This window comes from Hordeum vulgare, chromosome 7H, assembly GCF_904849725.1.
Source record: "Hordeum vulgare subsp. vulgare chromosome 7H, MorexV3_pseudomolecules_assembly, whole genome shotgun sequence".
In the NCBI taxonomy this organism is placed as follows: Eukaryota; Viridiplantae; Streptophyta; class Magnoliopsida; order Poales; family Poaceae; genus Hordeum; species Hordeum vulgare.
Genome location: NC_058524.1, coordinates 396,565,060 through 396,637,148, shown reverse-complemented (window position 1 = coordinate 396,637,148; position 72,089 = coordinate 396,565,060).

The window sequence follows — 72,089 nt, the reverse complement described above, 5'->3', positions numbered from 1 at the left end:
ATCCCACAGTTCCTTGGCACTTGTGATGTGAATGTAAGGTCTCTGTTGCTTGTCATTCATTCCTTTTCTTATGCACATGATCGCAGTGTCATTGAGATACTTGTCATAAGTTTCTCTGGGACTAAGGCACCTTGGATCTACAGGATTGTACCCATGCTCGAGGATGTCCAACATCTCATCATTGGCGTACCTAAGATGATCCTGCATACCAACTCTCCACAAAGCAAAATCGGAATTGTCATCAAGCAAGGGAGGTTTTCCTCCAGGATTGTACTTAGGTTTCTCAATTTGAGATCTAGCATAAAGCCATGGAACACTGGTTTGGTTCCTTTCTGGAGGTTGTTGGCCAAATGAAGTACCGTGCACATGTGGCCCTGAGGCCCTCGGGGACGTGGTTGTCCTCGTGGTTAGTGATGCCAATCTCATTTGGACCATGGCCTCAAGATAAGCATCATGCTCCTCCTTCTGCTTGGCAAGGGCCCGTTCCAGGTCCTCAGAGGTGAAAGACTTGACTTCCATGGAAGTCTCGTCCCTCTGCACTGGAGCTACCGCAGCTGGAACCCCGTCCATCTCGCTCTAGGGCGGTTAAGCCACAAGAATATAGCACAAGGATCTGATACCAATTGACAAGGATCGAGATGGACCTAGAGGGGGGGAGTGAATAGGTACAATTCCAAATTTTAATAATTACTTAGCAATTTTAGGCAATAGTGCGGAATATGAGTGTAGGCCTAATAATTGCTATGACAAGGAGTAAGCTATTTAGAGTGAAGTAAGACAAGCAGTAAACAATAATCAAATACAAGTACGTAATAAGGATTAACACAAGTAGAGAGTTAGGGTTAGTAATAACCGAAACTCCAAGAGAGACAAGGATGTATCCCGATGTTCACTTCCTTGGAGGGAAGCTACGTCACCGTTAGAGGGGCGGATGTTACCACGAAGGCACACCAACGCCACGAAGGCTCACCCTATTCTCCCTTTGAGATAACTCCACGAAGGCGTTTCTCAACCACTAGTGGTAAGCCTTGAGGTGGCTTCCAAACCTTCACAAACTTTCCGTGGAAATCACAATGGTTTGATTCCTCTCCGAAGACTCCTACCGCCTAGGAGTCTCCAACCTCCAAGAGTAACAAGATCACGGGGATTGCTCAAAACTTGCTCAAATCACAAATCACTTTGGTGGGAAGGAGGAGAGGGAGACGATCTATCTTTTGATTGGAAAAACACTCAAAGGGACTCACAAATGCTCTTGGGATCTAAGATTTGGTGTAGACAAGAGTGAGTGAGAAGAAAAGTGTTCTTGGATGTATTCTAGCTGTGTTGAACACCCACTCACGAAGTGGGTGAGGGGTATATATAGTGGGGAGTGTAAAACAGCCGTTGGGGACACTTTAAGTCACACAGGGTCTGGACGTCCGGCAGTTCTCGGAAGTCCGGGCGTCCGCAAGGGGTCGGACGTCCGACAGGGGTCAATCGTCCGAGGGCTCTAGCTATGACTGGAAACACTGAGAATTTGAATAGCGACCGGACGTCCGGAGAAGGCCGGAAATCCGAGTTATTCGACTCAACTTCTTGTGGTGGGAGGTTCCGGATTTCCGAAAGAGGACGGACGTCCAACCCTCGGACGTCCGGAGGGACCCGGAAATCCGAGTTACAGAGCTCATGTTCTTCTGGTGCAGGGCTCCGGATTTCCGAAGCTGGTCGGACGTCCGGCCCTCGGATGTCCGGATGGATCCGGAATTCCGAGTTATATGACTCAAATACTTCTGGTGGAGGGCTCCGGATTTCCGAAGCCTGCCGGTCGTCCGGCCCTCGGACGTCCGGAGGGAGCCGAAAGTCCGAGGCAATAGACCTGTTTTGAGATAGGAACAGAGTAGAGAATATGTGGTATTGGGTAGGATAGTGAAGATGTGGTATGAGCAAGTTCATCGCAAAACCTGTGATCCCCTCTTAATAGTGCGGGATCCCTATACTCAATAATAGTAAACTCAAAAGGATAGTCTACGTCATCTTTTCTCAATCCCGAGCCTTCTTGAAATATAAATCCCGATCTTCTCAGACCACCTTTGGCACATAATTCTCAATCTACTAAAGTACTTGCCGTCCTGAGATACACTCAACAAATAGGATTAGTTTCCTATGTATGTGTTGTCATTAACACCAAAAGTCGATTAGGGGCATAGCATGCACTTTCACATGCTTGCCCTTGTCATCCTGCCATGCCTATCGTTCGCCATGTTTTGCGTCGCCATGAGCTTCCTAGCATGCCTAGTAATAAAGATGTAGCAGTGTATGATGCTTGTCAGTAGGGGAAGAGTCATCAACTTCGTTTTTCGAAGTCTAGTCGTGAGGTGAAACATCCTCTAGAACTTGTTTTTTCGGATGTATGGGGCCCTGCCCAAACCTCTGTGAGTGGTCATAACTATTATGTCAGTTTTGTTGATGCTTAGAGTCGCTTTACTTGGCTTTATCTTCTTAAGCGTAAATCGGATGTGTTCGATATCTTTGTTGAGTTTCAAAAACATGTTGAACGCCTTCTCAAGCATAAAATTGTTCATGTTCAGTCCGATTGGGGTGGTGAGTATCGCAACCTCAACTCCTTTTTTCAGTTGCTTGGGATCGCTCATCGTTTAGCATGTCCACACACACATCAGTAGAATGGCTCCGTAGAACGTAAGCATCGTCATATCATTGAGACTGGTCTTACTCTTTTGGCCCATGCATCGGTTCCCTTTCGGTTTTGGAGTGATGCCTTTACCACTGCATGTTTTCTTATCAACCGTACTCCCACACGTGTTCTAAACATGAAGACTCCTATTTCTTAAAAGTGTTTGGGTGTGCTTTCTAGCCGCATCTACGACCATACAACAAACGCAAGCTGGAATTTAGGTCCAAAAGTGTGTCTTTCTTGGCTATAGTTTCCTTCATAAACGTTACAAATGTCTTCATGTTCCTACTAATTGTGTCTATATATCTCGGGATGTCGTGTTTGATGAGCATGTTTTTCCCTTTCCCAAACTTCCTGTGTCCACCAATGAACTTCCCTCCATGCATTCATCCTCTCTTGCCTCTGACTAATTTGATGATGTTGCATACTCTCATGTATTATTGCCTAACCATGGTGCAGGTACTGGAAGTGGGGCTCGTTTGGAAATTTTGAAGGCACCAACACCTCCCTCGTCGATGCCATCTGCGTGCACGTCGATCGTGTCGCGCCTCTACATGGCCTTGGTCCACGTGTCCATGCATGCCCGAACGACGCGCCTGCAACGCCGTGTGTGCCGTCACCCCCCGGGCCGGCCTCGCCATGTGACCAGCCCGCCATGCCCGTCTCGCAGCCGCCTAGTGCTCGGCCTGCCACGCCCGCTTCACCGTCGTCGCCTACTATTGCCGGACTATCTCCCTCGCCGAGCAGCCCACTTCCTGCGACACCCTTGTCGGGCTCTGGATCGGCCTTACCTGATGCCTAGCACATCGCCCAGCCCCTCGCTGGTTGGGGCCTCTCCGTCATCGTCGCCCAGCCCCTCGCCGGTTGGGCCCTCTCCGTCGTTGTCGCCCAGCCCCTCGCCGGCTGCACCCCTGACCTCACCGGCTCCTGTTCTGCGTCCACATACGCGCAGTCGTAGTGGCATTTTTCGCCCCAAGGAGCGCACCGATGGCACTGTATCTTGGCATGCTGCGTGTATGACCGTTGTTGTTGCGGTTCCGTCCTCCGAGCCCCGCACGTATCAGGATGCTCTGAGCATCCCTCATTGGAGAGAGGCTATGGAGTAGGAGTATCACACTCTTCTTCGCAATGAGACGTGGACTCTTGTCCCTCCACCACCGCGAGGCAACGTTATTGATTCTAAATTGGTATTCAAAGTAAAGAAGCATTGTGATGGGTGATACGTCCATTTTGCATCATGCTTTTATGTTGTTACTTATCGCTTTTTGGGTTGTTATTTCACTTCACGGTACAATATTTATGCCTTTTCTCTCTTATTTTATAAGGTTTACATGAAGAGGGAGAATGCCGGCAGCTGGAATTCTGGTCTGAAAAAGGAGCAAGTTTGAGATACCTATTCTGTGCAACTCCAAAAGCCGTGAAAATCAACGAGGAATTATTTTGGATTTTATAAAAAATACTGGGCAGAAGAAGTACTGGAGGGGAGCCACCAGGAGGCCACAAGCCTGCCAGGCCCGACCTACACCGCTGGTCGGGCCTGGGTGGCTTGTGGGCCCCCCGTTGCCCCTCCGGCTCCCATCTTTTGCTATAAGGAGGGTTTCGTCCCAGAAAAAATAAAGAGGAAGCTTTCGGGAGGAGCCGCCGCCGCCACGAGGCGGAACTTGAGCAGAACCAATCTAGAGCTCCGACAGGGCCGTCCTGTCGGGGAAACTTCCCTCCCTGAGGGGAAATCGTCGCCATCGTCATCACCAACACTCCTCTCATCATAGGGGACTCATCACCATCAACATCTTCATCAGCACCATCTCATCTCCAAATCCTAGTTCATCACTTGTAACCAATCTCCGTCTCGCGACTCTGATTGGTACCTATAAGGTTGCTAGTAGTGTTAATTACTCTTTGTAGTTGATGCTAGTTGGACTACTTGGTGGAAGAGTTTATGTTCAGATCTTTGATGCTACTGATTACCTCTCTGATCATGAATATGATTATGCTTTGTGAGTAGTTACTTTTGTTCCTGAGGACATGGGATAATTCATGCTAATAGTAGTCATGTGAATTTGGTATTCGTTCCATACTTTGATGTGTTGTATGTTGTTTTTCCTCTAGTGGTGTTATGTGAACATCGACTACATAACACTTCACCATTATTTGGTCCTAGAGGAAGGCATTGGGAAGTAGTAAGTAGATGATGGGTTGCTAGAGTGACGGAAGATTAAACCCTAGTTTATGCGTTGCTTCGTAAGGGGCTGATTTGGATCCACTAGTTTAATGCTATGGTTAGACTTTGTCTTAATTCTTCTTTCGTAGTTGCGGATGCTTGCGAGAGGGGTTAATCATAAGTGGGATGCTTGTCCAAGTAAGAGCAGTACCGAAGCGCCGGTCCACCCACATGTCAAACTATCAAAGTAACGAACGCGAATCATATGAACATGATGAAAACTAGCATGACAGAAATTCCCGTGTGTCCTCGGGAGCGTTTTTCCTCCTATAAGACTTTGTCCAGGCTTGTCCCTTGCTACAAAAGGGATTGGGCCACTTTGCTGCACCGTTGTTACTTTTGTTACTTGCTACTTGCTACGAATCATCCCACCACACAACTACTTGTTACCGATAATTTCAGTGCTTGCAGATATTACCTTGCTGAAAACCACTTGTCAGATCCTTCTGCTCCTCGTTGGGTTCGACACTCTTACTTATTGAAAGGACTACGATAGATCCCCTATACTTGTGGGTCATCAATGGGTCTATTGTTGCCATAGGTTTCCGACAGCGCTATGGTCTTGACTATGAAGACACCTACAGTCCAGCGGTCAAGCCTACCACCATCCGGCTTCTTCTCTCTCTTGTAGTTACTCGATGTTGGTCTCTGTAATGCCCCAAGTGTGTAATTGCCATATTTGGAACCTATCTGTGTGGATCCACATTGTCATGATATGAGAGAGTCCTTTTGCATGTATGATTTCATGTGTTCCTTATTTTTTTTTCTTCCTTGAATGCATGCATACCATATTGTGACATATCATGCCATGTGTCCTTGTGTTGCATTGAGTTCTTGTGATCCCATGTGGTGCCTTGTATTGTTGTGCTTGTGAGGCATAGTTTGAGTAGGGTGATGCATGTGATAGCATATGCTAGGTTTCAAAACCATCTTCACCCCCCCTCTCTCTATTTCCCCTATGTCAAGTTTCACCTCTTCCTTCCCCTTTAAAAAAATGCCCATGTTTAGCTTGGAATTGTGGTGAATGAGATGGGTGTTTTGCTGGTTTTGATTGGGTGTTTAAAAGGTGTAAGCAATTACAAAACAGCCCCTACCATGGCTGTTTTGTAAAATAATTACTCTCCTAAATTCTTGTTCTCGTTTTTATCAAATAGGTCTTATTTTTACATGTCCAGGACAGGTGCTATTTTATTTTTAGCACTTGTAGTTTTCCCTGTGTTTTTGTTTTCTCCCTGTTATTTTCTCTGTAAATAGAAACAGTCAAGGGAGTTTTCCTTTTAAGTGGCGCCGAGCTTCTACCGTTCCCCCCGCGCACCAGCCCACTCACGCGGCCTCCTTCTCCTACCTAACGCCGTCCGCACCCCCTGCACCTTTCCGTCAGTAGCTGAGAGAGAGAGAGAGAGAGAGTTGCCGCCGTGTGCACCAACGTCGAGGGGACCCCCTATTTATCTTGGCGTCCGTGCCTCTCCTCTCTCCTAGGGTTCCCTTCTTCCTCAGCCACCGCCGCCACCTCTCCCCATCTCCATCTCTTCTTCTTCCTCCCCTGGTAAGTACTCTGTAGTTCCATCCAACAGAGAGAGGGAGAAGCCTCCGCCGTCGATCGCCGTCCTCTCGTCGCCCTCCGGTATCGCGACCATGTCCAGGGGTATGCAGGACTCCCCCGCGCTCCATTTTTCTCCTCGGTGAGGTCGAGCCTCCTCACCGACGGCAGGGACGACGCCGTTGCCGCGGACTCGAAGCCCCGCGCGTTCTGCTTCCACGAGCCTCTCAACGTCGATCTGCTTCCTCTCTGTCGCGGGTCTGCTTCCCCTTCCTCCGATCGGATCCCTCGTCTTCCTTCCCCAAGGTGAGCATCGCCCCCTTCCTTCTTCCTCCTTGGTTCGGCCTAGGTCCGCCGTATGCTTGTCGTGTTCTCTGTGATGCAGTTCGTCAGACCGTAGCAAGTGATGTGTGTGCAGTAGCAGTAGCGTGGTTCAGATGCGTGTTGTCGATGTGTGGGTAGTAGTAGAGTAGGAGCTCGTCTCCCTGGCGTGGGTGCCTCCGGTAGCAGCTGCAGCAGCAGGGCACAACGATCTCCCTGTCGCGTGTTCCTCTGTCGAGCAGAGCAACAGCTCGTGTGATGTTGTGTGTGTGGCGTAGACTCGGCAGCAGAACCATGCGGTAGCAGTGGGTCTATAGGGCCTCCTCGCAGCAGTATCATAGTGCACTGGCGTGGCGCAGCAGCAGTGGCAACAACGGCGGGGCAAGCCCGACGATCTCACTATCGCCGGCGTGCAGAGCCCAGTTGTAGGTGCTAGTGGTAGTTTCTGTATAGATCTCTCTATACTAGCAGTCACAGATTCGTAGCGCAGTGGTTGGAACCTTGGGGTTGCTCTCAGCAGGTCGTGGGTTCGATCCCAAGGAAAAACCTCCCCCTTTTTGTTGATTTCTTCGGCACAGTAGTCGCAGCAACAGGGCACCTTAACCTCATAGGTGCCCCTGTTCTGTCGAGTGCATGGGCCGTAGTAGAGTGGTTTCGTTGCAGTAGTACCAGCAACAGATCTGGGGTTCGATCCCAGACCCTGCCCCTTATTTATTTATTTTTCCAGCTGCAAGCTTTTGCTATTTATTTTTCCTGTGCTCTTGTCTTGGCAGCATCTTAGCATTTTTCCTTTTTGTGCACTATGTATGTCTTCCTGCAGACTATTAGTGTGTAGGTGATCTATGGAGCTTAGGTGTGTGTGTGTGTGTGCAGACACATGGTGATGATCACATGTGTTACTAGAAGTGTGTGTGGTGCTTCCCCTTGTAGAGAGGCATGTGTAGGTGTGCATGTTGCATTCTTGCTTGTGTAACTAGATATGTGGCAGGTTGTGTGTGATTGTGATGTGTGTGTAGGTAGTGCACACACATGTGGTACCTAGTAAGTGCATGTATGTGTTGTTTCCAAGTTTAATTGCTTAGTAGATTTTCCTTTCATGTTATACTTTGGTTCAAGTGCTTGTGGAGTGGTGTGTTGATGTATGTGGGTGGTAAACCAGCCCCAGTTGCAATTTGTGCACCTCCTCATGTTAATATGAGAGGGGGCATGATGATGTGTGTGTGTGGGTGATCTAGTGAGAGAGGTGATTGTGAAGTTGATGTGCATGACACAAACATGGGGTTCAAACCCCCATGTCACTTGTCATTGTGCACATGAGCTCAACCATGTAGTAGTTGATATAGTGAAAACTACATGAAATGATGCACTATTCACTAGGCATGATTTGGAGTAGTTTCTTCTTCCTTAATTTGTGGTCACTTGTTCCAAGTAAGTGCCCACATATTATATATGATTTTGGGGTAGAATCTCCCAAGGAATCCAGTGGTGAAGTTAGTTTTGCCATTAGGATACTTTCTGGACTTGACATATTCAGATTTGTTGCAAATTTGCTCTTTGTTTCCATGGAATAGGTTGAGCCCAAGGGCATGATCTTTTGTCTGGTAGTAGTAGGGGTTTTGCTCTACACCATAGTGGTGTTATTTCTCTCTTGGTGTTACTTGTGTGCAAGTTATGCCTAGACAAAGTGGGCATGTGGCTGAAATTCCAGATTAGTGAAAATCTGGGATTTTCACTAAGTCTGAGAATCTGTTTATATTTTCTTCTCCTGTTGATGAGGTTGTGCAGGTCAATGTGTGGTGATCTAGCCTTAGCTTTCAACTAGAAAGTTGGACCTGATATGTTTGTATAGCTCCCTGTAAAATTTAATTTCATTTGGAGCCCTGTAGGTATTGTTTTGGATGTTGTCAAAATGCTTCAGAGCATAGACAGAAAGTGAGAATCTGGAATTTTCACTAAGTCCCTGAAAACTGATGTTTTTGGGCAAGTTTGCAGCCTTGTAACTTTCTGTGATTAATTCCTTTTTGTGTGTTTCTTGCTTGTGCTTGTAGTATTCTTGGCTAGCTACAGTCACATATATTATTTGTCATAGTTGGGTGGCTGTAGGTGCTTTGCATGTAGCTCACAAAGTGTTATGATGCAGTTTATGGCAGATTGTGTAGTTTTGTCATTTTGATGTTTGTGAGTGCTTAGTTGATGTCGTGGTATTCTTATTTGCTCCACCCCATCCATGATGGTTTTTTTATGTCTTGGCAACCTGGGAATACCAGATTTGTGCCATTTGAGTGTGTGGTGATGATTTTGCTACGTAGGGCTTCATATCTTGTTTCGTTGATTCCCGCTGATCCGTAGCTCCGATTGTAATGTTCTTTATATGGTTTTGCATCGTTCTCACGAGACACATCTGATCATGTCATTCTCATGCATGTCAAAATAGGTTAGCATGCAGTTCTGTCCAGGAACTTGTTTTAACTCCTTATGCTTGTGCTAGTGATAGAAATAGTGATGTATGCTCATATTCATCTCATGCATCATGTGATTGTTGCATCTTGAGGTGCTATTGTTCATTGGATGTTATTCTTATGTTGGGTAGCACCGGGATCGGAGAGCGAATACGTGGAGTCAGGAGAGTATGTGCAGGACGATCAAGAACCATTCCAAGCTGAGGATATCACAGGCAAGATGATATGACCTTGATTCCATCTCTAGACTTGTTATGCTAGATTACGTTTCCTTTGTCATATGCTCGCTGCCTACCACTGAAATATTTGCCTCTTGATATGCCATGAACCCAAACACTGATCCCTTCCTAGCAAACTTGAATGGCCAAGTAGGCTTTGCTTAGCTCCTAATGTTAGCGTTGCTAGATGCAAGTGCTTTGACTCATGTGATAATATGAGCTTGATATCATTATCTTAAATTCTGTTATTTAATTAATGCACCTATATACTTGGTAAATAACGGAAGGCCTAGCCTTTTGCCGTGTGCTTTGTTCCGTTATTGCCGCCATAGTTATCGGCTACCGGTGTTTGATTCCATATTGACCGCTCCTAACACGTTCGGGGTTGTTATGGGGACCCCCTCGATAAATCGCGTAGTGCTAAGGCTTGTCCGGCAGGACCCAACATTGGTGTTAATTTGCTAATCACTTAATAATAATCTGCATAGGGAATGGCCTACCCGAGGAATTTAATCAACAACCCGGGCCAGTGCTCCTCATGAGTGTTGGTCCAAACTAGAGCACCGTGCGGGGCCATCCCGGGGCAACTCGGGAGATTTCTCTGGCCACTGTACGCTTCGCTTATCCGGCGTGTCCTGAGACTGAGATACGCGGCTCTTATCAGGGTCGTCGACACGTCGGGAGGTCCTGCTAGTCTTGCTTTACCTTAGCGATATATCTTGCATATAGGAATCCCGGTGAAGCTTTGGTTCTCCCCAGAGTTGAGATTTTCCTCTAAGGAATCCGACGAGATCACGAGATTCGTGATAGAGGATTACTTTGCGGCCTGTGTACGTTTGTGATGGACTAGTTGGAGCACCCCTGCAGGGTTTAATCTTTCGGAAAGCCGTGCCCGCGGTTATGTGGCAACTTGGAATATTTTGTTAACATCCGGCATTAGATAACTTAAACATAAGCTAATAAAATTGCCAACCGTGTGCGTAACCGTGACTGGCCCCTCGAAGATCTCTCTTCGATCGGGAACACGGTGGGGTGTGATTGACGTAGGTAGGTGTTCAGGATCACTTAGTGATCAAGTATTCTCGACCGCTAGTATAGTCCACCTTCATAAATGATCTACGTAAGTTAGCCACCATATCAAGCTTAGGATGCTGCAATCTTAAACACTCCACCCTATCCAACCTAATAACTTGACTAGTTCTGGCACCGAGGTCATAGATTGCTGAGTCCCCGTGGCTCACAGATTCCTTCACAACACCAACAGGTTTAGGTACCCCAGAGACAGGTAATCCCGACGGCACGCAGCTGGCGTGGCGGTACGACGAGGAGTCCGACCGCCTGTACGTGAACTATCCAGAAGATTGAGGCGTGGTCGTGATCATGGGCCAGCAGGCAGGGTAGCATAGCCTTTTCTCTATTTTGTAGTCCGTAGCGGAACTACTTTGGTTGTACGCGTGATGTACTCTGATATATTTATGAGAAGGCAATTGAACCCCTGATTGTCTATCTTTTATTATTATGTATGAGATGTGTTACCTGTTTGCGTGACGCTTAGATGCGCTCCTTTCCAATTCGGGGCCTCGACCCCCAGATCGGAAAGGACCGCATCTTGGTCGTTACAGTTTCTTCGTCAGCTTGATGTGCAGAATGCTTTCCTTCATGGTTTCCTGGAGGAGGAGGTTTATATGCGACAGTCGCCTGGTTTTTCTGATTCTGACCGTCCTGATCATATATGTCGTCTCACCAAAGCACTCTATGATCTGAAGCAAGCTCCTCGTGCCTGGCATGCCCGTCTTCCAACAGCCCTTCGTGCTCATGGTTTTGCGCTGTCCACTGCTGACTCATCATTATTTCTTCTACAGAAGCCCGAGGTCACTATGTACTTGTTGGTCTATGTGGATGATATTATTCTAGTCAGCTCCTCTCAGTCAGCTGCCGATGCTCTTGTTCGTTCTCTTGGTGCTGATTTTGTTGTTAACGACCTTGGGAAGCTTCGCTATTTTCTTGGTGTGGAGGTTGCTTCTCGTGCTGATGGACTTGTTATGGTGCATAAGAAGTATTCTTTTGATTTGTTGCAGCGGGCTAGGATGCTTAAGTGCAAGACGATGACGACCCCTATGTCTACCACTGACAAGATCAGTGCTGTTGATGGTGAGCTTCTGTCTTCTGCAGATGCAACAGAGTACAAGAGTATTGTTGGTGGTCTTCAGTATTTGACGATCACGAGACCAGATATTTCTTATGCTGTCAACAGAGTTTGTCAGTATCTACAGGTGCCTCGTGACACTAATTGGTTTGTTGTTAAGCGCATTTTGCGCTATGTACGACTCACCATGTCTCATGAGCTACATATTTGGCCGAACCCCTCTGGGATCCTCTCGGCGTATTCTGATGCGGAGTAGGCTGGCAGTCCGAATGACAGGCGATCCACGGGGAGCTATGCTGTGTTTTTTGGCTCTAACTTGATTGCCTGTAGTGCTCGAAAATAGGCTACTGTATCACGTAGTAGTACTGAAGCTGAGTATAAGGTTGTGGCTAATGCTACTACAGAGATTATCTGGGTACAGTCTTTGCTTCAAGAATTGGGTATATCCCAACCGCAGCCTCCTATCCTTTGGTGTGATAACATCGGTGCCACGTACCTTTATGCATATCCGGTATTCCATGCCCGAACGAAACACATTGAAGTTGATTATCACTTTGTACGAGAATGTGTGTCACAGAAGCAACTACAGATCAGGTTCATCTCTTCTAAAGATCAACTTGCAGACATCTTCACCAAGCCATTGCCTCTACCCCAGTTCGAGGCCTGTAGGCACAATCTTACCCTTCTAGATTCTTTAGGAAGTGGTTAAAATTGAGGGAGGGTGTTAGACTATGTCTAGCTTATGTATATGTGTACGTATACTGTATCAACTATAACATACCTATTATATATATGTGATAGGCCACCCCTAAAGGTCGAGCCGGTTCCCATCCCAAATCATTGTCTTACACGCCTGATGCTGAGCACTCTGTGAATAGTAATATCATTCTATTTTTTATCTGGTGGTGAACAGTGATGTATGGGTGAGTTGATTATGTGTCCAAGTCTGCTGTCACATTTTTTACATGTATGAACAGTGCCACATTTTTTAGACAAGAAGAAGTAGGAGACATGGTGGGTTAAACTCCCATTCGCCACTTTTTTTATTTCAGCTACTGTTTTTGTAGGTCCCATGTGTAAGAGGAGGAGAAAGAATGAACTCATCATCAACTCAAATCTTTAAAAGTAGGAAAGAAATATGCCAATGGATGCTTTCCCGGTAGGGTTAATTTCTTGTATGGTTTGTTATGATAGAAACGCCCCGTCTAAGGGCCTAGTTGGATTGACAAAAATCATCCCCAAACAAAGCAGGCCTTAATGAAAATTGTGGTCCAAGGAGAAAAATATATGATCTCTTCCCACCAGGGAGAGATGAAGCTGCTAATTAGTCAGTCCGGAGTCTTTACGGTGTATTTTTTTTTGGAAAAGGAGGTTAAAACCCTTGATGTCTGCATCAATCGAAGCATACGACCGTGTTTATTTATTATTTAACATAGTTCTAACAAGAACATACATCAAGCCATCTGAAGCCATCACTCATATCTATAAAACTTGATAACATGAAGTGGTTTTACTCCTCATATCTAAGACCTGTGTCGTCGTCGATCCATTCATATAACATATCGAAACCCATAGCCGGTCAGTACGGTATATGTCTGTCTGTTTCTTTTTCCAAGAACATGAATAGACAAAGACACCATGGTACCAACATTCAGATGATATGTCTAGTTCATGACCCAACCAGGTAAGCAGAATTTTAATACCAGGTTGACTAGAAGCACTAATCATCCAATTAAGCCCAATCATTGGATGATTAATTATTATTGAGAAATAATAATATATTAATATGAATCCAGAGCTCTGAAATAAAAAATATTTCACACCAGCCTTTATATTAAACTTAAAGCTCTTCTTCTTCTCCATGCACTTTGCTGTTTTCTGTCTGCTAGCTACCGCATGCAGTGGCTGCAGCATCCATCCGTTTTGCCGCGCAGCATGCAGACAGCACACTGCAAGAGGTGCATCAAAATGCGGTCAAATCTGCAGCTTATTTCACTTGGTCCAAGGTAAAGAAAAAGAACAGGATGAGTGCCTTGTTTTCAGTCAGCGTACGTTCACTTTGATCGAGTTCTTGGATCAGCAGTGGCCGGCCGATCTGTTGAGGTATGATTAACTTGCATTTGTTTCTGCAGCCAAGATGCATCAAGAAGAGCAGAGGACAGGTGACAGACTGTGGAGTAGTACACTTGAATGCTCCATCTGGCATCTGCGAGGTAAGATGAGTAACTTTCACTTAAACCTATGGCATGATTATTCTCAATATTTTTGGTATGTATGTAAATTATGCTGGTTGATGCTCAGGAATGGTGCTTGTTGATCAGATAGTTGTTGAAATTAGTAGTGGGCCTTAGGCCCATAAAAGAATTTCAGAAATCTCCAAGGACCCATGTAGGTGGTGGCATGACAAGGTGGTGGTGGAAAGTTTAGTCCCACCCCGCTAGTGGAGAAAAAGTTGGACCCCTTTATAAGGGTCTCTCTTCCACATGCTATTGGAGAGTGAGAAGAGAAGGTGCCCTCGCGCACTCCTCTTCCGCCGCCCGTGTGTTGTGGGCTAACGCCTACCCTAGCCGTCACAAGAAGGTGCCCTCGCGCACCTCCTCTTCTGCCGCTGCCGCCGGCGACTCCGCCTCTCCGGTTCCTGTACGGGAGAGGGGCGATTAGGTTTTTGGGGAGAAGAAGAGGGCAGAGGATGCTGCTACTGCTACGGCCAACTGGCCTATTGGAGGGTATGACTCGTTTATCGTCATGTTCTTATTTATTCTAGCAGTACTACTTGCATTCATAGATATATCAACTATATGCTTAGTATGTGCTAAGTTAGTTCAAGATCAGTATGTCATTAGTCTAGTCAATGCCATGCTAGTTATTATCTCGTGGATTAATACACTCAGAAAATTGCCTATTTACTCAACAATAGTTAGTGTGTGAAGTGATTAAGCTATTATGTGTAGTAAAGTTTACCATAATAGTCCAAGTGCACTGGTAACGAATTGGTAATTTATTTATCCTCACCTCTTGTATCATTTCATTGCCATTCTACCAAACATTTCCTTTCCCTTTTTGTTGTGTGAAAACCATTCAACTAAGTTTTGGTATATGGACCAAAAGTTAAACAGAATTCAGAGATGACAAGTGGATCACAGGTAAGTACTGATTGTTCAGTTAAGACAAAATAATCAAGCACTGGTTAATCTTTTTGAAATTCACTTTATTAATTGTTAAATAACTAGTTCAGTCCAAAAGTTGGCCCATCCAGTTTAGCATTGTGTGTCTGCTATCTGCCGCGCATACAGACATACAGACATGCAGCCATGCAGACATTGCACTGCGCAAAGATGAGGTCAAATCTGAATGTTATTTTACTTGGTTCAAGAAGACAAACGGGAGTTTGTACTAATACATTTAAGTTTCCCGGATCAGCAAGGCAGGTATAGTACTATGATGTGCCTTGATTTCTGCACCCAGAATGCATCAGCAACAACCAAGGACAGGTGACAGTTTGTACACTTGAGTGCTCCATCTGGTATAGTGTACCCTGGAAGAGTAACTTTTACTTGAACCTATGACAACTTGGGAATGGTGCTGGTTGAGCAGAAAATTAGTGCGACGGAAGGCAAGATCTGTGCCACATGATTAACGTATTATGTATGTGCTACAGTTGATCACAATAGTACATCCACTTGATCACCGCTAGTAGTGCATGATACGGAGTACTAGTAAATGTATACCCACCTCTTATAGTAGCTTTCAAACAATAAAAATGTGTAAAACTCAGTCACAGTTTTAAAAAAAAAGAAGGTTAAACCTCCAGCCCCTGCATCAATCATGCATGCGGTCATCTTTATTAAGTATTTTACAAGGACCTAACAAGAACATACATCAATCCACTCACACCTACAAATTCGATAATGTGAACTGCTCTCACTCCTCATATCTAAAACCGATGTCGTCGTTAATCCATCCACATAACGTATCGGGACCAACAACCATCACACATGTACACCTTTTAGAAGTCGCCATCATCTTCGAACCATTGACCCATCTTCAGCAAAGAGATCCGCATCATCCTTGCAAGTTTGTACATCCGTCGACGCCACCACGACGTCAACGGCGCCACCGCCCTGCGCTCATCCATCCAGACACCAAGACTTTGGAAGAACTGTCGTGCGTAGCACCTGCCAACTAGGCATGACTTAGGCCAACTCCACCGCACGACCCCAAACGGACGTCCGGTTTGGCCGAATTTTGTCCGTTTGGAACGGTAATGGGTTCGCCCATGTCTGCATCTGTCCGTTGGATCGTGCGTGCGCCCACTGCGCGGCCGCATCCCAAATCATGTCCGTGTTGGACTTGATTTAAAAAAAAGGAAAACTCAACTAAAAATTAATAAACGTAGTTTTAAAACTTAAAAAATAATAAGATTAACATTAATAAATGCCCAGTTTTCACGGCCACAAAACGGCCCAGTTTGAGTAGCCCGTCGTTGCCGTCGCTGGTCGCCGGTGTCGTCGTCGTCGCCGTCGCTGACGAGGTCGACGTAGGGCGACGTCGTCCAGAGGTGGCCCGACGGTCCCTGGTGCACGGGGGTGTGCTGGAAGCTGGCCTGCAGCACCTCCTCCCGTGGCGAGGCCTCCCGCTCCGGTGACCGCGGCGGCGTGGGGCTCCAGTTCACGACCCCCACTGCCTGCGCCATCTCCGGCACGGTGCACGACCAGCCCCACGACGCGCCCACCAGCTCCGGAGGGAACGCGACCACCTCCTCCTCCTCCATCGGCTCGGGGATGGCGACGTCGCCGGCCGCAGAGAGGGCCATGCCGCGGTCCAGGCCCGGCCATTGGCGCTCATCATGCGTCGTCATGGAGTCCTCCATGACGCGCTGCATGAGCCGGGCCTCCTCCTCCTCCGTCATGCGAGGAGGTGGAGGTGGTGACGGAGACGGAGAAGGGGACGACGTGGGCGTGAGGCCGCGCACCCGTGTACGCCTTCGCACCTCCCATGCCCGCCGCAGCCCCGCGACCATCCCGGCGAAGTAGGAGGCACGCCGCACGTCATGCTCGTCCCTGAGCCAGGTGTCCCAGAGGGTGGAGTCGGCGGCGTACCTTGGGTCGTAGTAGAGGTCGTTGGGAGGAGGCGGCGGCGGCGCTCAATCTCCTCGCGGCGCGCACGACCGCTCATCGGCACCAGAGGGATAGGGACGCGGTCGGCCGAGAGATGCCACGCATTGGGGAGGTGGACATCACTCCACGGGACCGGCGTCGTTGTCTCCTAGTAGCGTCGACAGACCTCAACGCTGAGGTACTGCCGGCCGCGATGGCCGGCGGGCCTAGGAGCGATGGTGAAGGGAGCCGCGGTTTGGCGCGGTGCCGATGCGGCCTCCTCCTTGACGGAGCCGCGGTGGCGTCCGGACGAGGAGCCAACCTCGCGGTCGTGGGTGCCCTTGCGACCGTAGTTCCACAGGCGCATGGCTGCGGCGGCCGACGAGTTCGAGGAGGAGGCTAGGGTTCGTGGAGGGATTTGTCGGGTTTCGAGGAGGCCGCGGGGGTGGCGATGGGAACTGTGGATGACCGGTCCACGACTTCCTCATTTAAGAAGGACCGCGACCGTCCCCTGGGCGGATGACAGGCGGTCTTGACCGCTCGTGCGCATTGATGCGGGTGGGTGGGAGGTTGGTGGCCGCCTGCCACGCGTCCCCGACGCGGACGAGCGCGCGTCTGTTTGATGTCTGTCGCGACCCAAATCCCACGCAAGTTTGCGCTCGAAATGGGTCGTGCCGGACACAAAACAGACAGGATGGGTCCGGGCCGTCTCACACTGGGCCGATCTGTTTATCCCTTTTACCCCAAACGGACGGGGCCGGACATAATGGATTCGTGCGGTGGAGTTCGCCTTAGGGTAGCACCTGTTAGTCACACATGACTTGACAGCTCCACCATAGCTCCATGCAAGACGAAGCCGCTCCACCTCCCGCCTCTGTCATCCAACGCTGCTCCACAAACGATGTTCCCAAGAGAAAAACGGCACCGGAGTATTGCCATCGTCCGATCTGAAAGACCATATCCTAGGGTTTCCCCCGAAGCAGTGCCCACCACCAGCAGCCGTCGAGGATCCACATAGTGCCCACCACCACTCAGCCCTCAAGGCGACGCATTCAGGAAGGTCACGATGTCAAGGACGCCGCCACCGCCCACCGGAGTTAGGGTTTTCATCCGAGGGCGGGTAGGAGGGAGGTAGAGGAGCATACATAGACCGACGTCTCCAAGAAGAAAAGCGGCGCCCTTAAGTGTCGTCGTCGGTGTGGCCGGACGTGGCCGACCAAGAGTTTTCCTCAATCTGGATCTCCTTCACGAGCTTCACCCGCAGCCACATGCCAAGGTCCCGACAAGCCTGGCCACCGGGAACCTCCACGCCCGTGCCCTGTGGTCCAGTCCAATCGTCGTGTCGCGACCACACCGACAACCAACGCCACCACCATGAGCTGCCCCACCGCGAAGACCAACCAGGAGCAGGGAGCCAACGAAGGACGCCCCAGCCCGGGCCAGCCACATCCGTCGGTGAGCAGCCCCGCGCCACCCGTGTCGCCGATGATCAAATCTGACCATGGCAAATCAGGGCCGCGAACACCAAGGGCACACCCGAGGAAGCCATTCACGCAGTCATTAGGGCGCCACAGCAGCCGTGGAGCACGCACGGGAGCCCGCCGTCGCCGCCCGAGCCTGCGCCATCGTGCCCCATCACCAGCGCGCCGCGAGCCGCCGAGAGGACCGCCCGCGCCGTTCCCATCAGCAGAGGGGAGAGGAAGTCCCGCCACCGCCGACACCAGCTGGGCTTTGCTCGACGGCGGTGAAAATGAGAGGAGGGAGGGGGGCGCGAGGCCTGCGGCGCTAGGGTTCCCCCTCAGTCGATACGGGAGCGACGCGAGGGGGGTACACGAGGGGGATACCCCCTTAATTAATGTAGCTACGCCTATTCCCTTCGTTTCATAATATAAGAGTGTTTTAGTGTAAAAACATTTTTATATTAGGGGACGGAAGGAGTATTAATTAAATAATTAACCTACCTGAGTATGAGTGTGAGTATGAGCATGTCCTGACAGGTACCCTCAGAGTTGAGACTCGAGACATGCTGTACCAAAGTTACAAAAAGAGCTAGCATGCAGTCTGCAGGAGGAAGGATGAAAACCTTGGAGTGGCCATCGAGTACATTCCCCCATGCGATGCTCTCCTCGCTCAAAAGCAATCAAATCAAAGCGCATCGATCGATCACCATGGGACCCCCCGCATATGCATATGCATATGCACGCCATGGCCACCAACACAACAGATCAAGCTCCTTTTTTGCTCGAGCTATAGCTTATTTAACTTTAATTACGAAAGGGGGGAGAGGATAAAAGGTACTAGAAGGAAAGAGATGGCAAACCGTAGGTAGACCAATCGATCCGTCCATCGGAAAAAAGTAGCAAGGAAAGAGACAGACAAATTAACCTGATAATGGGGGACAAGGAGATTGCAGATGTTGCACTGCCGCGTACCCACAAAAGGCTCAAAAGCTCCTCCTCCCAGCACAAATTCATAACACCAGCTACTCGCTACTAGCTACTTATATTCGCTATAGGCAGTCAGATTCTCTTCTTGCTTTCAACGGAACCTTTTCGCAGTTAACTGGTAGGAGTATAAATTTCGGTTTCAAACGAATTCGATGTTGAGTAAATAGGTAATTTTCCGAGTAGATTAATCCACAAGATAATAATTAGCATGTCATTGACTAGACTAATGACATACTGATCATGGACTCATCTATCACATACTATGTATATAGTTGATACATCTATGCATACAAATAGTACTGCTAGGATAGAAACGGAAAAGAGTGAGATAAACAGATCATACCCTCCGGTCGGCCACTTGGCCGTAGCAACGGTGTTGGCGGCGGCAACATCCTCTGCCGCCTTCTTGTCGGCTTCAAGGGCGAGACGATCGGCCTCGGATGGTTCAGCCATGGCGATGATGAGGACGACGTGGACGTAGAGAAAGCAGACGGACGGAGGCGAACAGTCGCGTGATCGCTCCCCAAAAACCTAATCGCCCCTCTCCCGTACAGGAACCGGAGAGGCGGGGTTTCGAAGGCCTGCTCTCCCGTCGACCGTGTACGGGGTGAATGGGACGGAGTTGCCGGCGGCAGCAGCAGAGGAACGAGCGCGTGAGGCAGATGTGATATGATTCTTGTGACGGCTAGGGTTGGCGTTAGCCCTACTTATATAGGCGGCTGGGTGGAGAGACGTGGGCTGAACCCACGTCCGAGTCGGTAACAATAAGCGCGTAGGTATGAGCTTGGCTCGGCTCATCCCCGCAAGCCGCGTCGCGTCGTGACGAGGCGAGGCGTGGCGAGGTGGGCGGCGGAGGAGGAGTACGCGAGGGTCTCTTCTCTTCTTACTCTTCAATAGCATGTAGAACAGAGACCCTTATAAAGGGGTCCAACTTCTCCTCCACTAGCGGGATGGGACTAAACTTCCCACCACCACCTTGTCATGCCACCACCTACATGGGCCCTTGGAGATTTCTGAAATTCTCTTATGGGCCTAAGGCCCACTACTAATTTCAACAATCCCGCAGCAGATCTCAAGGGCACATCGTGTTCCCTCGTTCCAATCACTGTTTTAATATACCAGCATTTCAGTGAAGACCTGTTAAGGTTGAGCTTCACCTAGAACAAGTAGCTACACCCCTTTACAACTGAACAATGGACTATGCCTTGAATTGTCAGTTTCGCGTAAAGAAGCATCACCACAAGTCTTACTAGTACTAGGCTACCGAAGGCTGACCCCTCGGGTGGAGCATATAAGTCACACTCCTCGCCTATTCATGAGTTTACTAGAGATCACCCCAATCTCATAGACTGTGACCAGCAGCCAGGCTCATATATGTGTGTTCCTCCAAAGATCGCTCTGTAGGACAGCATCTTGCTTACACATAAGCTTTAGAACACATTAAGACAGTAGTCATCCTACCATACAATATCCGAGAGTATTGCATCTCCAACGGAGTGGGTTAGTAAAGTTATTCTCCTCAGTTCACCACTGGCTTGTTTTCCCAGGTCCTACTTCACGGGATCTCCGATCATATAGGTTGGGTTACTGCCATGTCAACTCATGTGGGTCTCATACCCATCTCCCTCGATGCACTATCTATCAGAACACGTGATAGCCCTTTAGTAAAGGGATCTGCCAGATTCTTAGCCGTTTGGATGTAAGCCAACGCTATCACTCCGGAGTTTCTCAAACGTCTGTCACACTTCAATCTCATTCTTATATGTTTGTTGGACTTCATATTATCCTTTGAACTCTTCACTTTGACAATAAATGTCTGATTATCGCAGTTCATAAGGATAGCCGGAACCGACTTCTCAACCACAGGTAAGTCCATCAAAAGATCTTGAAGAAATTCTGCTTCGACACCAGATGTGTCTAATGCTGTTAGTTCTGCTTCCATTGTCGATCTCGTTACGATTGTTTGCTTGCAAGACTCTCAGGAAACAACACCACCTCCAAGAGTAAATATATACCTAGTAGTGGCCTTCATCTCATCAGCATCAGAGATCCAATTCGGATCACTATACCCTTCAAGTACCGATGGGTATCCCATATAGTGAAGTTTGTGGTTGACAGTACCTTTCAGGTAGTGCATAATTCTTTCAAAAGCACGCCAATGAACATCGCCCGGGTTTGCAACAAACCGGCTAAGTTTGCTCACAGCAAATGCGATGTCAGGCCTCGTTGCGCTAGCTAGGTACATAAGCGAACCGATAATTTGAGAGAATCTCAATTGATCTATAGCCGTGCCTTTAAACTTTCGAATAAGGACACTAGGATCATATGGTGTTTGAGAAATTTTGCAGTCCGAATATCCAAAGCGACTCAAAATCTTCTCAACATAGTGGGATTGCAGAAGTGTAATCCCACCCTCATCATCTCTCAAGAGCTTGATGTTGAAGATAACATCAGCCACCCCAAGGTCCTTCATCTCAAAGTTTTGAGACATAAAAGACTTAACCTCCTCAATCACTTTGAGGTTGGTTCCAAATATCAGTATGTCATCAACATACAAGCACAATATAATTCCTTAGCCCCCACCATGGCGATAGTATACACATTTGTCAGCTTCATTAACAACGAAGCCAACAGATGTCAGAGTTGTATTAAACTTCTCATGCCATTGCATAGGTGCTTGTCTCAGACCATATAAAGATTTCAGCAACTTACACACCTTTCCTTTGTGACCTTCTATCACAAAGCCATCTGATTGTTGCATATAGATTTCCTCATTTAGCTCTCCATTCAAGAAAGTCGTCTTAACGTCCATTTGATGAACGAGAAGACCATGCGAGGCCGCCAATGAGAGTAGTACTTGAATGGTGGTCAGTCTAGCCACAGGTGAATAAGTATCAAATAAATCTTCTTCTTCTTTCTGGGCATAGCCCTTGGCCACAAGCCTAGCCTTGTACTTTTCAATCGTACCATCGGGCCTAAGATTCCTTTTGAACACCCACTTGCATCCCAATGGTTTGCAACCATAGGGACGACCACTAATTTCCCATGTCCCATTAGCCATGATGGAATCCATCTCGCTACGGACTGCAGCTTTCTAGTAATCAACATATGGAGAAGCATACGCTTCTAAAATAGAAGAGGGATTATCATCCACGAGGTATACAAAGAAATCATCACCAAAGGTCTTTGCATTCCTTTGTATCTTGTCCCTACCAAGGGATTCCTCATCATCCTCCTCAGGATTATCATCATGTGTTTGTTCATAATATTCCATAGGAATGGCAGGCTCAGGAGTTTCCTCAGATTCCTGTCTAGAAGTGCTTTGCATATCTCTCATGCGAAAAATATCCTCAAAGAATGTAGCATCCATGGACTCCATAATTGTACCGACCTTCACGTCAGGTACCTCAGATTTCACTACTAGAAATCTATAGCCTACGCTATTCGTAGCGTATCCCAAATTAACACAGTCCACAGTCTTTGGTCCAAGCTTACGCTTCTTGGGGATCGGCACATTGACTTTCACGAAGCAACCCCAAGTACGTAAGTACGAGAGCGTCGTCCTTCTCTTTGACCACTCCTCATAGGGAGTGACTTCATTATCTTTTGTAGGAACCTTATTCAGGACATGACACGCAGTCTATATAGCCTCCCCCCACCATGCCTTGGATAAACCCGATGTATCTAACATGGCTTTAACCAAATTAGTTAGAGTATGGTTTTTCCGCTCGGCAACCTCGTTTGACTAGGGTGAATAGGGAGGCGTCCTCTCATGAATAATTCCATGTTCCACACAAACAGAATCAAACTCGTTTGAGAAGTACTCTCCACCACGATCAGACCGGACTCGTTTAATTTTATTTTCAAGTTGATTCTCAACTTCTGCCTTATATATTTTAAAGTAGTGTAGAGCCTCATCTTTAGTATTTAACAGATACACATAGCAATATCTAGTGGAATCATCTATCAATGTCATGAAATATTTCTTTCCACCTTTAGTCAACACACCATTCATCTCACAAAGATCAAAATGTATGAGTTCTAATGATGCCAAGTGTCTCAACTCTGCAGCCTCGTGAGGCTTGCGAGGTTGCTTTGCTTGCACACATGAATGTCACTTAGAATCTTTGGCTAAAGTGAAAGTCGGGATTAAATTCAGTTTTGCTAGCCGCGACGTAAAATAAAAACTTATGTGACAAAGACGTAAATGCCAAACTTCAGATTCATTAACACTCGAATGAATGTTGTTCACGACTTTATTACAAAAATCTACAAGGGAAAGGCGGAACAGGCCTCCGCATTCATAAACATTACCAACAGAAAGTCCACATTTCGTAACAACTACTTTATTAGACTCGAATACCAACTTAAACCCTTCTCTACACAGAAGGGAGCCACTAACGAGGTTCTTCTTGATAGCGGGGACATGTTGCACGTTCTTCAGCTGCACGACCCTTCCCGAGTTAAACTTCAGATCGACCATGCCAACACCAAGAACAGAAGCACTCGCACCATTCCCCATCAATACGGACCCACGACCTATGGCCTGATAAGAAGAGAACAATGAGATGTCAGCACACACATGAATATTTGCACCCGTGTCCACCCACCAATAGGTGGGCTCATAAACTGAAAATACAGTAAATAAATTACCGTAGCCAGATGCACCACTTTCATTGTTGCCCACAATCATATTGGCAGACTTGGAGTCCTGCGCCGGCTTCTTATACTTGTTTGGGCACTTGTTCGCCCAATGTTCATCTGAACCACAAGTAAAGCAACCCTCTCCCTTCTTATTCTTCTTGAAGGTCTTCTTTCCCTTCTTCTTGAAGTTGGTATTCTGTTGGACAGAATTCTTTCCCTTGGGCTTGTGGGAATTGAAGTTCCTCTGATGTACCATATTGGCAACAGAAGAGCTTTTGACCGCTTTTCCATTGGAGTCCTTTGCTCTCGAGTTCTGCTGAACACTCAGATGGCCGATGATGTCCTCTACTGAGAACTCACGCCTCTGATGTTTTAGAGTAGTAGCAAAGTTCCTTCAGGAATTAGGGAGCTTAGCAATTATACAGCCCACGACAAACTTGCCCCGCAAATTGCAATTAAGAACATCAAGTTATTTAGCTATGCATATTATCTCATGAGCCTGTTCTAACACAGAACGGTTGTCAACCGTTTTGTAATCGTGCAACTGCTCCATAACATACATCTCACTCCCAACTTCAGTGGCCCTGAATTTAGATTCGAGCGCCTCCCACAGCTCTTTGGCCACATGCATATGTAAATATGCATCAATCAACTTATCTCCAATCACGCTTATAACTGCTCCGAGGAATAGGACGGTGGCCTCCGCGAACATCTTCTGCTGTTCAGCAGAGATCGTTCCCGTGGGAGTGACACCGGCAACCCAGAACACATTCATAGCCGTGAGCCATAAGGCGGTTTTCGTTTGCCAACGCTAGCAGCAAAACCATTACTCAAAAAATTCCTACACAAATTAGGTTTTTGGATTGTTGAGTAAATAGGCAATTTTCTGAGTAGATTAATCCACGAGATTATAACTAGCATGGCATTGACTAGACTAATGACATACTGATCATGAACTAATCTAGCACATACTACACATATAGTTGATACATCTATGCATACAAGTAGTACTGCTAGGATCAAAATGGAAAGGAGTGGGATAAACAAATCATACCCTTCGGTCGTCCACTTGGCCGTAGCAGTGGTGTTGGCAGCGGCAACATCCTCTGTCGCCTTCTTGTCGGCTTCAAGGGCGAGACGATCGGCCTCGGATGGTTCAGCCATGGCGATGACGAGGACGACGTGGACGTAGAGGAAGCAGACGGACGGAGGCGAGCAGTCACGTGATCGCTCCCCAAAAACCTAATCGCCCCTCTCCCGTACAGGAACCGGAGAGGCGGGGTTTCGGAGGCCTGCTCTCCCGTCGACCGTGTACGCGGTGAACGGGACGGAGTCGCCGCTGGCAGCAGCAGCAAAGGAACAAGCTCGTGAGGCAGATGTGATCTAATTCTCGTGACGGCTAGGGTTGGCGTTAGTCCTGCTTATATAGGCGGCCGGGTGGAGAGACGTGGGCTGAACCCATGTCCGAGTCGGTAACAACCCATGATCCGACGTCTCAGATCATGGCGCATCCGTTACGTATTCTCCGTTCCTGACCGGCAAAAATAAGCGCGTAGGTATGAGCTCGGCTCGGCTCATTCCCGCAGTGTGGCACGGCGCGTCGTGACAAGGTGTGGCGAGGCGGGCGATGGAGGAGGAGTGCACGAGGGTCTCTTCTCTTCTCACTCTCCAATAACATGTAGAAGAGAGACCCTTATAAAGGGGTCCAACTTCTCCTCCACTAGTGGGGTGGGACTAACTTTCTCACCACCACCTTGTCATGCCACCAACTACATGGGCCCTTGGAGATTTATGAAATTCTCTTAGGGGCCTAAGGCCCACTACTAATTTCAACATTCGGTGTCTGGCAGAAGGATCTCCAATGCGCATACAGCTGCAAAGTTTGCATTTGGGGACACTGCCCTGTGGATCAAGAAAAGAGTAATTCCCTGGTAATTTGCGGACACTACCATGTGGATAAAGAAAAGAGTAATTCCCTGGTAATTTGCGGACACTACCCTGTGGATCAAGAAAGGACCAATTTCATTCATTCAAAGGCAAGGTTATATTTGTGCTGAATGCACCAAGACAAGAATGTAGGGATAAAGTTTGTCCACATATATAAAGGATTAGAAGTTGTAGCACTGTTGGCTACAAGGGCATCTCCAGCGTCAACCCGTAAATTTTCTCCCGCATCCATGTGCGGACATGATGATGACTACAGTTTCACAACGAGCTCACGAGCCGAGCAAGTGAAAAAAGTACTGGAAAAATAGATGAAAAGTGCCACATCCTGCGAAACCAAAAGTAAGCTACGATGCCTATACACCAAACCGGCTGAATATAGCCCGTGCGACCGTCTCTCATCGGTTGCACCCAATATCCAAAATTTCCCTGGAGTCCGCATGAGTGAGTAACGACACTACGGGTCCAAGCAGTGACTCTGTATATAACCTGCAAAAAGTTATTGAATTTCTTGCCATTAAAAATCATACCATTTCTAGTGTTCCATATAGCCCAAAACAAAGCACTCCTTCCAATTCGTATATGATTAGTTGTAGTTACGTCTACTCCATTGAGCCACATTCCAAACAACGTATTAATGTTTGTTGGTGGAGAAATGTTGAATGCTATACGAACAGTGCACCATAATAATTTTGCAAGTGGACAATCGAGAAAAGAGATGTCTTATTGTTTCAGTTTGATAACAATAGCAACATCTAGAATTACCTATCCATCTTCGCTTTATCAGATTATCCTTGGTTAATACCACTCCCTTGTGTAAAAACCACATGAATATTTTAATTCTAAGCGGCACTTTAGTTTTCAAAATATGTAATGATCTCGACATAGGCCGAGAGTTAATTAAATCCAAGCACGTCGACTTCACTGAAAACACACCATTCGTGGATAATTTCGAGTGAATCTTGTTGTAATGCCCCAAGAGTGTAACTTGCCTTTATTGGAACCTTCTGTATGTGGGTCCATCTTGTCATTGATATGAGAGTACATGCATGTGTTATTTCATGTGTCACCTTGCCATGTCTCTCTTTGCATTCATGCATCCATTCATCCATGCCTTTGTGTTTGTTGCCTTGTGATCATATGTTTGTGGTGTGTTGTGATGTGATGATGTGGATGTAGTTTGATAGTAGGAAGAACTATGTGGTCTGCAATAGGTTTCAAAACAACTCCCTTTCTCTATTTATTTCAAGCCAAGATTCTTTTGCTCCTTCTCTATTTCAAAAGTGCCCATGTTTTAGTATGCATTGTGGTGATTGTGAGGATGTGAATTTGCTATTTTGAAACCATGTTCTAAGGGTGCAAATATTCACAAAACAGAGGATTAAATTCTGTTTTGTAAATATTTAGTTCTATTTCTTTGCCAATTTATTTAAATGGGTCATAATTCCCTTATGACCAGGGGTATTTTGTTTTATTTTTAACTCCAACAGATTTACCTTTGCTTTATTTCTTTCTCTGTTTTTTTGGTAATTAGTAAACCCGAGAGGATTTATTTCTCTCTTATCTGGCGCCACTGGCGGGCTTCCTCCCCCCGCGTGGCCCAAACCCCCTTCCTCTCTCGCGCAACACATGCATGTAGACAACGTCTTCTTCCCCCTTGCTCCGCCAGACTTCTTCAGAGAGACAGAGACAGAGAGACGGCAGCAACGCCGTCACGGACGTCAAGACACGCGTCCCTCGCCTCCTCCTCCTCCTTATAAGCCCCCCATTAGCGTCCGTGCAGCCTAGGGTTCCTCCCCTTGCGCCGCCACCCTTTCCCATCTCCTCCTCCCTCTCCGTCGACGGCTTCAGGTAAGGGGATCGAGCTCCTCCGCCATGGCCGCAAGTTGAGGAGGTCCTCGCCGTCGCGTCCGTACACCTGCGTCCTCTCGAACACCTCGGCGAGCACGCAGGATCTCCAGGGAGCCCATTCCCGCGGCTAGAACGACGAGATCAGCCCTGATACCACTACTTCGACAACGGCGGCCTTCCTCCCCGACATTCTTCCCCGAGCGGGTCCTTCCCCTTCTTCCTCTACTTCCTCTCTGGCACACGCGTCGACCTCGTCTAGAGGGTGAGCCCGAACCTCTTTCCCTTCCCCGTGGCCAGATCTTGCGCCTAGGAGCCCGTAGCGTGCCGTGCTCTTCTCTCTGTCGCTGGCGCCGCCGTGCATCGTCGCGCCGTTGCTGTAGGCCCTCCCGAGTAGGAGTAGTTAGGGAAATGGAACCGTGGGAGCCTATGCTTCCTTCCATCGACTAGCCGTAGCCCCATTTAGCGTGTAACGCCGGCGAGGTCCTTCCCCTGTTCCGGCCACTGTCGGGCAGAGGATAGGCAAGAGGGGGTTACTCAAAAGAGTTTACACCCCTCCTCTGTTAGGATACGAAGCAGTAGTAGAGTGGTAGGGGCGTTTTGGTGCAGTGGCAGGTCGGGGGTTCGAATCCCCTTTGCGCACCATTTTGTTTTGTGATTTTCGACACAGTAGCACCATCAACATCAGGGAGTCCTTAACCTGTCAAACCTCTCTGTTCTGTCAAGCGCATGGCAAGTAGCAGAGTGGTGTTAGTTGTTGTTGTTGACCAGGGGGTCTAGGGTTCGAAACCCACCCCATTCCTTTTTATTTTCTCTTGCTTTTCCTTGCTGGTTTCTTTTGCTTGTTATTTGTGTTGTTGTGGTGTGCTCTACACTATGTGTGGTATTTTATTTCTCCTCACAGGCAGCATGTTGTCTTTAGTATTTTGCTAGCTTGGTAGTTTGCATGTGTAGGTTTGAGTGCAAGTGTATGGAGAGATAGTTCAAGTATATATGTGTGTTTTGCACTAGCCTAGAGATGCATGTGTGTGTGCTACTTATCCTCATGAGCGAGGATCTTGTGCACTATGATGTGCAAGTGTGTGTATGTGGGTGTGTGTGGGTTGCCCCCCACCTACTTTGCATGTGTGTAGGTGCTCCTATGTGTGTGTGGTATAGTTGTTCATGTGATTTTGTATGTGTGTGTGTGTGTGTGTGACACACACATGCCCAAGGCATGGTGTGCCTTGTCATTCACTTGAGTGCAGCATGGATGTGTAGGTGTAGTAGTGATGATGTGGTGTAAGCTAAGGTGTATGTGATAACTAGCATGTGTAGGTGTTATTATGTGTGTGCTTGTTGTATGTGAGAGTGTGGTGGTGTGCTAAGGCACATGAGCATGAGGTCCACCCCTCATGTTCTCCAATGGACTTGTGAGTGTGTGCATATGCATGTGTAGGTGATGAGCTAGTGGAAGCACATGTGATGATGCACTATTCATCTCTATGTGATTCCATGTAAATCTTCTTCTTAGCTTTGTGCCCAATTATTCTATGCAAGTGCCTATGCATTATATATGTTTTTTGGTAGAATCATCCCAGGAATCCAATGGTGGGTTCATATTCCACTTTGGAACACTTTCTGGGAATGTCATATTTCTGTTTTGTTCAATGTTTGGAGCTTGGTTCCATGGGATGTGGAGAGCCCAAGAGGTTGTTTCCTTGTTGTGGTAGTAGAGGGTGACCCCCCCCTATAGCATGTTGGTTTTGTTTCATGCTTAGGAGTTCATATGTGCAAGTGGTGCTTAGTCAAAGTAGGATTGTGGCTGAAATTCCAGTTTAGTGAAAATCTGAGATTTTCACTAAGTCTGAGAATCTGCTTATATTTTCTTCTCCTATAGATGTGCTTGTAGAAGTTTATGTGTTGGGAATCAGCCTTTGCTATCAAATGGAAAGTTGTAGCTTTTGTGTTTGTATCGCTTTCAATTTTCATTCCAATTGGATTCCTGTAGATATTGTTTTGGGTGCTGTCAAAATGCTTCAGAGCATAAACAACTAGTGAGAATCTGGAATTTTCACTAAGTCCCTGAAAACTGATATTTTTGGCTAAGTTAGCAGCTGTAGAACTTTCTGTGTGAAACTCCTTTGTATTATATTTTTGCTCATGCTTGTAGAGATTTTGAATAGCTTCTGCCACATATCCTATTTGGCACATTTGGGTGGCTGTAGGTTCTTTGCATGTAGCTCTCAAACTGCTATGATGATGTTTATGGCAGATTGTATAGTTTTGATGTTTTGATGCTTGTGAGTGCATAGTTGATGGTGTGGTGATATTACTAGTGCCACCCCATCCATACTTGTTTGTTTTGTGATATGGCAACCTGGGAATACCGTAAGTATGCCATTGGAGTGTGTTGTGATGGATTTGATCCGTAGAACTCCATTTCTTATTTCGTTGTTTCCGGTTGATCCGTAGCTCCGTTCGTAACGTTCTTTATATGTTTTTGCATCGTTTTCACGTGACGCATATGTTCATGTCATCCTCATGCATGTCAAGATAGATTAGAGTGCAGTTATGTCCAGGATTTTGCATTGTCTTCTCGTGCATGTGCAAGTGATTAGAATAGAGATGCATGCTACATTTTCATCTCATGCATCATGTGTTTGTTGCATCTTGTAGTGCTGTTGTTCATTGGATGCTATTTTTTTGTTGGGAAGCACCGGGATTGGTGAACGAGTACGTGGAACAGGGAGAGTACGGGCAGGACGAACAAGAGCAGTTCCAAGCTGAGGACATCACATGCAAGATGATATGACCTTGATTCCATCTCTAGACTTGTTATGCTAGATTCACGTTTCCTTCGTCATATGCTCGCTGCCTACCACTGAAATAATTGCCTCCTGATATTGTCATGAAACCCAAACACTTATCCCTTCCTAGCAAATATTGAATGGCTAAGTAGGCTTTGCTCAGCTACTAATGTTAGTGTTGCTAGTTGCAGGTGCAATTGTCTCATGTGATAACATGAGTTTGATATCATTATGTTAAATCTGATATTTAATTAATGCACCTATGTACTTGGTAAATAACGGAAGGCCTATCCTTTTGCCGGGTGTTTTGTTCCGTTATTGCCGCCATAGTTACCGGCTACCGGTGTTTGACTCCATAACTGTTCGCTCCTAACACGTTCGGGGTTGTTATGGGGACCCCCTTGATAAATAGTGTAGTGTTAAGACTTGTCCGGCAGGACCCAACATTGGTTTTAATCTTCTAATCACTTAATAATAATATGCATAGGGAATAGCTACCCCGAGGAATTAATCAACAACCCGGACCAGTGCTCCTCATGAGTGTTGGTCCCACCTGAGCGATGTCCGGGGCCCTACTGGTCACCCAGAGGTATAGCCATCCCGACGTCTAGCTCATCCGTCGTGTCCTGAGACTGAGATACGCGGCTCTTATCGGGGTCGTCGACACGATGGTAGGTCCTGCTAGTCTTGTCTTACCTTAGCGATATATCTTGCGTATAGGAATACCGGTGAAGCTTTGGTTCTCCCGAGAGTTGAGGTTTTCCTCTAAGGAATCCGACGAGATCACGAGATTCGTGATAGAGTATTACTTTGCGGCCCATGACCGTTTGTGATGCACTAGTTGGAGCACCCCTGCAGGGTTTAATCTTTCGGAAAGCCATGCCCGCGGTTATGTGGCAACTTGGAATATTTGTTAACATCCGGTTATAGATAACTTGAACCTAATCTAATAAAATTACCAACTGTGTGCGTAACCGTGACTGTCCTCTTCAAAGACCTCTCTTCGAATGGGAACATGGTGGGGTTATGATTGACGTAAGTAGGTGTTCACAATCACTTATTGATCAGCTAGTCATTGATCGCTAGTATAGACCACCTTCAATACTTGTTCTACGTAAGTTAGCCACCATATATGCTTAGGATGCTGCAACCTAAACATCGATCCTTCCTTACCTAATAACTTGAATAGTTCTGGCATCGAGGTCATAGATTGCTGAGTCTCCGTGGCTCACAGATTACTTCAACACACCAACAGGTACATGTACGCCCGACACAGGTGATCCCGATGGCACGCAGCTGGCGTGGCAGTACGATGAGGAGAACGACCGCTTGTACGTGAACTTTCCAGAAGACTGAGGCGTGGTCGTGATCGTGGGCGAGCATGCAGGGTAGCATAGCCTTTTCTCATATTTTTTAGCCCGTAGCGGAACTACCTTGTTTGAATAAATGCGTGATGTAAACTCTGATATTATTTATGAGATGGCAGTTGAGTCCCTAATTGTCATTCTATTATTATGTATGTGCTATGTTACCGTGCTTGCGAAACGCTTAGATGCGCTTCTTTCCATTTTGGGGCCTCGTTCCCTAAATCGGAAAGGACCGCATATTAGTCGTTACAAGTTGGTAATCAGAGCCTTACGACCATAGGACCCTTTGTGTGATCGTACTTGGCCGAGTCGAGTCTAGTAAAATGTTTCGAGTCTTAGTTATATTGGAGAGTAGGATTCTTTTTTCTCCTCTTCCATGCTCTGGTGAGGTTCCCGACTTAGGAAATATTAATTCTACTCCTCTTCTCGCTCAAATTTTTTTTAGGATCACGCGGGCATTTTTGAAATCTATATGATTTCGATGTGACGGAGTTCTGTCTTGGTGCCTCCTGTCTGCCTTGATTTCTTCCGGGGAGTTGAGCTCCAGGGGATTCTTGCGCACATCGCCATCATTCAAATTTCTGAGTATCTCAGAATGAAGTATGTTCGTAATTGCTTCAATACTAGTAGTGGCGAGATAACCCCGATGTCCCCAGTACTGGTGCAGATTGTTCGGGAGTACTGCCATACTTTGTATCATTGTGATCACGAGGGTCTGTTGTAGATGAAGGTCCGAGATTCTGGTTATGTGTTGACGGATGTGATACAGTGGACGTGTTAGTATAGGAGTTGTGTGAATATTACTCCTTGTATCCGTGTACCAAATTGCATGACCAGATATTTCGGGAATTCATAGGTGGGATATCAAGTAGTAACTTATAGGGAAATCTTCCTACAGATGCATGATGTGAGGTTGGGATTCGATATTCAGTGGGTATGTTTGTTGACGGTCGTCTTACAGCGGTTCTCGTTGTGTCTTAAAGAGTCCTTGTAGCTCGCTACGACTCAGGGATACTTCGTAAGTCGTGTGCACTATCTTGCACAGGATGGCTACTGTAAATTCGAGCCCGTGCGATCTTATCCACGAAGATATTGGATGAAATCTTGATCATATGTTTGTTCCGAGCAGTTCTAGCTCATACTTGTTTGCAAGTGGTCTTAATCATAATTTTGTCGACCGTCACTTTGAGGAAGCATTCTTACTGTTTTTTTGGAGTGCAATTGCTAATATTCCTGCCATTTTGATTCAGCTATACCTTTAATTTATTCTGTGGGCTAATGTGTTGTCCGTCTTCAGGATGGCTCCACCAAATCGTCAGAATCCAGGGCGTGAGGATGTGCCGCCACCACCTCCGCCTCCGGAGAATCCTCCTCCACCGTCGCCTCCTCCTGCAGAGGCTTGGCAAGCGGTGATGGCTGCTACAAATGCAAACACTCACATGCTGCTACAGTTGTGGCAAGAGAGGGGTAATCAGCAGCAAGGCAATTTCCAGCATGGTGGCAATCAGTTTGCTAATCTGAGTCAGTTCCTGTCAAATCAGCCGAAGACTTTCACTTCCTGTGACCAGCCGTTTGATGCTGAGGATTGGATCCGCGACATGAACAAGCACTTTGAATGCAGCAATGTTCGTCCTGAGGATTTCGTCAAGTTTGCTACATTCCAACTGAAGGGGCAAGCTTCTATCTGGTGGCAACAGTTGAAGGATTCCAGTGGTGCTAGAGTGATCACTTGAGATGAGTTCTGCAGTGACTTCAGATCCCACTACATTCCGTCCAGCTTCGTGGAGGAAATGCGTGAGAAGTTCAGGCGCTTGAAGCAAGGTGGTAACTCCGTGTACAAGTACAACGTCGAGTTCCACGAGCTAGCCCAACACACCTTGCAGGATATCCCTGATCAGAAGAGCAAGATATATCAGTTCAGAGGTGGCTTGAAAGAATATTTGTAGTTAGCTCTCGCTTTGCACGATCCCGAGGAGTTCGATAAGTTCTACAACTTAGCTCTCAGGGCTGAGGTAGCTTTGCTCAGGGTGGAGAATTCTAAGAAGCGCTTCAGAGATTCCAGTTCATCTTCCTCTACTCAGGTGGTTCAAAAGCAATAGAAGTATTGGGTGTCTCCTTCTCCTCCTCGGGACACACATCAGTTCAAGCATTCAGGTGGCCGTGGTTCTTCCCACCCACCCAACCGAGCTTTTTAGCAGAGATTCCAGCAACAGAAGCAAGGGCCTCCTCAGACACAGTACCGTCAGCCAGCAGATGTTACTTGTCACAAGTGTGGGCAGAAGGGTCACTATGCCAACAAGTGCACTTCTCAGCTCCGTCTTCCGCCTCCTCCTCCAGGAAAACCTCCAAGCAATGCTCTCGTGAAGTTCAACCCCAGGTCTGCTCGAGTCAACATGATGAATGTGGCTGAGGCAGAAAACTCGTCAGATGTGATCATGGGTAACCTCCTCGTTAATGATATTCCTGCTAAAGTGTTGTTTGATTCTGGTGCTTCGCATTCGTTCCTCTGCATTCCATTTGCATCCAAGCATAATGTTCATGTTGAAGAGCTTCCTAGACCATTGTCAATAGTTTCTCCAGGCAAGTTCATGCATGTAGTACTCGTGCTCAAGATGTTTCTGTCAAGATGGGCAATTATTCTTTTTTGGTGTCTCCTATTGTTCTCGGCAAGTCTGACACCGATTTGATCCTTGGTATGGACTGGTTGGCCATGAACAAGGCATCGATTGATTGTGAAGCTAAAGAAGTGAAGCTTACTCACTCTTTGGAGGACGTGATTATATTCGCGGCGTGCGATGATACAATCCGTCTGTTCTCTCTGAATGAAAAGGGTGAGATTAATCCTATTTCGCAAGTCCCAGTGGTCTGCGAATATGAAGATGTGTTTCCAGAAGAGCTGCCAGGAATGCCTCCGCACCGTGAAGTTGAAATTGTTATTGAGCTTGAACCAGGTACTGAGCCTGTGTGCAAACGGCCGTACAAATTGGGTTCAGAAGAGTTGAAGGAACTTAAGAGGCAACTCGATGAGCAGGAGCGTTTGGGTCTGATCAGACCGAGCTCGTCTCCGTGGGGCTGTGGAGTTCTGTTTGTCAAGAAGAAGGATGGCACAGACTGGTTGTGTGTCGATTACCGTCCATTGAACAAAAAGACAATCAGGAACAAGTATCCACTTCCGAACATAAATGAGTTGTTTGAGTAGTTGAAAGGGGCTAAGATCTTCTCCAAGCTCGATCTCAGAATGGGCTATCATCAAATTCGCATTCGCGAAGAGGATATTCCGAAGACTGCTTTCAGGACTAGTTTTGGCTCGTATGAGTATACGGTCATGTCTTTTGGTCTGGCAAATGCTCCTCTGACATTTTGTCGATTGATGAACTACATATTCTCTCCATTCAAGAATGAGTTCGTTTTGCTTTATCTCGACGATATTCTAGTCTTTTCTGAAACTGAGGAAGAACATGAAGAACACCTCAGATTGGTGCTTGATAAGCTGAGAGAGTACAAATTGTATGCCAAGTTTTCCAAGTGTGAGTTCTGGTTGAAAGAAGTCGTCTATCTTGGGAACATTATCTCTGCCGAGGGCATCAAAGTTGATCCGTCAATGGTGCAAGCCATTGTTGAATGGGAGCCTCCGCAGAATGTGAAACAGCTTCGAAGCTTTCTCGGGCTTGCAAGCTATTGTAGAACGTTCGTTGAGAACTTCTCCAAGATTGCTAAGCCTCTCTCAAATCTTCTTCAGAAGGGTGTGAAGTATGCTTGGTCTCCAGAGTGTCAGTTGGCCTTCGACACACTCAAAGAGAAGCTTACCTCTTCTCCAGTCTTGGTTCCTCCGGATGATTCCAAGCCTTACCAGGTCTTCTGCGACGCCTCTCTTCAGGGTCTTGGTGCAGTTCTGATGCAAGAGAGGAAAGTGGTTGCTTATACCTCCAGACAGTTGAAGCCAGCGGAGAAGAATTATGTGTGCATGATCTTGAGCTCGCAATAGTGGTACACGCTTTGATGACTTGGAGACACCTCTTGTTGGAACGAAAGGTTGAAGTGTTCACCGATCATAAGAGTCTCAAGTACATCTTCACCCAGCCTAACCTGAATCTCCGGCAAACTCCTTGGGTGGAAATGCTCCAAGATTTTAATCCGAGTGTTGAGTACACGCCAGACAAAGCTAATGTCGTGGAAGATGCTTTGAGCAGGAAGGCTTACTGCAACAGTCTCATTCTGAAGCCTCTCGAGCCTGACCTTTGTGAGTCTTTCAGGAAGCTCAACCTTCAGTTAGTACCTCAGGGATTTCTTGCAAACCTTCAGATCTCTCCTACCTTGGAAGATCAGGTCCGAGCAGCACAGCTTCTTGATGCAATGGTGAAGAAAGTCAAGATTGGCGTGGCAAAGGGTCTTCCCAAATATAAGTGCTTCAGTGTTGATTCCAGAGACACGTTGTTCTTTGAGGATCGTCTTGTCGTTCCGAAAGGTGATATCAGAAAGGTAATCATGGAAGAAGCTCATAACTCTCTGCTCTCAATACATCCAAGAAGCTCCAAGATGTATCAGGACTTGAAACAGACCTTCTCGTGGACTCACATGAAGCGCGAGATTGCTCAGTTCGTAAATGAATGTGATGTATGTCGAAGGGTGAAAGTAGATCATCAACGTCTAGCAGGTCTTTTGCATCCATTGCCCATTCCTGAGTGGAAGGTCGAGCATATTGAGATGGATTTCGTCACCGGGTTTCCGAAGTCCAAGAAGGGTAATGATGCCATCTTCGTCGTCATCGACAAGTTGAGTAAAGTGACTCATTTTCTTCCAGTCAAGGAATCCATCTCCGCAGCTCAGCTTGCAGAGTTGTACACTTCCAGGATAGTGTCCTTGCACGGCGTGCCTATGATGATTTCTTCGGATCGCGGAAGTATCTTCACTTCCAAGTTCTGGGACTCTTTTTAGTCGGCGATGGGCACGAAGATACGCTCCAGCACAACTTTTCATCCTCAGACTAGTGGTCGAGTGGAGTGAGTCAATCAGGCCCTTGAGGATATGCTGAGAGGCTGTGTTATCTCTTTTGGCATGAAGTGGGAAGACTGCCTGCCTTTTGCCGAGTTCTCTGATAACAACAGTTATCAAGCTAGTTCAGGCAAAACTCCGTTTGAAATTCTCTATGGCAGGAAGTGCCGTACCCCGCTCAACTGGTGTGAAACCGGCGAGCGTCAGATTCTTGGGAATGACTTGATAGAAGAAGCTGAAGAGATGTGTCGAGTCATTCGGGATAACCTCAGAGCAGCGTAGTCCCGTCAGAAGAGCTATTATGATAGCAAGCATCATGACATGTCTTATGAGCTTGATGACTTCGTCTATCTCAAGGTGTCGCCTATGAAGGGTACACAACACTTTGGCAAAAGGCAAGCTTGCGCCTTGTTTCGTGGGTCCTTTCAGAATTGTTGGCAAGAGAGGCGACCTTGCGTACCAGCTCGAGCTCCCATCAAACTTTGCAAATGTGCATGACGTGTTCCATGTCTCTCAGCTCCGGAGATGCTTCAAGACTCCCGAGCGAACTGTTCATCTTGAAGACATCAACCTTCAACCCGACCTATCCTATCGTGAGCATCCAGTTGCTGTTCTCGAGGCGACTAAGCGCAAGACTCGCAACAAGACTATCAAATTACTCAAAGTGCAATGGTCACACCATTCCGATAAAGAGGCTACTTGGGAACGCGAGGATCACCTCCGTTCTGAATTACCAGAGTTCTTTCTGTCTTAGATCTCGGGGCGAGATCTTATTGTAGTATGGGAGAGTCCGTAATGCCCCAAGAGTGTAACTTGCCTTTATTGGAACCTTCTGTATGTGGGTCCATCTTGTCATTGATATGAGATGACATGCATGTGTTATTTCATCTCTCACCTTGCCATGTCTCCCTTTGCATTCATGCATCCATTCATCCATGCCTTTGTGTTTGTTGCCTTGTGATCATATGTTTGTGGTGTCTTGTGATGTGATGATGATATGTGATGATGTGGACGTAGTTTGATAGTAGGAAGAATTATGTGGTTTGCAATAGGTTTCAAAACAACTCCCTTTCTCTATTTATTTCAAGCCAAGATTATTTTGCTCCTTCTCTATTTCAAAAGTGCCCATGTTTTAGTATGCATTGTGGTGATTGTGAGGATGTGAATTTGCTGTTTTGAAACCATGTTCTAACGGTGCAAATATTCACAAAACAGAGGATTAAATTCTGTTTTGTAAGTATTTAGTTGCTCCAAATATTTCTTTACCAATTTATTTAAATGGGTCATAATTCCCTTATGACCAGGGGTATTTTGTTTTATTTTTAACTCCAACAGATTTGCCTTTGCTTTATTTCTTTCTCCGTTTTTTTGGTAATTAGTAAATCCCAGAGGATTTATTTCTCTCTTATCTAGCGCCACTGGTGGGCTTCTTCCCCTGCGTCGCCCAAACCCCTTCCTCTCGCGCACAACTCATGCGTGTAGACGACGTCTTCTTCCCCCTTCCTCCGTCAGACTTCTTCAGAGAGACAGTGACAGAGAGACGACAGCAACGGCGTCACAGACGTCGAGACGCGCGTCCCTCGCCTCCCCCTCCTCCTTATAAGCCCCCCTTGGCGTTCGTGCAGCCTGGGGTTCCTCCCCTTGCGCCGCCACCATTTCCCATCTCCTCCTCCCTCTTTGTCGACGGCTTCAGGTAAGGGGATCGAGCTCCTCCGCCATGGCCGCAAGCTGAGGAGGTCCTTGCCGTCGCGCCCGTGCACCTGCGTCCTCTCCAACACCTCGGCGAGCATGCGGGATCTCCAAGGATCCCATTCCCGCGGCTAGAACGACGAGATCGGCCCTGCTACCACTACTTCGACGACGGCGGCCTTCCTCCCCGACGTTCTTCCCCGAGCGGCTTCTTCCCCTTCTTCCTCTACTTCCTCTCCGGCAGACGCGTCGACCTCGTCTAGAGGGTGAGCCCGAACCTCTTTCCCTTCCCCGTGGCCAGATCTTGCGCCTAGGAGCCCGTAGCATGCCGTGCTCTTCTCTCTGTCATCGGCGTCGCCAATTGATGACCCATAAGTATAGGGGATCAATCGTAGTCCTTTCGATAACTAAGAGTGTCGAACCCAATGAGGAGCAGAAGGATCTGACAAGTTGTTTTCAGCAAGGTAAAATCTGTAGGCACTGAAATTGTCGGTAACAAGTGATTGTGTGGTGAGATGATTCGTAGCAAGCAACAAGTAACAAAAGTACCAACGGTGCAACAAAGTGGCCCAATCCCTTTTGTATCAAGGGACAAGCCTGGACAAAGTCTTATAGTAGGAAAAACGCTCCCGAGGACACACGGGAATTTCTGTCATGCTAGTTTTCATCATGTTCATATGATTCACGTTCGTTACATTGATAGTTTGATATGTGGGTGGACTAGCGCTTGGGTACTGCCCTTACTTGGACAAGCATCCCACTTATGATTAACCCCTGTCGCAAGCATCCGCAATTACGAAAGAAGAATAAATACAAAGTCTAACCATAACATTAAACTAGTGGATCCAAATCAACCCCTTACGAAGTAACACATAAACTAGGGTTTAAGCTTTTGTCACTCTAGCAACCCATCATCTACTTACTACTTCCCAATGCCTTCCTCTAGGCCCAAATAATGGTGAAGTGTTATGTAGTCGACGTTCACATAACACCACTTGAGGAAAAACAACATACAACATATCAAATACTGAACGAGTACCAAATTCACATGACTACTATTAGCATGACTTATCCCATGTCCTCAGGAACAAAAGTAACTACCCACAAAGCATAATCATATTCATGACCATAGAGGTAATAAGTAGCATCAAGGATCTGAACATAAACTCTTCCACCAAATAATCCAACTAGCATCAACTACAAAGAGTAATCAACACTACTAGCAACCTTACAAGTACCAATCGGAGTCGCTGGACGGAGATTGGTTACAAGTGATGAACTAGGGTTTGGAGATGAGATGGTGCTGATGAAGATGTTGATGGTGACGAGTCCCCTCCGATGAGAGGAGTGTTGGTGATGACGATGGCTACGATTTCCCCCTCCGGGAGGGAAGTTTCCCCGGCAGGATCGTCCTGCCGGAGCTCTAGATTGGTTCTGCTCAAGTTCCGCCTCGTGGCGGCGGCAAATCCACGAAAAAGCTCCTCCCTGATTTTTTCCTGGACGAAACCCTTCATATAGAAAAAGAAGGGGGGGGGGGGCAGTGGGCCAGCAGGCTGACCACAAGCCCTCATGGCGCGGCCTGGGGGGGGGGGGTGGCCGCACCGTGCAGGCTTGTGGCCACGTGCACGCGCCCCTCTGGCGCTTCTTCGGCCCGATATTTTTTGTAAATTCGGGAAAAAAAATCCTCGTTGATTTTTATGGCGTTTGGAGTTGCGCAGAATAGGTATCTCAACTTTGCTCCACTTTCAGGCCGGAATTCCAGTTGCCGGTATTCTCCCTCTTCATGTAAACCTTGCAAAATAAGAGAGAAAAGGCATAAGAATTGTATCGTGAAGTGAAATAGCAGCCCAAGAAGCGATAAATATCAATATGAAAACATGATGCAAAATGGACGTATCAACTCCCCCAAGCTTAGACCTCGCTTGTCCTCAAGCGAAAGCCTAGCTCAATAAATATGTCCACATGTTTAGGGAGAGAGGTGTCGACAAAACAAGATACGAACATGCATGTATCATGATCATGCTCAGCACAGCAATACCAACATATAATCTCTCATGCTAAAGTGATAATTCCTTCACAAAGTAAAGCATGGATCAAGAATGTTACCGAGTAGTAACAACCGATAGCCTTTAATCACTGAAGCAATTGCAATTTATCACAACATGAGAAAGAGTAAAATAAGAGCTTGTAAATCAAATCCACATACTCAATCATCCTTTCGTTCTCTACAATTGCTACAACTCACGTGGTACTCATGAGATCAAAGTTTTAGTTGGACACTGAGAAAGATAGGGGCTTATAGTCTCGCCTCCCAACCATTTACCTCAAGGGTAATGTCAACAGTAATAATTCATGAATATTTACTTCCAAGTTGACATATGAATATAGATCTTTCCCAAGCATATGACGTTAGCCAAGATAAAGGCGAAATAAGGAATTGGTGAAGATCACCTTGACTCTTTCAAGGGAAAAAAGTAAAGGTACAAGATAGGCCCTTCGTAGAGGGAAGCAGAGGTTGTCATGCGCTTTTGAGGTTTGGATGTGTGTCCTCTTAGTGCGGAGGAACGTCACTTTATATTGCATCCTGTGATAAAGAACTTTATTATGCAGTCTGTCGCTTTTATGTCTTCCTCATCACAGGTTCGTACAAAGCTTATTTTCCACACACTAATAGATCAAACATATTAGAGAGCAATTTTTATTGCTTGCATCGATGACAACTTACTTGAGGGATCTTATTCAATCCATAGGTAGGTATGGTGGACTCACATGGCAAAACTGGGTTGGTGGTTTATGGATGGACAAGTAGTATCTCTACTTAGTGCGGGAGGTTTGTCTAATGTGAGGTGTAAGCAATTGTCACATGCTAGGGGATCTCTAATCATATAACATTGTTCGGAGCCAAGCAAACACAATTCATTATGTTGTCTTCCTTGTCCAACATATACTTCTAGGCATGCAATAGTTTAGTGAGTGTTCACAATCATAGATGGTGTCAGAGATGATATATTTATATTTGAACCTCTCCTTCTTTATCACTTCCTATTAATTGCAACAATGACCAAGGTCTACATTTGCCTACCCTCAACAAGTTTCAATCCTCATTCTTTTTATATGTGAAGCCATCACTTCCCATAAGATCATTACATGATCTTTCATGCTTTTGTTCTATTCTCACTCTTTTGATCATGGCAAGAGGCAAAGCCCTTCAACTAAGACACTCTTTATTATATGGCTCACGAGCTCGAATACATCGGGGGTGGCACAAAGCAAAACTCAAGACTAAAACACTAAGACTTTTAATCTACTAGAAAAATAGAAAATTGAAAAAAGAAAACTAGAACAAAGGTAAAGGAAAAAGAAGTGATGGTGATACGATACCGGGGCAACTCCCTCAAGCTTGGCACAAGCCAAGGGGATTGCCCATACCCATGTTCAGTTGTCTTCCTTTGGTGGTGGTGGAGGAGTTGTTGCAATCTTTGACTCCAAGAGGGCCATTAATCTTTGATTTATACCTTGGAGATCTGCGATATATTTTTTCCAGCAAAACAACTTCACGAGTGAGACAAGTATTGCGAGCATGAGTTGTTTCACAAAACCTCAAGAGTTCAATCAAGGATGGAGAAATTAGGTGGAGGTAGGGTTGGAGGAAATCAATTTCCTCAACTTCTTCCCTGTTGAGCATAGATTGCACTTCGTCCCATGCCTGATTCCTCTCCTTGGTTTTGCCCTTGGTTTCTTTAGGTAGCATTTACTTAGCCTCCATGATCTCCTTCCTTTTCATATCAGCACTTACTTCTCCATAAACTTGAGGGAGATTGTTCTCCCCCAGAGATTCCTGAGACGACATCTTGCTCTAAATCTGCGGCAGAAAATAGGCTTGAAACGAAAAACAGAGGAAATCTGCGTGATGCAGGGGTCAGACCAAATGTGAGTATATATATTGATTTTTCCAGACCAGAAGGAGTACCCTGCATGAAAACGGAGTCCGGGAGGCACACGAGGTGGCTACAAGCCCTCACGGCACGGCGAGGGGGTGGGCCCGCGCCGTGCAGGCTTGTCGCCTCCTCGCGCACTTTCCAGACTACTTCCAATTTTCGTATTTTTTCAAATATTCCAAAATGGATAAAATTTCCTACTGGAAAAGTTTTGGACCCTATTTTCTTACCGAATCAGAACCGAAGGACCCTATATTGAGTCTGAAAGAGGTTGATAAATATCCCTTAGGTATTCTTCCGGAGTTATGGTATTGATAATATTGCTTTCAACATTTGTGGGAGTACGTGGGATATAATGCTTGATTCTCTGTCCATTTACAACTCTCAGACAATTACCTTCCGTGTTGTTGATCTTGATAGCACCGGAACGATATACTTCCGCAACAGCATAGGGACCTTCCCATTTAGAGAGAAGCTTGCCTGCAAAGGATCTTAAACGAGAGTTATATAGCAAGACATAATCACCTACATTGAACTCACGCTTTTGTATCCTCTTATCATGCCACCTCTTAACCTTCTCTTTGAACAGCTTGGCATTCTCATATGCCTGAGTTCTCCACTCATCAAGCGAACTAATGTCAAATAACCTCTTCTCACCGGCAAGTTTGAAATCAAAGTTGAGCTCTTTGATTGCCCAATAAGCTTTATGCTCTAGCTCAAGAGGTAAATGACATGCTTTACCATACACCATTTTGTACGGAGACATGCCCATGGGATTCTTATAGGCAATTCTATAAGCCCACAGTGCATCATCGAGCTTCTTAGACCAATTCTTTCTAGACCCGTTGACAGTCTTTTGCATAATTAGTTTAATCTCTCTGTTGCTTAGCTCTACTTGACCACTGGACTGAGGGTGATAGGGAGACACAATTCTATGGTTGACATCGTAATTAGCAAGCGTTTTACGGAAAGCACCATGAATGAAGTGTGAACCACCATCGGTCATTAGATATCTAGGGAATCCAAATCTAGGGAAGATAACTTCTTTCAGCATCCGGATAGACGTGTCGTGATCAGCACTACTAGTGGGGATAGTTTCTACCCACTTAGTGACGTAATCAACAGCAACTAAGATGTGAGTATACCCGTTGGATTTTGGAAAAGGTCCTATATAATCAAAGCGCCAAACATCAAATGGTTCATTGACAAGTGAATAGTTCATAGGCATTTCCTGACGTTTGCTAATATTACCTATTCTTTGACATTCGTCACAAGACAAGACAAACTTACGGGCATCCTTGAAGAGAGTGGGCCAATAGAAACCTGATTGCAATACCTTGTGTGCAGTTCTATCTCCCGCATGGTGTCCTCCGTAGGCCTCTGAGTGACACTTCTGTAGGATCTGTCCCTGTTCATGTTCAGGTACACAACGTCTGATAACACCATCTACTCCTTCCTTATAAAGGTGAAGATCATCCCAAAAGTAGTGTCTCAAGTCAAAGAAGAATTTCTTCTTTTGCTGATACGTGAAACTAGGTGGTATGTATTTGGCAATGATATAGTTTGCATAATTAGCATACCACGGTGCACTACGTGAAGCATTGATGACATTCAGTTGCTCATCGGGAAATCTATCATCAATAGGTTGTGGGTCATCAAGAACGTTCTCCAACCTAGACAAGTTATCTGCTACGGGGTTATCAACACCCTTTCTGTTGACAACGTGCAAATCAAATTCTTTTAGCAAGAGAACCCATCTGATAAGTCTAGGTTTAGCGTCCTTGTTCTCCATGAGGTACTTAATAGCAGCATGATGAGTGTGAACAGTGACTTTGGAATCAACTATGTAAGACCTCAACTTTTCACATGCAAACATGACTGCTAGAAATTCCTTCTCCGTAGTAGCATAGTTTCTCTGGGCACTGTCTAGAGTTTTACTAGCGTAGTGAATAACATTCAACTTCTTATCAAATCTTTGCCCTAGAACAACACCAACAGGATAATCACTAGCATCACACATGATTTCAAAAGGCAAGTTCCAATCAGGTAGTTGAACAATAGGTGCAGTTATCAAAACCCTCTTAAGTATTTCGAAGGCTTCCTCACAATCATCGTAAAAAACAAAAGGAATATCCTTTTGCAAGAGATTGGTAAGAGGCCTAGAAATCTTAGAGAAGTCTTTAATGAACCTTCTATAAAAACCAGCATGACCAAGGAAACTTCTTATACCTTTGATATCTGTGGGGTATGGCATTTTCCCGATTGCATCAACCTTAGCCTTATCGACATCAATACCTCTTTCAGAAATTTTATGTCCTAATATGATGCCTTCATTAACCATAAAGTGGCACTTCTCCCAATTCAAGACAAGATTGGTGTCTTTACATCTCTGTAAGACTCGATCAAGGTTGCTGAGGCAATTATCAAAAGAAGACCCGTAAACGGAAAAGTCATCCGTGAAAACCTCGACAATCTTTTCACAAAAGTCAGAGAATATAGCCATCATACATCTTTTAAAGGTGGTAGGTGCATTACATAAGCCAAAAGGCATACGTCTATAAGCAAAGGTACCGAAAGGGCAGGTGAAAGTGGTTTTCTCCTCATCAGATTGTGCAACTGGTATTTGGGAGAAACCAGAATAACCGTCTAGAAAGCAGAAGTGTGTGTGTTTGGACAACCTTTCTAGCATTTGGTCGATAAAAGGCAAAGGGTAATGATCTTTCCTAGTGGCTTTATTCAATTTCCTAAAATCGATCACCATCCTATAGCCAGTAATAATCCTCTGTGGGATCAATTCATCCTTATCATTAGGGACAACGGTAATGCCTCCCTTCTTAGGGACGCAGTGCACCGGACTCACCCAATCGCTATGAGCAACATGATAGATAATACCCGCTTCCAGGATCTTTAGTATTTCTTTTCTTACTACTTCTTTCATCTTAGGATTCAATCTCCTTTGATGATCATCAACTGGTTTGAAATCAGGATCAATTTTGATCTTGTGCTGGCATAGAGTGGGACTAATGCCCTTAAGATCATCAAGAGTATATCCAATAGCAGCACGGTGCTTCCTCAGAGTTTTTAGTAACTTCTTTTCTTCATGCTCTAAGAGGCTAGCACTAATAATGACAGGATATATCTCTTTTTCATCAAGATAGGCATACTTAAGAGTATCAGGCAACTATTTAAGCTCGAACGCAGGATCACCCTTTGGTGGAGGTGGATACCCAAGGAGTTCAACACGCAAGTTATTCTTAAGGACATTATATTGTTGTAAGACAACTCTATCTATTTCATCCCTCTCATCCATATGTATATCATTTTCATGCTCAAGCAAGTATTGCTCTAAGGGATCAGTAGGAGGCACGACAATAGAAGCTAAGGCAATAATTTTATCCTTACTAGGCAACTCCTTTTCATGAGGTTGTCTACCAAACTTGGAGAAATTGAACTCATGTGACACACCTTCAAAGCCAAGAGTGACAGTTTGCTTCCCACAGGTAATATGAGCATTGACGGTATTGAGGAAGGGTCTGCCAAATATGATGGGACAAAAGCTATCTTGTGCAGTAGCAAGAACGAGGAAATCAACAGGATAATTCATTTTACCACACAAGACTTCAACATCCCTAACAATTCCCACAGGGCAGATAGTATCTCTATTGGCAAGCTGAATACTGACATCAATAGGCGCTATCTCAACAGGTGCAATCTCGGCTTTAATTTCATCGTATAAGGATTGATGTATTCCACTAAAACTAGAACCTACGTCACATAAACCATGATAACAATGATCTCCTATCTTAACAGAAACCACAGGCATGCCAACAACAGGCCTATGTTTGTCTCTAGTGTGAGGTTTAGCAATTCTAGCAGCATCTTCACAGAAGTGAATATTATGTCCCTCAACATCGTCGGACAGAAGATCTTTGATAATAGCAATGCTAGGTTCAACTCTAATTTGCTCAGGGGGTGTAGGTGTTCTAATGTAGCCTCTACGTATCACAGTTGAAGCTTTAGAATGATCCTTTATCCTAACAGGGAAAGGTGGTTTCTCAATGTAAGCACTAGGAACCACATGATCATTATAGGCAATGACTTTATCTTCAACAGGAGTGGGTTTAACTACATTGACTTCTAAATGAGGATGATATTTAAACGACTTCTCTTTGGGGAGATCAATATGAGCAGCAAAAGATTCACACAATGAATCTATCTCAGAGTCAAGTCCATACTTAGCGCTGAAGTCACAAAAAGTATTTGTCTCAACAAAGGATTTAACGCAATCAAACGTGAAATTCATACCTGACTCCTTACCTTCTTCAAGCTCCCAGTCTTCAGAGTTGTGTTTAATTCTCTCCAATAAATTCCATTTGAAGTCAATATCTCTCTTCATAAAATAACCGGTACAAGAAGTGTCAAGCATGGTGCGATCATCATGAGAAAGCTGAGCATAGAAGTTCTGAATGATAATTTCTCTCAAGAGCTCATGATTGGGGCATGAATATAGCATTGATTTAAGCCTCCCCCAAGCTTGAGCGATGCTTTCTCTGTCACGAGGCCAAAAATTATAAATATAATTCCGATCACGATGTACTAAATGCATAGGATAAAACTTTTGATGAAATTCGAATTTCAACCGATTGTAGTCCCATGATCCAGTATCATCACATAGCCTATACCATGTCAACGCCTTATCCTTCAAAGATAAAGGAAAGACCTTCTTCTTGACCTCATCCTCGGGCAAACCTGCAAGCTTAAATAAACAACAAACTTCATCTACATAGATTAGATGCAAGTATGGATGTGATGTTCCATCTCCTGTAAAAGGATTAGCCAGCAGTTTCTCAAGCATACCCGAAGGAAATTCAAAGAAAATATTTTCAGTAGGTGCAGTAGGTTGAGGAGCAACTCTTTGTGCTTCCGTTCGAGGTGAAGATACCCTGGACAAGCCCCTCAAAGGGTTAGTATCCATAGTGACAAGTGACAACAAATTTCAGCACACTATATGAATGTTTCCTTACCAAGTTCCACTTACCAAAGGCGCTTCACTCCCTGGCAACGGCGCCCGAAAAGAGTCTTGATGACCCACAAGTATAGGGGATCAATCATAGTCCTTTTGATAAGTAAGAGTGTTGAACCCAATGAGGAGCAGAAGGATCTGACAAATGGTTTTCAGCAAGGTAAAATCTGCAGGCACTGGAATTGTCGGTAACAAGTGATTGTGTGGTGAGATGATTCGTAGCAAGAAACAAGTAACAAAAGTAGAAACGGTGCAGCAAAGTGGCCCAATCCCTTTTGTAGGAAGGGACAAGCCTGGACAAAGTCTTATAGGAGGAAAAACGCTCCCGAGGACACACGGGAATTTCTGTCATGCTAGTTTCCATCATGTTCATATGATCCGCGTTCGTTACTTTGATAGTTTGATATGTGGGTGGACCGGCGCTTGGATACTTCCCTTACTTGGACTAGCATCCCACTTATGATTAACCCCTCTCGCAAGCATCTGCAACTACGAAAGAAGAATTAAGACAAAGTCTAACCATAGCATTAAACTAGTGGATCCAAATCAGCCCCTTACGAAGTAACGCATAAACTAGGGTTTAAGCTTCTGTCACTCTAGCAACCCATCATCTACTTACTACTTCCCAATGCCTTCTTCTAGGCCCAAATAATGGTGAAGTTTTATGTAGTCGACGTTCACATAACACCACTAGAGGAAAAACAACATACAACATATCAAATTACCGAATGAATACCAAATTCACATGACTACCATTAGCATGACTTATCCCACGCCCTCAGGAAAAAAAGTAACTACTCACAAAGCATAATCATATTCATGACCAGAGTGGTAATGAGTAGCATCAAGGATTTGAACATAAACTCTTCCACCAAATAATCCAACTAGCATCAACTACAACGAGTTATCAACACTACTAGCAACCTTACAAGTACCAATCGTAGTCGCGAGACGGTGATTGGTTACAAGTGATGGACTAGGGGTTGGAGATGAGATGGTGCTAATGAAGATGTTGATGGTGACGAGTCCCCTCCGATGAGAGGAGTGTTGGTGATGACGATGGCGACGATTTCCCAGTGGGCCAGCAGGCTTCCCACAAGCCCTCATGGCGCGGCCTGGGGGGGGGGGGTGGCCACGCCGTGCAGGCTTGTGGCCACCTGCACGTGCTTCTTAGACCCAGTATTTTTTATAAATCCGGAGAAAAATCCTCGTTAATTTTTACGGCGTTTGGAGTTGCGCAGAATAGATATCTCAACTTTGCTCCACTTTCAGGCCAGAATTCCAGTTGCCAACATTCTCCCTCTTCATGTAAACCTTGCAAAATAAGAGAGAAAAGGCATAAGAATTGTACCGTGAAGAGAAATAACAGCCCAAGAAGCGATAAATATCAACATGAAAACATGATGCAAAATGGACGTATCACCATGCATCATCGCGCCGTTGCTGTAGGCCCTCCCGAGTAGGAGTAGTTAGGGAGATGGAACCGTGGGAGCCTATGCTTCCTTCCATCGACTAGCCGTAGCCCAATTTAGCGTGTAACGCCGACGAGGTCCTTCCCCTATTCTGGCCACCGTCGGGCAGAGGATAGGCAAGAGGGGGTTACTCAAAAGAGTTTACTCCCCTCCTCTCTTAAGATACGAAGTAGTAGCAGAGTGGTAGGGGCGTTTTGGTGCAGTGGCAGGTGGGGGGTTCGAATCCCCTCGGCGCACCCTTTTGTTTTGTGATTTTCGACACAGTAGCACCACCAGCAGTAGGGAGTCCTTAACCTGTCAAACCTCTCTGTTCTGTCAAGCGCATGGCAAGTAGTAGAGTGGTGTTAGTTGCTATTGTTGATAAGGGGGTCTAGGGTTCAAAACCCACCCCATTCCTTTTTATTTTCTCTTGATTTTCCTTGCTGGTTTCTTTTGCTTGGTATTTGTGTTGTTTTGGTGTGCTCTACACTATGTGGGGTATTTTATTTCTCCTCACAGGCAGCATGTTGTCTTTAGTATTTTGCTAGCTTGGTAGTTTGCATGTGTAGGTTTGAGTGCAAGTGTATGGAGAGATAGTTCAAGTATATATGTGTGATTTGCAGTAGCCTAGAGATGCATGTGAGTGTGCTACTTATCCTCATGAGCGAGGATCTTGTGCACTATGATGTGCAAGTTTGTGTATGTGGGTGTGTGTGGGTTTCCCCCCACCTACTTTGCATGTGTGTAGGTGCTCCTATGTGTGTGTGGTATAGTTGTTCATGTGATGTTGTGTGTGTGTGTGTGTGTGTGTGTGTGTGACACACACATGCCCAAGGCATGGTGTGCCTTGTCATTCACTTGAGTGCATCATGGATGTGTAGGTGTAGTAGAGATGATGTGGTGTAATCTAAGGTGTATGTGATAACTAGCATGTGTAGGTGTTATTATGTGTGTGCTTGTTGTATGTGAGAGTGTGGTGGTGTGCTAAGGCACATGAGCATGAGGTCCACCCCTCATGTGCTCCATTGAACTTGTGAGTGTGTGCATATGCATGTGTAGGTGATGAGCTAGTGGAAGCACATGTGATGATGCACTATTCATCTCTATGTGATTCCATGTAAATCTTCTTCTTAGCTTTGTGCCCAATTATTCTATGCAAGTGCCTATGTATTATATATGTTTTTGGGGTAGAATCATCCCAGGAATCCAATGGTGGGTTCAGATTCCACTTTGGAAGACTTTCTAGGAATGTCATATTTCTGTTTTGTTCAATGTTTGGAGCTTGGTTCCATGGGATGTGGAGAGCCCAAGAGGTTGTTTCCTTGTTGTGGCAGTAGAGGGTGACGCCCTCTATAGCATGTTGGTCTTGTTTCTTGCTTAGGAGTTCATATGTGCAAGTGGTGCTTAGTCAAAGTAGGCATGTGGCTGAAATTCCAGTTTAGTGAAAATCTGAGTCTCAGAATCTGCTTATATTTTCTTCTCCTATAGATGTGCTTGTAGAAGTTTATGTGTTGGGAATCAGCCTTTGCTATCAACTGGAAAGTTGTAGCTTTTGTGTTTGTCTCTGTGTCAATTTTCATTCCAATTGGATTCCTATAGATATTGTTTTGGGTGCTGTCAAAATGCTTCAGAGCATAAACAACTAGTGAGAATCTGGAATTTTCACTAAGTCCCTGAAAACTGATATTTTTGGCCAAGTTAGCAGCTGTAGAACTTTCTGTGTGAAACTCCGTTGTATTATCTTTTTACTCATGCTTGTAGAGATTTTGAATAGCTTCTGCCACATATCCTATTTGGCACATTTGGGTGGTTGTAGGTTCTTTGCATGTAGCTCTCAAACTGCTATGATGCTGTTTATGGCAGATTGTATAGTTTTGATGTTTTGATGCTTGTGAGTGCATAGTTGATGGTGTGGTGATATTCCTAGCACCACCCCATCCATACTTGTTTGTTTTGTGATATGGCTAAGTAGGCTTTGCTCAGCTTCTAATGTTAGCGTTGCTAGTTGCAGGTGCAATTGTCTCATGTGATAACATGAGTTTGATATCGTTATGTTAAATCTGATATTTAATTAATGCACCTATATACTTGGTAAATAACGGAAGGCCTAGCGTTTTGTCGGGTGTTTTGTTCCATTATTGCCGCCTTAGTGACCGGCTACCGGTGTTTGATTCCATAACTGTTCGCTCCTAACACGTTCGGGGTTGTTATGGGGACCCCCTTGATGAATCGTGTAGTGTTAAGACTTGTCCGACAGGACCCAGCATTGGTTTTAATCTGCTAATCACTTAATAATAATATGCATAGGGAATAGCTACCCCCTGGAATTAATCAACAACCTGGCCAAGTGCTCCTCATGAGTGTTGGTCCCACCTGAGCGATGTCCGGGGCCCCACTGGTCACCCAGAGGTTTAGCCATCCCGACGTCTAGCTCATCCTCGTGTCCTGAGACTGAGATACGCGGCTCTTATCGGGGTCGTCGACACGACGGGACGTCCTGCTAGTCTTGTCTTACCTTAGCGATATATCTTGCGTATAGGAATCCCGGTGAAGCTTTGGTTCTCCCCAGAGTTGGGGTTTTCCTCTAAGGAATCCGACGAGAGCACGCGATTCGTGATAGAGGATTACTTTGCGGCCCGTGTCCGTTTGTGATGGACTAGTTGGAGCACCCCTGCAGGGTTTAATCTTTCGGAAAGCCGAGCCTGCAGTTATGTGGCAACTTGGAATATTTGTTAACATCCAGTTATAGATAACTTGAACCTAATCTAATAAAATTGCCAACTGTGCGCGTAACCGTGACTGTCCTCTTCGAAAACCTCTCTTCGAACGGGAACACGGTGGGGTTATGATTGACGTAAGTAGGTGTTCAGGATCACTTATTGATCAGCTAGTCATCGATCGCTAGTATAGACCACCTTCAATACTTGTTCTACGTAAGTTAGCCACCATATATGCTTAGGATGCTGCAACCTAAACACTGAACCTTCCTTTCCTAATAACTTGACTAGTTCTGGCACAGAGGTCATAGCTTGCTGAGTCCCCGTGGCTCACAGGTTACTTCAACACACGAACAGGTACATGTACGCCCGACAAAGGTGATCCCGATGGCACGCAGCTGGCATGGCAGTACGATGAGGAGAACGACCGCTTGTACGTGAAATTTCCAGAAGACTGAGGCGTGGTCGTGATCGTGGGCGAGCATGCAGGGTAGCATAGCCTTTTCTCATGTTTTGTAGCCCGTAGCGGAACTACCTTGTTTGAATAAATGCGTGATGTAAACTCTGATATTATTTATGAGATGGCAGTTGAGTCCCTAATTGTCATTCTATTATTATGTATGTGCTATGTTACCGTGCTTGCGAAACGCTTAGATGCACTTCTTTCCATTTTGGGGCCTCATCCCCTAAATCAGAAAGGACCGCATCTTAGTCGTTACACTTGTCTCCTTGGTCGGAAAGTTGAACATCCATTCGTTTCTTGACCAAGTGCAACCAAGCATTCCAATATTCTCCCATTAGAGATCGCCTGAATTGGATATTCAGAGGGACCGATTGAAATACTGTGGCAACATACTTATCCTTACGGTGCGTAATATTATATAAGAAAGGATATTGTAAAGCTAGAGGCGTATTCCCAAGCCATGTATCCTCCCAGAATCTTATCGTGGTACCATTACCAACTAAGGACTTCACGCACTCGAAGAAGGTTACCTTTATCTTCATGAACCCCTTCCAGAAAGGTGAGTGAGTAGGTCTAGCTGTAACCTGGGCCAATGCCTTAAATTGTAAGTACATGTTCCTTAAGATTTGTACCCACATCCATTCGTTCTTAGTAGATAACCTATATAACCACTTGCTAAGAAGGCATCTATTCCTCATTTATAAGTTCTCAATCCCTATACCCTCTTGGTCTTTGGGTCTGCATATAATATCCCACTTTGCCAATATGTATTTCCTCTTAGTCTCATCACTTTTCTTGAAAAAGCAAGACCGATAAAGATCCAATCTTTTTCGTACCCCTACCGGTACTTCAAAGAAGGATAAGAGGATGTAACACCCTCTGTTTAGGTTTCTTGACTAATTAACTTATTTAAAAAATTAGGATAAATTAAAATTTTTGTGAATGCTTGTGATGCTTGAAGTGACTATTGTTTGCTTGCTTGCTTATATGCTTGTGTTTGATTCCCATTAATTCCTATTACTCTCCAGACTCACCTCCCTAGCCCCAAACTCCTGCCTAATGATCATGCCATGTGTTTAGGACCAAAAACTATTTTTACCAAATAATTTTTTCACCAAAAATAATTTCTTTGGATTAAGCTTTCAAAACCCCTGAGATGGGATTTGTACTACAAGTCCTCAAATTATGGAATTTATTTTGCACCAATTATTTTATTTAAAACCCATTATCAAAATGACTTCCCCAAACCACAATATTATTATTATAAAGGCTACTCTAGTATTTTATTCAAAAGCCTTCTTGTGAGGGAAGAAATGGTCTCTTATGAAGGGAAGATATTTTTATTGCTTTCAAAATATTAAGAAAATTTAGGGAAGCTCAGTGGACATATATATTCCATATATATGAGTTTCAACACATGGTTATGTTCCAAACATTGGGCAAACCCCTTCAAAACCCTTCCTGCCTATTTCAAGCTTTTGGAATATTTCTATAAGAAATATTCCCAATAAATTCCAGTAAAACTCAAGAATGTCACATATGATATATGTGAAGATCTTGCCAAGTTTCATCTCAATCCAAGTTGATTTGATTCCCTTAATTATTCTAAAACACTATATGTCCAGATCCAAATTTGAGCAACTCTACATTGTCAAGTATCTCCAAATGTGCTCAAATTTGGTAGACATGTTCTGATACTCCAGTAATGCATCCACACCAAGTGGTGCATCAAGGATAATAGAAGAACTTGTCCCAAGCACCTCAAAATCCACTTTGTTTATTTCTGACATTGGGAAACTTTACATTATAAAGTTTCTCCAATTGACCCCAAACTTTTTGGGCATGCTTTAATGCTCAAATAATGCCCCCACACCAAATATTGGATTTGTGGGAATTGATTTGAATATCTTTGTCAACAGAAGGCCATTTCTGCACATTTCATGGGTTTTCCAAGTCTACATTGGAACCCTGTCCACCAAATACCAAATTTGGTGTCCAAGCCTATTTTCATCTATCATTTGATCCTGTTAAGTTTCATATCCATTTAAGTCCATCTGGTTGCCCTACCACTCATCAAATACCTTGTGTGCACTCACTAAAGTGGCTACTTTGACCCCTTCCACTTTAACCCTTGAGCTCAACTTTCTACCACAACTTCATATAGTTACATTTTACCTCCAATAACATTTACGTGTCCACTGGTAAATTATTGGAGAGAGGCTCCGTGTAACTACTTCTCATTTTCACCCTTGGACCACCATTTTTACCCCTCTTGCCCCACTTATGCTTATGCCAAAGCCCCCATCTCTTTCCAAAGGGCCCCTAGCATCCCAAGTAATCATTTCTAGCCAAGAGATGACATGCTCGTGTGGAGAAGATGAGGAGCACATCTACAACTAGATTTCTGGCTGAAATGTAGCTTTGTACAACAAGTACTAGCTACCCTCCCTTGCTTGAGTTGAAACCTTGAAGTGGTGTAGTCCTTCCATACCAGATGCTGCTAGACATGGTTTAACCCCAAGACTTCCCCTCTGAAAACCACTTTTGCCAGCCCCTAGTTTCCTGTTGCAAACTTAGTCAGAGTACAAACCCATTCAAACCAGATTCACTAGCTACCAAACTCCACATTCATCCTCCTGCATGTATGCCCTACCTGTGGGACATCCTTGACTAGTCAAAATGCTACTTTAGGCATAAACGGCCATGGTGACAACCTTCTGGGCATGCAGAACTGGTGCTCTACACCTTAACCTTGCCCCGCAGCCTAAACCTAGCAGCCAAACCTTGTCTCAGCTTGTCAAAGACCCTCCTTTTGACCGTTCCAAGCATTTCCATCCACGAGCTAGCCTACAAACTTCTTCTGTGGTGCGTGGCATCCATGCACAGAGAGCTCCAGAGAGCTCCCGAGCTCTCTCTTCCTCTCCCCCTCTTATTCCCTCTCTCCCCGAGCCTCTACTGCTCTTGCATCTCTTACCTTCTCCCCCGGGCTCCTCCTGAGCACCTCTCCTCCTCCCGAGCTCTCTCCCCTCCTCCATGGCCGGCTATGGCTGAAGCTCTCCCGCCCGGGAGCAACTTCCGATCGAGCAACCAGGGCTGCCCCTCGCCGTGGGCTCTCCGGTGAACCCTCCCGGTTGCCACGCATCCCCCTTAGCGGCCCATCTCCTCCCTAGACGCCGCACGTTCGAGGCCCGTGAAGGCCTTCTGCCTCCCTCATGGCCACCCCAGCTGGCGCCGCTGCAGCCCTCCCTGCCAGTGCGCAGGGCCTGGTCGGGCGCGGCGCGGCCGCCCAAGCTCGCCGGCGTGCCGGGCCTCGTAGGAGGTGGCCAAAGGAGCAAGAGCCGACGCGCTCTCGAGCTCCTGCCTCTCCTCTGCGTGAGCGAGAGGTGGGAGATGGAGCTGACAGGCGGGCCCCCTCTTCTACGAGCCAGGAGCCGGGCCCGCCCATTTAAGTTGAGGCGCCTTGGCGCTTTGCGCCTCCTCCTCGCTGAAGGCGTACTAGCCGGTGCGCCTCCTACGTGGCCAGCCTGCCGGTGGCCAGGGCAGTTGGGCCGGCCCATCTGCCTATCTGGCGCGTGCGCGCGCAGAATAGCTTGAGGAAGAAAATCCTTTCCATTATTCTTTTATCAGAAATTCATAAATCCTTAGTAAATTCATTTTAACTATATTTTGTTTGATTCAAACTCTCGCAGGTTCCTAAAATTAAGGGTTATCCAAATATGTGCCTTGCATATTTTTCCAAACAACTATTCTGTTGCATTATTATTCAAATGTAGATTTAAATGCTCCTAGCCCACCTTTCAAAATTCCTGCAGGATTCAAATCAACTCCAAATGGAGTGATTCTAAATACCAGAGCCATCTAATATCATGCCCTATTTTTGAAGCCTTGGTCAACATTTTTATCAGGCTTTATTCTGTTGCAGTAAATAAATAGCTCCCTTTTGCTATTTATCCAATATTATAAAATCCATAGAATATTCACCTCAACTCCAAATCCCATGAAACAACTTCCTAAATGTTTCTAAAATGGTTCTCTGTTAAAAGAGTGCCTCCACTCATTCTTATCATAATATTTTTTGTGGGATCCCCTATTCCACCTCTCATCCATTCAAAAATCTGTGGGATCCCCTATTCCACCTCTCATCCGTTCAAAAATCCCTGATGTCCCAAGCCTCCTATAGCCAGCCTCAGGTATTTTTCTTATGACCACAGAGGTCCAAGAAAAATAAAACTTCTATTTTATATAGCACTTTTGTTCTGCTTGCTGTTTGGCTGACTATGATTATTTTCGACGATAGTTGACGAGTAGACGAAGTTCTCGGAGTTGGATCGGAAGACCTCGAAGACCCCGAGGACTTCTGTGAGCAAAGGCAAGCAACCCTTTGATCATGACTGAGCATATGTTATAATTACATGCTAGTGTAGCAAATATTTCCGTTGCATGTGATCACAAGTACCCGTAAATCATTAAAGTGATGTTATCGATGGCTCCTCCAGAGCATTTGCATTTTGAGCATGATCCTACCACCTATGAGGGACACGCTACTATCATGTTGACAAGTAAAGCTAGAATAGTAGTAGCATGAGCATGATGTTGCTATAAATCAAAGGTTTATGAAAACCCCATCGGGTGCCACTAATGCCCGAGGGTGATTATGAGTTAGGTGGCCACTTTCGGAGAAGTGGTGCACCGGGTATTTTGAGTGAGTATGGTTTCGGAAATGGGATTAGATTTATGATGTGTCGACCGTCCCAACCATACATGTACGACCACGTTACCCCTTTATGGGACAGGGCTTTGTTGATTACTCTAGTCAGTGCTAGCCAAGAGGCACATTACTAGTGGCGGGAGTGATGTGTGATCGCTCTCGTGATGGGGTCGTGCCAGGTAGGGCGACTATGCCGTTTTTACGTGTTCGAGGCACACCATTGGTCCCCGCATGGTTGATACTGTCCAGAGTCGGTGCTCGTAAGACGTACAACATGTGGGTTGGGTACCAATCGAGTGGATCTCTTTGTCTAGTATCGTCAGGGGGAAAGGCATTGATCGGGTACTTACCTCGGGTATGTTATATACTGCGAGGCGTGGATGACACGAAAGTTTCCCGGATCTTGTGGGTCCAGCATACTACCTCTGCATAGTGTAAAAATATTCGAATAGCCGTGTCCACGGTCAAGGACAGTTGGGTAATCCTGCTTAAAATACGTCTAGTCGTTTCCGCATAAACCAAGTGTGTGTGTGAGTGTCGTGTCAATATGAAAGAGTTGATATGACCAAGTTTGGTGACTTGGCATATAGGGTGAATCCGGAGTATTCAGCCCTTGACAAATATGTTGATATATGTAACCTGTTCTTCAAATCAACATCTAGTTTATGATGCATATCCATGATCAAGTTTATTCATAGATAAGATGCTATCCACCAAAGATGCATATTACTTGTTATTCTACCAACTGCATTGTTCATATCATGGGATGTTTGCGAGTACATTCAAAGTACTCATTGGCTTGCCACTGGTTATTTCATTGACCAGGTATGAGAGAGCTGGATATGTGAAGAGTAGCTTGGTGAAGTTCTTGCGAGCTAGGACGCTACCCAGTCAAAATGCCTGTAGGTTAAGGCTGATGGCATGGGCTCACGCTTTCGACTAATAATTCCGCTATCGGTCCACTGCGGTGTGCTGGCCTGCAAAGCCCTATAAATATGTAAGAATTGACCATGATGGTCATTTATTGTATCAAACGGTATGTATGGATGTAAGACTCTTGTTATTCAGTTTCTGTGTGTTCGGTGAGCATTGATCTCTGGGATTACTGGGCACGTTCATTCGGCGATCTCGACTCATAAGTCAGGGTCACCACAGAGGAACATCGGCAAGCTTGTTAAAACCAAATTTATCAACACGAGCCTACCTCCATAAGACATAAGCTTGCCCTTACAGCAACTTAATCTTTTTTCGAATCTGTCTTCAATGCATTTCCATTACTTATTCGTCAACCGTCTATAGTGAATGGTAATCCCTGGGTAACTAAATAGGCGCATGCAAAGGGTAGAGACATTTAAATAGAAGCATGCATCACTAGTTCAAATTTTAAAAAGTTTAAATATTACATTCCAATATTGTTGTCCCTTTTCACCTCCCACTGATGCTCAGTCATATCCTTCTTCAGATTCTCGTGAGTTGTCCGATGCTGAATTTGTTGATGCATTTGAGTAAACTCTTCAAATGTGGTCGGAATCTGTTTCATAAGTTGAACAGGATCACCAATGTTCCCAAATTCTAGAGCTGCTACAACATTCTCACCCTCATGATCGATGATCATGTTGTGCATGATCAAACAACATGTCATCAGCTCCCACAAGGTGGTCGGATCCCATTGTTCTACATGTCCACGAACTACTGCAAAGCAGACCCGTAGAACTCCAGATGCCCTCTCGACATCCTTTATAATTGACTCTTGTCTTTGGGCAAAGTGAGCCTTTTTCTCACTAACTGGGTTTGAGATGGTGCTGACAAAGGTAGACCATAGAGGATAGATACCGTCAACCAGATAGTAGCTCATCTTGTACTCGTGTCCATTGACAGTATAGTGGTAAGGAGGAGCTTTTCTTTCAACCAGCCTCATAAAGAACCACGATCTTTGCAGCACATTGATGTCATTGTAAGACCCAGGCATGCCAAAGAAAGCTTGTCAAATCCAAAGATCATGTGATGCAACTGCTTCAAGAATCATGGTGGGCTTCTTAACATGACCCTATATTTCCCTTGTAAAGCCTTTGAGCCGTTCTTCCATTTCCAATGCAGCCAATCAAGAGGTCCGAGCGAACCTGGCCACACTCTTGCTTATGAGATTGCCAAGAGCTTCTTCGTGTCTGCCACAGTTGGTTCTTTCAGGTACTGAGGTCCGAGCACCTCGACCATGACAGTTGGAAACGTGACCATGGCATGTCCGCATGTGCTCTGAGACATCCGTAGGTACTCGTCCTACGAATGAGCGGTCGTGCCATATGCAAGCATCCGGAGTGCGGCCGTGCACTTCTAGTAACCAGAGAAGCCAATCATTCGCACGAATCGTTCTTCAGGATGAAGTAGTCACCGTTGGACCATACGCCATGGTACAAACGATCAAAGACAGTCTTGTGCATCCGAAAACACTGGCGGAAATGGTCAACAAATAGTTCATCAGGGGCAAAGTAGTCGGTCATCAGTGTCAAATGCTCGCGCACGCTATTGAGTTTGATAACTTGATGATTTTTGACCGAGCCCTTGAAATTGAGAACATGCTCCTCTACACCCTCCGCGTCTTCAAGGACCGTCTGCATCATCATCATCATCTCATCAGAGTAGTCCTCCTCGGCCGATGAGCCATCAGACGACTCAACATACTGCTCGTATATGTACTTCAAATAAGAATCCATTGTTAGAAAGAAGAAGGGACAACTGTTTTCAGCTTCGGCAATTCATCGAACAGTTGTCGGGCACAGTTAGGATGGTACCTAGTGGGGTGGTCGGAGGACAGGGGTTGAACGAAGATGGAGGAGAAGGGACGGGGAGCCTTGCTGGAGCGCCAGAGATGATGGAGACACGAAGTTCCGACAGGTGTGTGGTGTGGTGGTCAGGGCGGTGGAGCGACGAAGAATGCAAGAGAGAAATAAGGAAGGAGATAAAATGAGGAGGATGGAATCATGGAGCACGGGATGGTTTTTGGGTGGGTCAGGGGTGTCGTATTAGTACGTTTCGTGTGTCCGGACTCCCACAAACCTCCCCCACTTTTGTCTCTAATTTGCGGGATAAATCACGTCCGGACCTCCCCGCGGACCGATACAGGCCCACATTTGATGGCTCCCGCGGTCCGGATGGATGTGGGCGGTTTGCGGGTCCACCTTGGAGATGCCCTAAGGTGAGTAAAGACATTTGCATCACGTTTAACATAGGATGAATCAAAAGAAAGGAGCTTTTTTATTAGTTCTTGAATCTGCAACACAAATGGGAAAAATGCTTAACCTGTGCGTAGTTATGGACTTCCATAGTGCTACTAAGGACATGGAGTCCAACGCCACCATGCTATGTCTCGATCTCCAATTGTGAACGTCTCTATCCATGTGGTACGTGCAGATTAAACATGATTGTGTAGCACTTCCGTAGAAGTATCCCAATGAGTAATCGTCCCAACAAAGAGCAGAGGAGAGTATTTATGGAGGTGCTTGTGTCACACAAAAGGTGTCACAGTTCTTGTGTGAAGTAACTGCTTGAGCTTCTGCAAATACTTTTACTGTCCTCGATAAATGATAAACCAAATATGCTAATATAAAGAGAGTTCAAAAGTGTCAAAATGACTAATAATGGAAGTTAATAACAAGAACTAAAATGTAAATGCTATTTCCTGTAGGGAAGATATTAGGTGAGGAGATATTTCACTTCATGGTAAGAATATATGAATTGTGACAATGCGTCTATAATACCATTTACCTTGTATTGTACTCATAGTATTAGATATAAGTGTTCTGTAGGCTGTTCTCCCTAGAGTTATGAAACTCCCCCTCTTGGGATTACATTTCATTCTATGGTTCCGCTTCTCCGTTGCCACAGAGTGGTCATTTCCACAATTAAGGTCATAAGACCGAACCCTAGCATTAAGTTCAATGGATCACCGTTATCTCACATTGTCTTCGATTCTTATAGATATCTCCACCTATCATGTCATAGGTCACATAGTTCCTAAACAATATTTGTTACCTGTGTAGGTCTTGAGTTCATGATGCCTAGGCCCTTGAATTGGGCAACATGCATAGGGTTCACCACAATATAACAACATGCAAGATATATCAACTACTATGAATTCAGATGATGACATATATGATAGGCACATAACAATCCTAGCACTTACCTATATCTCCCACACCTAGGGAAATTACTCACACATTATAACAAGGGAATCAATCACAACAGAGATAGACACCACAAAAACCATATCGATAATATCGAGGGGATCCACAGTGAGATGAAATCGTGCTCAAATAGTCTTGATCTCACATGAAGTGGAGTAGAGATTACTAATTCTAATTCCTCTTACAATAGTGAAGGAGATGGGGATGATGATGGAGATGGAAGAACCAAAACTACGAAGATCCTCGTTAGTTCTCCATAACCTCTCCTCTCCTATTCTGGATGGTGTGATGGTGGCGAGGGTTCTCTTCTCCTGATGGCCCCTACATGAAAGTTTCTTGTATAGACGAGGAGGGGCTGTTGGCAGTCCATATGAGCGATTGCATGGAACGCCGTATTTCGCTCTGGTGCGCCTATTGACGTTGCTTTCTCCAGGAAAGTTGCTCCAATTAACTTGATTTGCAGCAATATCCCTTGGTTTTCTTCCAAAAATGGTATTTCCTTCCAACCATAAGACAAAGTAGATTTTCTTCTCTTTTGTTGCATTAGCATTAGAAATACTAGAAGAATAAAAAATTGAATGAAACCAAGTGGAAATCACTATGAAAAACATTACAAATTCCCGAGACTTCACCCTACATGCAAGAGTCTCAACAACCAAGGTGTTTGGCAGAGTAGAGTACCATTGAGACCTAGCAGCCAGAAGCGAGCCATCAACATCTCTGACCACCACTCCGAAGGAACCACTAAAATTACCAGCATTAAAAGTCGCATCCACATTCACCTTAATGACATTTGTAGGAGGAGCGTTCCATGAGACCACTCCCGTGTGGTTAGCTAGCAACACAAAGGGAGAGGCTCACTGAGAAAGATCAAAGGCCAGATCGCTTTCCCAACGACAAGCAGCTGAAATGTGACATATGGATTCATCGTGTATCCTACCAATTCGAGTGCTCAAGACTGCACACATCCCACACAAAATATTCAGAATTAATGGAAGAGTTGCAAATACTAGGGTCCGGAAATTCTTAGTCCAGGTGTGAGGATGCAAGATAGGAAGTTTTATGCCGCAAATGCTCTTCATATGGTGCCAAAAAGATTTTGCATACTACACTGTAACAAGGAGTGGAAGGAACTTTCTTTGGGTTGCCACAATCAACACAGAATTTGAGAACTTCAATATGCCTTCGGGCCAAGTTAAAGTTAAGGCATAAAATCAAGGATAAACCTCTACCAAAGAGAGCACACCTTGGAAAAAACCCGGGGGCCAAATTTGGTGTTTTGACCTTTTTGTCAAACTTAAGCAAGATGTGACCCTGGTTGGGTAGTATTTCGGGATTTGACCCCTTTTTACCACCAGGGTAGACGAAGGTAGGTTACAATAGCCTACCTCCAAGGATCCGAGCGGTAGGTCACTTATCCACGTCAGCAACGTAAATGGCGTGCCGTCAGGCCTACCACCAAGGGCCCTAGTGGTATGATATTCTAACCTACCGCCTTAGACCCCGATGATACGCTTTGGGCAGTTTTAAGCCGAGGGGGCGGGCTCACGAGGCTCAACCCATGAACTATCCCCTTCTTTTTCCCCCACCACCATACTAATAGAGAGGAACTCCTCTCTCACTCCCTCCATTCGCAATTCAACCTCCTTTGTTTCTCCATAATATTTGTGGATCGAGATGGCTCCAAAATAAGAGAAGTAAGATCTCTCAATCCCTCCAATTGTTTTAGTCAAAAAGCTTTCGATTTTGATGCACTATTTGTTACAAGATGAACCTTCTTGCATCTAGTGGATTTTTTTATTCTAGGTTTGTTTAGTTTGATTCAATATGATGTATGTTGTTGATGATGAACCCCAATAACTAGTTTATTGATTCAATGTAGTTCGAAGATGAACCCTAGTTCATGATTATGGTTTATTTTTTAGGATTTTTTACATGTGTGTTCCTGGTTCCTTAGTTGTACTCATTCATCCCCATGCTCTTAACTTTTGCTCACTTTTCCCCAATCCCTTGTACATAACCCTCAAAAATGGTCACAACGGAGGATGTTGTTGGGTCAATGATTTGACCGTTAACTCTGAGAAGTGGGGCCGCGTCACAAAGGGTCCTCCTCCAACCGTTGTGACGTGTGGGGCCGCATTGAGACATGTTAGATGGGCTTGTGTGAACCTCGAATACGAGCTACTACATCATCGCATCACTCCGCCTGCTCTGCCTCCATTGTGCAGCCTCCGCTACCTTCATGCCCTCCACCCTCTAAGCTTATTCCCCTCTATCGCCATCCTGCAGCCTCTGCCGCATTCGTACCCTTCACAAACTAACCCTATTCCCCCTCCACCGCCGTCGTGCACCCTCCATCACCGTCGTGCCATCCAACCTATAACCTCATTCCGCCTCTGCCGCCGCCGTGCCCTCCACCAGATCTACCCCCACATCCCCAACTGGATTAAGAAACAATGTCAGGGGAGCAGGCTCTCAAGCCCGTCGACCGTGGAGAGGATTGGGTCGAATCGGCGGCCAATAATTCATGGATTACACATGGGTAAGCATTGTGTCCCCTCTAATTGATTTGCTGATTCGTAAATTTGGCCCTATTTGACCGCTAGTCACGTGAATCGTTCAAATATTGCTAAATTGTTCCCGGCCTAACTGCAACCCTTACTTGAATCGAATAGGCTTGATCATGCGCTTGCTTTTCGACTGGCAATTAGGATGGAAGTTAGTGTGTTGCATGGTAGAAAACCACATATGATTATTGGATTTTTCTATCCGAAGGTGGTAGAAACTAGTATGTCATTCAATGATTTGCTCACGACGCTCCAAAGTTCTTCATATGGGTGGAGCCCTACCGATGCTGCTGAACTAAAAGAATTCAGCAGTACCGAGGAAATTTTTATCCCACTAACTTGTGATGAGCATCTGGGATTGCTCTTTACTTTGAATGCTGAAAGGCGCTTCGGTAAAATCCTTATCGAGGTGCTTTAGCCATATAATGAACATGACAAGGTGAAGGGTGTTCAGAAATCTTCTGTCTGTGCTAATAGAGAGTGCCCTCGCACTCCTTGTAGGTCGAGACCAAGAAGAGCTAGTGGTTCTTAAAGCCACAGTATGTCTGTTGCCGCTTCTTGTGCCATTTCTCCTGTCGCCGTTGCAGCCAATGTAGTACAAGATGCAGAGCCAGGCGAAGAGGTGCCTAGACATGATGATGAGGATGAGAATATGTTCCCTGATCTTGTAGATACTGTCAGTAAACAAGTAATGGGAGATGAATATGAGGAGCAACCTATCAGCCATGCTAGAATTGATGACCGTGACGATGAAGAGAGGGAGGAGAACATCGACAACTTAGTTTTAGATGAATAGGATGGTGAGGACATGCGAACAATTGAATGGAATAGGGAAGATCCTCAGCTTGCTGTTGGCACCATACTCCAGTCGATGGTGGACAGTCGTAATGAAGTGACTACATAGTGCATTCTCACTCAAAATACATATGTGATTGATAGAAGTGAGCCAACAAGGTTCACTATTCATTGTCCATGTGATAGGTGTAGATGGAGGTTGCATGCATCACATATGTTGAGGAGCAAGTTCATTCAGGTTTGTGTATTTCAGTTTATACTAATTCATTCTATTTTCAGATCATTGTGTAATGTTTTCTTAACCGTACTTCCTTTTATATTTTGTTTCAAATAAAAAATAAGCCACACCATCACACTTGTCCACCTGGAGGGGGTGGGGGGAAGGCTAAAACAAAGCTAGCAAAGACTTGGTGGGTCACAGATGCAATTTTGGATTGGTTGAGAGAAACGCCAACACTTGATCCAACAACACTCCATGGGAAGCTATTTGAAAAGTACAAGATTGATATACCTTACATGAGGATTTTCTATGCTATGGAAATAGCTCTTGACATGATTAATGGTCCTTGGAATGAGAGTTTTCACTTGCTCTACACATTTAAAGCTGAAGTGGAAGATGCTAGTCGAGGGAGTGTTGTAGATATTGAGAAGCATACAGTTCCATACAAAATAAAAGGGAAGTCATTTGAGAAGGAGTGCTTCAGGAGGACTTTTCTTTGTTTCAAGGCTTGTTGGCAGGGGTTTATGGATGGTTGCGCACCATATTTGGCTGTTGATGCAACTGCTTTGAATGGAAGGTGGAGAGCACGATTGCTCCCTAAGGTGGTTTTGATAATTGATCACAATATATGCATCATTGGACTAATGATTTTATTCAAGTATATTTCAGAAAATTTAAAAGATGCCTTGGCTATAGGATTGTGAGGAGAAGCCCCTTGATGCAAGGAAAGGAATAGGATTGGCTCAAGCTTCAAGCAAGAAGACTCTACATTTTACATTTGTGAGAAATCACTTTGAGTCCATAGGAAAGCCAATACTATTAAAAGGGGGTGAGGAATTATGATGAATTGGTTGCTCAAGTGCTTAGAGGTAGCCACCAAAAATACTCAGCCATTCTCACACAAAATATGTTTGTCCAAAGCCACAACGGAAAAATCGGTACCACCAACTATTACCACTCAGTGATAACCCACAAGTATAGGGGTTCGCAGTTTTCGAGGGTAGAGTATTCAACCCAAATTTATTGATTCGACTCAAGGGGAGCCAAAAAATATTCTCGAGTATTAACTGCTGAGTTGTCAATTCAACCACACCTGAAAGACTTCATATTTGCAGCAAATTATTTAATAGCAAAGTAGTATGGAAGTAACGGTAACGGTGCCAAACGTGACAATAGCAGTTTTGTAGTGATTGTAACAATAGCAACGGAAGAGTAACTTAGCAAAGATCAATATGTGAAAATCTCTTAGGCAATGGATCAGTGATGGATAATTATGTCGGATGTCATTCATGCAACACACATAACAAAGGGTGATACAGAACAAGCTCCAATTCATCAATGTAATTTAGGCATGTATTCCATATATAGTCATACGGGCTTATGGAAAAGAACTTGCATGACATCTTTTGTCCTACCCTCCTGTGGCAGCGGGGTCCTAATGGAAACTAAGGGATATTAAGGCCTCCTTTTAATAGAGAACCGGACCAAAGCATTAGCACTTAGTGAATACATGAACTCCTCAAACTACGGTAATCACCAAAAAGAATCCCAATTATTGTCACCCTGGGGGATGCAGATCATAACTCGTAATAGGTGTCTACAACTTGCAAGATAGGATCAAGAACACATATATATTCATTAAAACATAATAGGTTCAGATCTCATGGCACTCGGGCCCTAGTGACAAGCATTAAGCATAGCAAAGTCATAGCAACATCAATATGAGAGCATAGTGGACTTTAGGGATCAAACCCTAACAAAACTAACTCGATTACATGATAGATCTCATCCAACCCATCACCATCCAGCAAGTCTACGATGGAATTACTCACGAACGACGGAGAGCATCATGAAATTGGTGATGAAGGTTGGTTGGTGATGACGACGACATCGATTTCCCCTCTCCGGAGCCCAAATCAGACTTATGGCGGTGGCTCCGTATTGTAAAACACGATGAACTCTTCTCTCTGACTTTTTTCTCCCCGAATAGGAATATATAGGAGTGGAAACGAGGTCGGAGGAGCCACACGGGCCCCACAAGCCAGGGGGGCGCCCTGCAGGCTTGTGTCCAGGTGGTTCCCCCTCTCCAGTTGATTCTTTCGCCAATATTCTTTATTAATTCCAAAAATATTTACCGTAAATTTTCATGTCAATCCAAGAACTTTTATTTCTGCACAAAAATAACACCAAGGCAATTCTGCTGAAAACAACGTCAGTCCGGGTTAGTTCCATTCAAATCACGCAAATTAGAGTCCGAAACAAGGGCAAAAGAGTTTGGAAAAGTAGATACATTGGAGACGTATCACTCATCCCTACCGTTTTTTCACTTGACAGATCCTATGCCAAACCCTACTATCTAGGTCACCGTATTGGTACCACCGAGATTCATATATCGGTCTCACCGAGAATTCAAAAGTTGCCACATTTAGTGCAACTTGGTACTACCGAGATTCATTTCGGTGTCACCGAGTTGGGCAATAATGTTGTAACGGTTGGATTTTGGGGGATGCCTACATATACCCCCTCCACCTCCTCTCATTTGCAAATGAAGCACTCAGAACACACTTACACTTGCCAGATTCATTTTTCTGAGAGAGATCCACCTACTGATGTGTTGAGGTAAAGAAATTCCAATCCAACCATTTGAACCTTTATTTCTAGCCTCCCCAAGTTGCTTTCCACAAGATCAGTCTCTCCTACCCATGCCAAATCTGTGAGAGAGTGATTGAGTGTTGAGGAGAATATCTCTTGAAGAACAAGAGCAATGAGTTCATGGTTCTACCACATCTATTACCTTTGGAAGGGTGGTGCCTCCTAGATTGGTTAGGTGTCACTTGGTAGCCTCCTACTTCGTGTTGTGGAGTTGAACCAAGAAGTTTGTAAGGGCAAGGAGATCGCCTACTTCGTGAAGATCTACGATGAGTGAGGCTAGTCTTGTGTGGACGGAAGCCGTGGTGGAATAGACAAGGCTGCTTATTCATGGACCCTTGTGGGTGGAGCCCTCCGTAGGATCTCGAAACCGTTACCCTCCGTAGGTTGAAGTCTCCACTAACATGGACGTACGATAGCACCACCTATCAGAACCATGCCAAAAATCGACGTGTCAACCTTTGCGTTTGATCTTCCTACCTTACCCTCTACATTACATTTGCATGTCTTTACATTCTACTGCTATACTCTTAGATGTGCATGTGTAGGGTGAACTTGACTAGTCATAATTTCTAAAACTGGACTAGAACTAAATTTGGGAAAAGGCTAAGTTTTTATCTTGTCAAGTAGTCTAATCACCCTCCTTTAGACATACTTTCGATCCTACAAGTGGTATGAGAACTTTGGTCTCCATTGCATTGGTTTTACAACCTAGGAGAGTATGGCACCTAGTGTGGGAAATTATCACCATAGAGTCCTTATTTCGATGGTACAAACTTTGCTTGTTGGAAGCAAGGTGTTGTTCGTGTCGTTTGGGTTGTTGTTCGTGTTGGTGTGCAAGGTGATTTCTTCGGAGAAGGAAGAGAACCGGATCGTGATGTGATAGCGAATGAGCTAAAGATGTTTCAATACAATGCTCAAGCCTCTGATATCATGTTCAACTGCTTGTGTCTTGAAGAATTCAACAAAATAAGTCACCTTGAGAATGCAAAGGAAATTTGGGATACTTTGATTGATATGCACGAAGGTACTGATTCGCTTAGGGAATCTATGTTTGTTGTGCTTGAGAGTCACCTTGACAAGTTCAAGATTAAGGATGATGAAGGAGTCGCTGAGATGTACTCTAGGCTAGCTCTCATCAAAAATGAGATTCTCGACTTAGAAAGTGAAGAGATGACCTACAAATTCATCATCAACAAGATACTTAGAGCCTTGGATGGAAGATACGACACCGTGTGCACATTAATTCAAATGATGCCAAGCTACAAGGATCTCAAGCCAACTGAAGTCATTGGAAGGACTGTTGCTCATGAAATGTCACTCAAGGACAAAGATGAGTTGCACAACAAGTCAAGTGGTGCTTAAAAGCTTCAAGTGATTGTCCCGCTACTTCAAATGACAACCTTGTTACCAATGAAGAGATCAACCTCATAGTCAGAAAATTCAACAATTTCTACAAGAGTAGAGGCAAGGAGAGAAGATCAAGTTCAAGATATGATGAAAAGCATTCGTGTAGTCATGACCGAAACTGCTACAACTATGGAAAGCCTGGACACTATTCCAATGAGTTCTCGGCTCCCCATAAAAGAAGAGAAGATCCACCTAGAAAACGAAGCTCAAAGAGATCAGTCACCTCGCAGAGAGAGAAGGAGTAGAGAAGATCATTATGAACGAAGACATTCATGAAGAGGAAAGGGATCGAAGAGGAAGGACAAGTACACCAAGAGCATCTCAAGAAGAAGACATCAAGGTCACGTTGTTGAATGGGATTCCGGCTCTGAGTGTGACAACCAATCTGAGAGAAGCTATCACTCCAACTCCGACTACGGTCAAGATGAAGGTGCTGCCGATCTTGCACTCGTTTCCTCCAACTCCTATGACTTATTTGATTCACAAAATGAAGGAATTGGAAACCACTTCATGGAAAAAGGCCCCAAGGTATCACACCCCGAGTACTTTGACTTCGATAGTGATGAGGATGACTTGTTAGGAGAAGATGAATTGCTCCTTGATAAGACTAGGGATAACATTGAAAATGAACTTGAAAATAATCATGCTAGTCAAGAGAAATCGAATGATGATGATAAGAAAGATACTGAAATTATAACTAATGAATTAAACACTCTTAGGTTAGCTCATGAAACTACTCTAGAAGATCATAGAGGGCTTGCAAGAACTCATGAGAAGCTACGCTTCAAGAAGCTAAATTTAGAGCAAGACCATGAGTTTCTAAAAGAAATCAATGATGATCTTCGAAAGAAGAGTTCCTCTTATCTAGCCAAATGATTACTCTTGTCTACTTTTGTTCCACAAGTTAAACCTAAGAACACTAGTAACAAAGGCAAGAAAGTTTATTCATCTAGTAATAACAATGCTAAAGCTAGCTCAAATGATGTTGTTGCTAGTAGCTCTCTTAATTCCACTAATGATTCTCTTAGACAAGTTACACTTGAGAAACAAAATGATTTATTGAAAGGAATTATAGAGAGAGGTGTCTTCAAGAGTCTTGCCGGAAGTAAGCAATTCAAGAAAATTCTGCTCAAGCAAGGAGGACATCGGAAGTAGCAAGGTGTTTGCTACTTCAATGTCAATGGAGATGTTTCGTAAGAAGGTCCATATCGCATTCCCAAGTTTGTTCCTCAAGAGAAGAAGTATGATCCTACTCCTCCCAAGGGAACAAGATTTCAAGATGAGCTTCCAGCACAAGACCACAAGGGCAAGGGAAAGCTTCAAGAGGAGATTGACTTATTTGAGGAAGAACCCCAAGCCAAGGTCAAGTGGGTTCCCAAGGACACTTCTAGCACTACCTCATCTAGGGATACCACAACTCCTAGGATCCCCATCCAGATGATGTGGGTCCCCAAGAGGAACAACTAGAAAGTTCTTGAGGGGTGACTCCGCCAATGAAATTCACTCTTATTCATTTTGGCAATAACTATATGCAATCAACTCCAACCATATGCATTAGTTCAAGGAGTAACACATTCCCTCAAAGGTAAGCAAGGGACAAGGTAATTAATGCATCTTTGGACATCACCTCTAATGTATTCCATTCTATGTCCATAGATATTCTTGCGTATGTTCGTTGTGCTTTGGGACTAACCCATGTGTACGAGCAAACTTTCTCCTAAGTAATTTTAGTGGTTGATGACGATACCAATTGCAGACTAATCGTGTGCGATATTCTTTTAGAGAATTATTAGGTTCCACGAGATGGTTATATTCCCCTCAGTGAGTGAAAGTGAAGACGGTGCTTAGCTATTTATTTAGGGTTGGTGGACTCGAGTCATAGATAATCCCGTACTATCAAGAGGGGATCCGTGTTTGGAAAGGTTGGGTGGAACAATTTTTCTCATTCTTGCACCCCATCCATTTCCCGAAGCAAAGGAGCTACCTTGAAAAAGTGCCCAGAAAATTGCCTAAGCGGTAGTACCGCTCGAGTGGTACTGACGTCCACCACAGTCGGGCTCTCTACCACTTATTTTATTTTTCTGGTATGGTGGGGCGTTTTTCTCAGATTGGGCGGAAGTACCGTCCAAGAGGAGCGGTGGTACCACTCCAGCGGTACTGCCGCCCCCCTCTGCCACGCCCACTTCCGCTTAGAAAAAACGTCTCGTGTCTTACCTCCCCTCGACCTAGCTAAGCGGACGTACCGCTCCTACAAGACGGTAGTACCGCCCCAGCGGTAGTTCCGTCCAGGTGCATGGTACTACCGCTTAGCTGGTTTGTAGGGGTTGGGAACGACTAGTTCCCCCCACTATAAATAGGGGTCTTCTTCCCCGAGGAGATCTCACCTTTTCCCTCTCCAGCTCCATTGTTGCTCCAAAAGTTCAAACTTGCCCGATCTCCCTCCCTAGCCATCAACTATTGTTGATTCTCTAGGGTTAGGAGGAGAAGGCCTTCCCCCACACTTCCACCAAGAGAAAAGTTGTTCCCCCCATTAATCCCTCGCATATCTTGTTACTCTTGGGTGTTTGAACACCCTAGACGGAATAGGTCACCTCGAAGCAATATTCCATTCTGGTGAAGCTTCGTGGTCTCGTTGGGAGCCTCCAATTAAGTTGTGGAGATTGCCCCAACCTTGTTTGTAAAGGTCCGTTCACCGCCTTCAAGGGCACCACTTAGTGGAATTACAACCCCTTACATCGTGTGAGGGCGTGAGGAGAATACGTGGCCTTAGTGGCATCTTAGGGAGCATTGTGCCTCCACACTACTCCAACGGAGACATACTTCCCCTCAAAAGGAAGGAACTTTGGAAACACATCATCGTCTTCATCGGTTCCACTTGTGGTTATTTCTTACCTTTACTTGTATTTACATATTGCTCACCATTCTTGTTGTTAGCATCATATAGGTTGCTCACTTAGTTGCATATATAGACAACCTATTTGTTGCTAAACTTAATTTGTTAAAAGAAATAAAATAAAATTTGTGAGATGCCTATTCACCCCCTCTAGTCAACCATATCGATCCTTTCAATTGGTATGAGAGCCTCGTCTCTTTATTAAGGGTTTCACCACCCAAATACTATGGTTGATGGCGAGTTTAGTCCGGTGGAGGTGCCTGAGGCAGCTGTTGCAAACTCGGTCTCCCAAGAGAACCTAAATGAGGCCATGTCCACATTTATATCCTCTGTAGCTATCAAGGTCAAGAACATGCTTAAAGATTTCCTTGATGATTTCAAATCGTCTGCCGACCCATTGCATGTGGTTAATCCCACAACTTCGGTCAAGAACATGCTTAAAGATTTCCTTGATGATTTCAAATCGTGTGCCGACCCATTGCGTGTGGTTAATCCCACAACTTCGGATACAGGGACCAATTCCTAAAAGGAAAATGCAAGTAGTGAAAGGGATAAATTGCCTCAAGGAACGAGTGGGGCAAATACTTTTGCCTTGGTTCCTCCTTTCATGGTATACGGTGGACCGGTTCACCCACCGCATATTATTAACCCCAGTCCTCCACCTAAGCTTGTTAAGAATGAT